Source organism: Bufo bufo, chromosome 11 (genome assembly GCF_905171765.1).
Source record: "Bufo bufo chromosome 11, aBufBuf1.1, whole genome shotgun sequence".
NCBI lineage: Eukaryota > Metazoa > Chordata > Amphibia > Anura > Bufonidae > Bufo > Bufo bufo.
This window is the reverse complement of record NC_053399.1, coordinates 32,058,699-32,130,787: the sequence shown is the minus strand read 5'-3', so window position 1 is coordinate 32,130,787 and position 72,089 is coordinate 32,058,699.

Below are 72,089 nucleotides of genomic sequence, written 5' to 3'. Positions count from 1 at the left end.
GTAGTTATACTGCCCTGGCATTTTCCAGGGGCCCTAATGTGTGGTAAGTAGGTAAATGACCTGTGAAATCCGAAAGGTGCTCTTTGGAATGTGGGCCCCTTTGCCCACCTAGGCTGCAAAAAAGTGTCACACATCTGGTATCTCCGTACTCAGGAGAAGGTGGGGAATGTGTTTTGTGGTGTCATTTTACATATACCCATGCTGGGTGAGAGAAATATCTTGGCAAAAGACAACTTTTCCCATTTTTTTATACAAAGTTGGCATTTGACCAAGATATTTATGTCACCCAGCATGGGTATATGTAAAAAGACACCCCAAAACACATTCCTCAACTTCTCCTGAATACAGAGATACCAGATGTGTGACACTTTTTTGCACCCTAGGTGGGCAAAGGTGCCCAAATTCCTTTTAGGAGGGCATTTTTAGACATTTGGATACCAGACTTCTTCTCACACTTTGGGGCCCCTAAAATGCCAGGGCAGTATAAATACCCCACATGTGACCCCATTTTGGAAAGAAGACACCCCAAGGTATTCAATGAGGGGCATGGCGAGTTCATAGAAAAAAAAAAATTTTGGCACAAGTTAGCGGAAATTGATTTTTTTGATTTTGTTCTCACAAAGTCTCCCTTTCCGCTAACTTGGGACAAAAAATTCAATCTTTCATGGACTCAATATGCCCCTCAGCGAATACCTTGGGGTGTCTTCTTTCCAAAATGGTGTTATTTGTGGGGTGTTTGTACTGCCCTAGCATTTGAGGGTCTCCACAATCATTACATGTATGCCCAGCATTAGGAGTTTCTGCTATTCTCCTTATATTGAGCATACAGGTAATGAGATTTTTTTTTTCCGTTCAGCCTCTGGGCTGAAAGAAAAAAATGAACGGCACAGATTTCTTCATTCGCATCGATCAATGTGGATGAAAAAATCTCTGCCAAAAAAAGAAAAAGGAGGGGAAAGGCGTCTGCCAGGACATAGGAGCTCCGCCCAACATCCATACCCACTTAGCTCGTATGCCCTGGCAAACCCGATTTCTCCATTCACATCAATCGATGTGGATGAATAAATCATTGCCGGGATTTTTTTTTTTATATATACAAAGTGTTTGCCAAAGTATATGAACACCGCCACCTCCTCAGCTCATATGCCTCGGCAAACGTATCTTTTACTGCAGAGGAGAAATCTCGTCTTGCAGCGCCGCATACACCGACTTGCGTGTAATCTGACAGCAGCGCAATGCTTCTGTCCGAATGCACATCAGTGCTGCAGCTAGTCGATCGATTGGTCCACCTGAAAGGTAAAAAAAACAAAACAAAAAAGAAAAAACCAGGCTGCAACGCAATAACTTTATTAACTTTAGAACAGAACATATTAACTTTTTTTAAACTTTTTTACTTACCGGTAATTTTTTTTTTGTTTAGTTTTTTTTACCTTTATAGAACAAACCTCTCCTTCCCCATGGGACAATGTGCAAAGCGCAAATCGCCCAAAGATGTGGCGAAGTACGTTATGCACTTTATCCCAGGTGAAAGGAGAGGTTTGCAGCAGCTGTGAGTAAAAGGGCCCTAATAGCCCTGTGTGCCTGTCCTGTGAGATGCAATCCCTATGCTAGGTGTACCTGTGTGTGGTACTTCCGGAAACACTCTCCTAAGCATAGGGCAGGGTGGTCAGGGCAGTCAGGACAGAAATAGCGGGTGTCACGCCTTATTCCACTCCTGCTACAGACACGACATTTTTTTCGGGGTGGCGGTTGGGTTGAGGTACCAGCAACGACACTGGGGAAATGTCGCTCGTGTAGACGGCTAACTACACTGGTGGATGGGGCCACGGAACCTCCTGGGTAAAGGAGGTTCGCGATGATCTCTTCCTGGAATTTGAGGAAGGATCCTGTTCTCCCAGCCTTACTGTAGAGAACAAAACTATTATACAGCGCCAATTGAATTAAATATACAGACACCTTCTTATACCAGCGTCTGGTTCTGCGGGAAACTAAATAGGGAGCCAACATCTGGTCATTGAAGTCCACCCCTCCCATGAGCGCATTATAGTCGTGGACTGAGAGGGGCTTTTCAATGACACGGGTTGCCCTTTCAATTTGGATTGTCGTGTCTGCGTGAATGGAGGAGAGCATGTAAACGTCACGCTTGTCTCTCCATTTCACCGCGAGCAGTTCTTCGTTACACAAGGCAGCCCTCTCCCCCCTTGCAAGACGGGTGGTTACAAGCCGTTGGGGGAAGCCCACGCGACTAGTTCGCGCGGTGCCACAGGCGCAAATCCGTTCTAGAAACAAATGCCTAAAGAGGGCCACACTTGTGTAAAAATTGTCCACATAAAGATGGTACCCCTTGCCGAATAAGGGTGACACCAAGTCCCAGACTGTCTTCCCACTGCTCCCCAGGTAGTCAGGGCAACCGACCGGCTCCAGGGTCTGATCTTTTCCCTCATAGATCCGAAATTTGTGGGTATAGCCTGTGGCCCTTTCACAGAGCTTATACAATTTGACCCCATACCGGGCACGCTTGCTTGGGATGTATTGTTTGAAGCCAAGGCGCCCGGTAAAATGTATTAGGGACTCGTCTACGCAGATGTTTTGCTCAGGGGTATACAAATCTGCAAATTTCTGGTTGAAATGGTCTATGAGGGGCCGAATTTTGTGGAGCCGGTCAAAAGCTGGGTGGCCTCTGGGACGGGAGGTGGTGTTGTCGCTAAAATGCAGAAAACGCAGGATGGTCTCAAATCGTGTCCTGGACATAGCAGCAGAGAACATGGGCATGTGATGAATTGGGTTCGTGGACCAATATGACCGCAATTCATGCTTTTTTGTCAGGCCCATGTTGAGGAGAAGGCCCAGAAAAATTTTAAGTTCGGAAACTTGGACTGGTTTCCACCGGAAAGGCTGGGCATAATAGCTTTCCGGGTTTGCGGTTATAAATTGTGTGGCATACCGGTTTGTCTCTGCCACGACTAAGTCCAAGAGCTCCGCAGTCAAGAACAGCTCAAAAAATCCCAGGGCCGAACCGATTTGAGCCGTCTCAACCCGAACTCCAGACTGGGCGGTGAAAGGGGGAACTACAGGTGCGGCTGAAGTTAGTGACTGCCAATCAGGGTTTGCCAGCACCTCAGGGACTCTAGGGGGTCTACGGGCCTGTCTGCGCGGTGGCTGCGACGGGGTAACTACTGCACGTGCCACCGTACCAGCTTCAACTGCCCTTCTGGTGCTCGCTACTTCACCAGGTTGTACGGCAGTGCTGGTACTAGGTCCAGGAAGGGCTGCGCTGCTGGTGTATGCCTCACCACGTGATCCGGCAGCGACAGCCCCACTCTGCTGCTCTTGAAGCGGATCCTGCATAACCTGTGGTCTAGCGACACGGGGCCGGGTACGCCTGGTGCTGCCAGGGACCTCCTCGTCCGAACTTTGGGTCAGAGAGCCACTGCTTTCCACAGGTTCATATTCTGACCCGCTAGATTCGTCAGATGAGGGTTCCCACTCCTCATCCGACTGGGTCAGAATCCTGTAGGCCTCTTCAGAAGAATACCCCCTGTTTGACATTTTGGACTACTAAATTTAGGGGTATTCCCTGAGACTACCCAAGAAAAAAAGCAAACCTGTCTTGCAAAGGGGAGGCTAGCGAAGTACCGGAGGCCGCTGCGGTTGATAAAAAATATCAAAACTGATTTTTTTATCGCCGCAGTGCGTGTAAAGTGAATGTGCAGTGATCAAAAAATAATAATTTTTTGTCACTGCGGTGGGGCGGGCGTGGGTGAACGCACGTGTGGGCGACCGATCAGGCCTGATCGGGCAAACACTGCGTTTTGGGTGGAGGGCGAGCTAAGGTGACACTAATACTATTATAGATCTGACCGTGATCAGTTTTGATCACTTACAGATACTATAAAAGTACAAATGCTGATTAGCGATACGCTAATCAGCGAATAAAAGTGACTGCGGTGCGGTGGGGTAGGCGCTAACTGACGCTAACTACCTAACCAAGGGGCCTAAACTATCCCTAAAACCTAACAGCCAATACCAGTGAAAAAAAAAAAGTGACAGTTTACACTGATCACTTTTTTTCCTTTCACTAGTGATTGACAGGGGCGATCAAAGGGGTGATCAAAGGGTTAATTGGGGTGCAGGGGGGTGATCTGGGGCTAAAGTGTGCTGTTTGGTGTACTCACTGTGAAGTCTGCTCCTCTGCTGGATCCAACCGACGAAAAGGACCAGCAGAGGAGCAGAGAAGCCATATAACAGATCATATTTACTAATATGATCTGTTATATGGCTTGTGATTCAATTTTTTAAAAATCAGCAACCTGCCAGCGACGATCATTGGCTGGCAGGTTGCTGATGCAATTCTCCTCGAACTTTTGCCGGCCCGCGATGCGCATGCGCGGGCCGGCTGTGACCGAAATCTCGCGTCTCGCGAGAGGACGCGCCGGCGCGTCCACTCGGAATGAAACAACCACCTCCAGGACGCGTCTGTGCGTACAGCGGTCCGGAGGTGGTTAAAGAGCTCAGTTCAGTCATTGCTCTGCCCCTGTCTATAATTTTTAAAGATTCTCTAGGAATTGTACAGTGCCAAGTGATTGGTGCAAGGCAAATGTGGTGCCCATATTCAAAAAAGGATCTAGGTCCTCCACAGGTAATTATAAACCTATAGACTTGGAAACTATAGTTTGTAATTGGATTGAAAACTGGCTGAAGGACCGTGTCCAGAGAGTTGTGGTTAATGATTCCTATTCAGAATGGTCCCAGGTTATAAGTGGTGTACCCCAAGGTTCAGTGCTGGGCCCTTTATTATTTAATTTATTTATTAATGATATTGAGGACGGGATTAATAGCACCATATCTATTTTTGCAGATGACACTAAGCTATGTAGAACTGTACAGTCTATGGAAGATGTACATAAACTACAAGCTGAATTGAACACTCTGAGTGATTGGGCATCAACTTGGCAAATGAGGTTCAATGTGGACAAATGTAAAGTTATGCATCTGGATAGTAATAATCTCTGTGCTTCATATGTCCTAGGGCAGTGGTGGCGAACCTATGGCTTGGGTGCCAGAGGTGCCACTCAGAGCCCTCTCTGTGGACACCCGCACTCTGGAAAAAGTCTATGGTGTACCAAAATACCTTAGACTTTTCCTGCCATTCATCAGTGCAGGGCACACTATGAACGGCACAAGTGATGCATTGAATGAAGGCAAGCTATTATAATAAATGATAAAGTACATGGAAGCTATAGTATATTGGACTGTAGTTTTCAGGTTAAATTGCCTGTTGGCGCTTTGCGATAAATAAGTGGGTTTTGGGTTGTAGTTTGGGCACTTGGTCTCTAAAAGGTTCACCATCACTGTCCTAGGGGATGTAACACTGAGAGAGTCACTTATAGAGAAGTATTTGGGTGTCCTTGTGGATGGTAGATTAAATTACAGCATACAATGTCAATCAGCTGCTTCTAAAGCCACCAGGATATTGTCATGCATTAAACGAGGCATGGACTCGCGGGGCAGGGATGTAATACTACCACTTTACAAAGCGCTGGTGCGGCCTCATCTGGAATATGCAGTTCAGTTCTGGGCACCAGTCCATAGAAAGGACGCTCTGCAGCTGGAAAAAGTGCAGAGGAGAGCGACTAAACTGATAAGGGGAATGGAGGGTCTTAGTTATGAAGAAATATTAAAAGAATTGAATTGATTTAGTCTTGAGAAGAGACGTCTAAGGGGGGGGGACATGATTAACCTATACTAATATATAAATGGGCCATACAAAAAACACGGTGAAAAGCTGTTCCATATAAAATGCGCTCAAAAGACAAGGTAGCAATGCCTCCGATTGGAGAGGAAAAAGTTCAGTCTCTGGAAGCGTCAAAGCTTCTTTACTGTGAGAACTGTGAATCTGTGGAATAGACTTCCTCAGGACGTGGTCAAAGCAGGAACAGTGGACAGTTTCAAAAAGGGTTTAGACGAATACTTAAAAGTAAAAAACATTAATACTTATGAAAACGTGTAGAAATCTGAGTCTCAATTCCTTTTGGGATTCGCATACCCACCTATCCATTGGTTGAACTTGATCAACGTTTGTCTTTTTTCAACCGTATTAACTATGTAACTATGTAAGTCTGGGGTAAAAAGTTGGTTCTTTATGGTATACTGCAAACAGTAGGGTCTCTTATGAAAATATGATGTCATCTGGTGTAGGCTGTACAAAATATAAGAATCTAAGAAGGATAACTGTTTTTATTTCTGGATATGCCTAAAACCTTGACAAATTTGGTGTAGACCAACTGGATATCTGCCTGAAATAAGGGACACCATGATAGAGAAGATGTTACTCACCTCACCCAGATCCAGCGCCTGGTTTCCTGCAGACATTTCCTCTTCTCCCATCTCACCAGTCAGTGTGGTTTACTATACGTACAGTGACTGAGTCACACCACACAAAAACAAAAGTTTTAGATTTTTGAAAAACGGACTTTTCTAAAATTAGATTAGTGGTATACGAGTCCCTATCAGATTGTAACAATTTCAATGGAGTCCAAGAGAAATGGGACTACTTAAAAGTGGCACTATTGAAGGCAACAGAAAATTGCGTTAGGCTTGTCAGTAAAAGCAAAAAAAGGAGGAGACCACTGTGGTACTCAGCAGAAGTGGCCAAAATCATTAAAAACAAAAAGATAGCATTTAGTATTTATTTAAAAAAAACAAAGAAAAAACGAGGATGACAGGCAAATTTATAAGATTAGGCAGAGAGAGGCCAAACAAGTTATAAGAGCTTCTAAAGCACAGGCAGAAGAGAAATTAGCTCAGTCAGTGAAAAAAGGCGATAAGACATTCTTCAGATACATAAATGAAAAAAGGAAACTAAAACAAGGAATTACCAAATTAAAAACAAAAGAAGAAAGGTATATGGAAGAAGATAAAGAGCTAGCTGACTGCCTCAATGAATACTTCTGTTCAGGAAAATGAAGGAAAAGGACCTCAGTTAGGAAAGAAGACTAATGAATCTTTTGATGCATGTGTCTTTACAGAGGAAGAGGTTCTAAGTCAGCTGTCTAAAATTAATACTAGCAAAACCATTAACAGATTTATTTAACCAATCATTGGCAACAGGAGTTGTCCCAGTAGATTGGAAATTAGCAAATGTTGTGCCCATTCACAAGAAAGGTAGTAGGGAGGAATCGGGCAACTATAGGCCAGTAAGCCTGACATCAATAGTGGGGAAATAATGGAAACCATACTTAAGGAGAGGATTGTGGAACATCTAAAATCCCATGGATTGAAAGATAAAAAACAGCATGGGTTTACTTCAGGGAGATCATGTCAAACTAATCTTATTGATTTTTTTGATTGGGTGACTAAAATAATAGATGGCGGAGGTGCAGTAGACATCGCTTATCTGGACTTTAGTAAGGCTTTTGATACTGTCCCACATAGAAGGCTTATCAATAAATTGCAGTCTTTGTGCGTGGACTCCCATATTGTTGAATGGATTAGTCAGTGGCTGAGAGACAGACAACAGAGGGTTGTAGTCAATGGAGTATATTCAAACCATGGTCTTGTTACCAGTGTGGTACCTCAGGGATCTGTTCTGGGACCCATATTGTTTAATATCTTTATCAGCGAAATTGCAGAAGGCCTCGGTGGTAAGGTGTGTCTTTTTGCTGATGACACAAAGATTTGTAACAGGGTTGATGTTCCTGGAGGGATACACCAAATGGAAAAGGATTTAGGAAAACTAGATGTTGATAAGTGCAAGATAATGCACCTGGGGCATAAAAACCCAAGAGCAGAATATAAAATCAGTGATACAGTCCTAACCTCCGTATCCGAGGAAAGGGATTTAGGGGTCATTATTTCAGAAGACTTAAAGGTAGGCAGACAATGTCATAGAGCAGCAGGAAATGCTAGCAGAATGCTTGGGTGTATAGGGAGAGGAATTACCAGTAGAAAGAGGGAGGTGCTCATGCCGCTCTACAGAGCACTAGTAAGACCTCATTTGGAATATTGTGCTCAGTACTGGAGACCATATCTCCAGAAGGATATTGATACTTTGGAGAGAGTTCAGAGAAGAGCTACTAAATTAGTACATGGATTGCAGGACAAAACTTACCAGGAAAGATTAAAGGGCCTTAACATGTATAGCTTGGAAGAAAGACGAGACAGAGGGGATATGATAGAAACTTTTAAATACATAAAGGGAATCAACAAGGTAAAAGAGGAGAGAATATTTAAAAGAAGAAAAACTGCTACAAGAGGACATAGTTTTAAATTAGAGGGGCAAAGGTTTAAAAGTAATATCAGGAAGTATTACTTTACTGAGAGAGTAGTGGATGCATGGAATAGCCTTCCTGCAGAAGTGGTAGCTGCAAATACAGTGAAGGAGTTTAACCCCTTAAGGACTTATGACGTCCTGGTACGGCATGTTTCCCGAGTCCTTAAGGACCCATGACATACCGGTACGTCATAACTTTAAAAACTAAATTGCGGCGCGGCGGGGGTTAATAGGAATAGGATGTCCGCTGAAATCATTCAGCGGGCAAACCTGTCACAACGCCGGGGGGTTCCTGTGACTCCACCCCTTCCCCCCCCCGTGTCGGTGATCGCCGCAAACCGCAGGTCAATTCATACCTGCGGCTTTACCTGCGGTTTGCGGCGGCGTGTGGCGGTGCCATCGGGTCCCCATGCGGCTGTAGGGGGGACCCGATGGTATGTAAGGCAGCGCGATGCCTAATGAAAGGCAGCGCGCTGACTTCCGGTGACGAGCGCTGGATCTCACAGGCCGGAAGCTGAATGAGTAATACTATTGCTCATACAGCCAATGCATTCCAATACAGAAGTATTGGAATGCATTGTAAAGGATTAGACCCCCAAAAGTGGGACAAAAAATAAAGTGAAAAAAAAAGTTGAAAAAATAAAGTTTTCCCCCCAAAAAATTAAAAGTTTCAAGTAAAAATAAACAAAAACTTCATTTTCCCCAAATAAAGTAAAATAAATTGGTAAAAAATAGGGGGAAAAAAAAGTATACATATTAGGTATCGCCGCGTCCATATCGACCGGCTCTATAAAGATATATCACATGACCTAACCCTTCAGATGTACACCGTAAAAAATAAAAACTGTGCTAAATAAACCATTTTTTTGTCACTTTACATCACAAAAAGTACAACAGCAAGCGATCAAAAAGGCGTTTGTCCACCAAAATAGTGCCAATCTAACAGTCACCTCATCCCGCAAAAAACGAGCTCCTACCTGAGACAATCGCCCCAAAAATAAAAAAATCTATGGCTCTCAGAATATGGAGACACTAAAACATGATATTTTTTTTGTTTCAAAAATGATATTATTGTGTAAAACTTACATAAATAAAAAAAGTATACATATTATGTATCGCCCCGTCCGTATCGACCAGCTCTATAAAAATATCACATCACCTAACCCCTCAGATGAACACCGTAAAAAAAATTAAAATAAAAACTGTGCTAAATAAACCATTTTTTTGTCACTTTACATCACAAAAAGTACAACAGCAAGCGATCAAAAAGGCGTTTGTCCACCAAAATAGTGCCAATCTAACAGTCACCTCATCCCGCAAAAAACGAGCTCCTACCTGAGACAATCGCCCCAAAAATAAAAAAAATCTATGGCTCTCAGAATATGGAGACACTAAAACATGATATTTTTTTTGTTTCAAAAATGATATTATTGTGTAAAGCTTACATAAATAAAAAAAAAGTATACATATTAGGTATCGCCCCGTCCGTATCGACCAGCTCTATAAAAATATCCCATCACCTAACCCCTCAGATGAACACCGTAAAAAAAATTAAAATAAAAACTGTGCTAAATAAAACATTTTTTGTCACCTTACATCACAAAAAGTGTAATAGCAAGCGATCAAAAAGTCACACGCACCCCAAAATAGTGCCAATAAAACCGTCATCTCTTCCCGCAAAAATCATACCCTACCCAAGGTATCGCCCAAAAACTGAAAGTATTATGTCTCTCAGACTATGGAAACACTAAAACATGATTTTTTTTGTTTCAAAAAAGAGATTATTGTGTAAAATTTACATAAATAAAAAAAAAGTATACATATTAGGTATCGCCGCATCCGTGACAACCTGGTCTATATAAATATCAGATATATAAATGTCAGATGAAGGTTGTAAATAACAAAAAATAAAAACGGTGCCAAAACAGCTATTTCTTGTTACCTTGCCTCACAAAAAGTGTAATCTAGAGCAACCAAAAATCATATGTACCCTAAACTAGTACCAACAATACTGCCACCCTATCCCGTAGTTTCTAAAATGGGGTCAATTTTTTGGAGTTTCTACTCTAGGGGTGCATCAGGGGGGCTTCAAATGGGACATGGTGTCAACAAAAAACAGTCCAGCAAAATCTGCATTCCAAAAACCGTATAGGAATTCCTTTCCTTCTGCGCCCTGCCGTGTGCCCGTACAGCGGTTTACGACCACATATGGGGTGTTTCTGTAAACTACAGAATCAGGGCCATAAATATTGAGTTTTGTTTGGCTGTTAACCCTTGCTTTGTTACTGGGAAAAATGGATTAAAATGGAAAATGTGCCAAAAAATTTCAATTCTGAAATTTCATCTCCATTTGCCAATAACTCTTGTGGAACACCTAAAGGGTTAACGACGTTTGTAAAATCTGTTTTAAATACCTTGAGGGGTGTAGTTTCTTAGATGGGGTCACTTTTATGGAGTTTCTACTCGGGGGGCTTCAAATGGGACATGGTGTAAAAAAAAACAGTCCAGCAAAACCTGCCTTCCAAAAACCGTATGGCATTCCTTTCCTTATGTGCCCTGCAGTGTGCCCGTACAGCGGTTTACGACCACATATGTTGTTTTTTTTTGTAAACTACAGAATCGGGGCCATAAATATTGTTTGGTTTGGCTGTTAACCCTTGCTTTGTAACTGGAAAAAAATTATTAAAATGGAAAATCTGCCAAAAAAGTGAAATTTTGAAATTGTATCTCTATTTTCCATTAATTCTTGTGGAACACCTAAAGGGTTAACGACGTTTGTAAAATCAGTTTTAAATACCTTGAGGGGTGTAGTTTATAGAATGGGGTCATTTTTGGGTGGTTTCTATTATGTAAGCCTCGCAAAGTGACTTCAGACCTGAACTGGTCCCTAAAAATTGGGTTTTTGAACATTTCTGAAAAATTTCAAGATTTGCTTCTAAACTTCTAAGCCTTGTAACATTCCCAAAATGATCCAAACATGAAGTATATGGGGAATGTAAAGTAATTTCTATTTTTGTAGGTATTACTATGTATTATAGAAGTAGAGAAATTGAAACTTGGAAATTCGCAATCTAAAAAAAATTTTGGGTAAATTTGGTATTTTTTTATAAATAAAAATGAATTTTTTTGACTTCATTTTACCTGTGTCATGAAGTACAATATGTGATGAAAAAACAATCTCAGAATGGCCTGGATAAGTCAAAGCGTTTTAAAGTTATCAGCACTTAAAGTGACACTGGTCAGATTTGCAAAAAATGGCCAAGTCCTTAATGGGGTTATCCCATCTTTTGATGTCTGCTTAATTGTGTAGTTTTTGACACAAGTATCAACTTACCCAATATAAGTGATTACCGATTCGTCCTCCCTTCTTATATATTTGACATTATTTTTTAGCATTGTTTACAGCCGGTTGTTATTGGTTACGGCCACCCCAGCGACATCGGAGCATTGGCCGCGCTTGCGCGCTATCCTCTTCTTTTTTTTCTACGCAGCCTGACTTGACTCTCGGGCTTGCGCATTTTCGCGCATGCGCGTTGGATTCCTGTCGTTCGTCCTTTTTTTTTATTTTATAGAACTCTCTGCGCCTGCGTGCTTGTTAGTTCTCCTGCGCGAATGATTCCCTGCTCACACGGGAGCGCGCACGCCAGGCAAGTAGGCGGAGTCTGTAGATCAGCAGACCGCTGACCCTGCTGTCAGTCATAAGAAATCTAAACGCCCCCTGACTGAGCAGTTTAGCGAACATGAGAGAGCAGCCACGGCATGGAAAAGAGAAGGTGGGATAACCCCTTTAAGGTGATATAGGGCTGAGTCCTTAATGGGTTAAGCATGCATGGGATAGGCATAAGGCCATCCTTCATATAAGATAGGGCCAGGGGCTATTCATAGTATTCAGTATATTGGGCAGACTAGATGGGCCAAATGGTTCTTATCTGCCGACACATTCTATGTTTCTATGTTTCTGCCAATGTCCTGCTGGTCTGGGCCACAGATCCTCTCATCTGCCTGCACAGTAGCTCCTGAAGATGGCTAATTACAGAGGAATCCACCTTAAATGCAGTGCCTGTTTATTGAGGTTCCTACACTGTCATTCCTTGCACTATTATTCTTGGTTTTGACTCCTGGTTGATCCTGATCCTGATATACAGTACTGTGCAAAAAATGCAGCAAAGTCGTTTATTTGTATCAATTAACATATCGCAAAGTGAATGAAGAAAAGAGAAATCTAAGTCCAATCAGTATTTGGTGTGACCACCCACTGCCTTCAAAGCAGCATCAGTTCTTCTAGGTACACAGCCACTCAGGTTTTGAAGGAACTCGGCAGGGAGGTTGTTCCAAATATCTTGGAGAAATAATCATCTGTGGGTGTAGGCTTGCTTTCCTGCACCCCAGTTCCTATGTTTTCATGCCTAGTTAAAGAGGACCTTTCACTAGAATAAAACATCTAAACTAACTAATCAGACATGTAGAGCGGCGCCCAGGGATCTCGCTGCACTTACTGTTATCCCTGGGCGCCGCTCCGTTCGCCCGGTATGGGCTCCGGTATCTTCATAGTTAGGCTCCACCCAGGGAAACCTACCGGCGTCTCATTCTCCCATGCTGTAGCGCTGGCCAATCGCAGCGCTCAGCTCATAGCCTGAGAGAAAAAAAAAGCCTCTCAGGCTATGAGCTGAGCGCTGCGATTGACCAGTGCTACAGCATGGGAGAATGAGACGGCGTCAGGTTTCCCTGGGTGGAGCCTAACTATGAAGATACCGGAGGCTATAACGGGAGAACGGAGCGGCGCCCAGGGATAATAGTAAGTGCAGGGAGATCCCTGGGCGCCGCTCTACATGTCTGTATAGTTAGTTTAGATATTTTATTCTAGTGAAAGGTCCTCTTTAAGGCCTCTTTCACACTACAGTATGTCTTTTCCAGTGTTTTGCGGTCCGTTTTAAACGGATCCGTTGTTCCGTTTTTTGGTTCCGTTGTGGTTCCGTTTCCGTTCCGTTTGTCCGTTTCCGTTTTTCCGTATGGCAAATACAGTATACAGTAATTTCATAGAAAAAATTGGGCTGGGCATAACATTTTCAATAGATGGATCCGCAAAAAACGGAACGGATACGGAAGACATACGGATGCACTTCCGTATGTGTTCCGTTTTTTTGCGGACCCATAGACTTTAATGGAGCCACGGACCGTGATTTGCGGACAAACATAGGACATGTTCTATCTTTCCACGGCACGGAAAAACGGAAATACGGAAACGGAATGCATACGGAACACATTCCGTTTTTTTGCGGACCCATTGAAATGAATGGTTCCGTATACGGACCGTATACGGACCGCAAAAAACGGACCGCAAAACGGAAGAAAAAAACGGTAGTGTGAAAGAGGCCTAAGTCTCTTGCCCTTGTTTTCACTCAACTATGGACTGAGGAGTCAAAATGTGAAATATTTGGCTGTAGGCAGCTTGTTAGCCAAAGGGCTGGAGAGCAGTACAATAATAAGTGCAAGCTACAGTGAAGCGTGTTGGAGGTTCCTTGCAAGTATGGGGCTTCATTTCAGCAAATTAAATTAAGGATTTGGTCAGGATTAATGGTGTTCTCAATGCTGAGAAATACAGGCAGATAATTATTCATTATGAAATATCATCAGGGAGGCATCTGATTGGCTCCAAATTGGCTCTGCAGTAGGACAACCGCCCCAAACATGCACCCATTTTAATAAAGAACTATCTCTGGCGTAAAGAAGTGATTATATGGTCCCCACAGAGCCCTGATCTCAACATTGTCCAGTCTGCCTGGGATTATATGAAGAGACAGAAGGATTTGAGCAAGCCTACAATTACAGGCCTACATCTCTGGTTAGCTCTTCAAGATGTATGGAACAAACTACCTGCTGAGTTCCTTTAAAAACCGTGTACATGAAGAACTGATGCTGTTGTGAAGGCAAATAGTGGTCACACTTGTTTGGACTTAGATTTCTCTTTTCCTAATTTACTTTGCATTTTGTTAAATTGCTAAACTATTAAAACTGCACAGTACTCTAGACCAGGGGTAGGCAACCCCAGCTGTTGGGAAACTACAACTCCCATCAGGCATACTTGCTCTGCTCTTCTAAGAACTCTCAGCGAAATAAATGGAGCATGCTGGGAAATGTAGTTTCACAACAGCTGGAGTGCCGGAGGTTGCTGATCCTTGCTCTAGACTCTGCCACACCCCGTGAATTGTTCATCTCTTAGCTCTGGCCCTTGACTTGATTCTTGACTGTGCTCTAATTTCATCCTTTTATTTTTATTTATTTTTTATTTATTTTTTACAAGTATATAACATTTATTACAGTGCAGATACCAGGAGAATGAAGATCCTGGGTCATAAAGCAGTCATCAGTATCATGGAGGATAGACACTTGTTATAGGAGATATATGGGCATAGATCTGAGAATGAATCCTCCTGTCCAGCTGCAATTAGGGCAATGGCAACCACATTGAAGAACTTGTCACAGGCCGAATTGTCAGCATCAGGGAAAAGCGCGATGATGACCTCCAAGAGACAATTACACATCAGCTTAAGGCCTCCTGCACACGGCTGTTTTGTGGTGCGCCAGTTGTGGATCCGTAAAACTATGGATCCTAGCTGTGAGCATGCCACCTTTTTTCCCCCCCGTCTAGCAAAAAGTCCTCTTTTGTCTGCAAAAAGAACAAGAATATTTTTTTGCGGGGCCACAGAACGAACATGCGGATGTGGATAGCACAGTGGTGTCCTGTCTGCCTCTTTTGCAGCCCCATTGAGATGAATGGGCTTGCATCAGATCAGATCAGATGCAGACAGAAATGACAGCCATGTGCATGAGCCCTGATGATGTCCACATTGAGTTTCAGCTTGTTGATATACAGCCCCAGCAGTTTGTCCTCCAGATTTCCATGGTGGTTCAGGGCATCATTTAATAAACGATCTTCCCTCCATGTATCTTCAGACCCTGACTAACGGGAGTCACGTTCATATGACTGCAGTAGGATAGGGTGTTGAGATACTGCTAGAAGAAACTCTCCATGGGTTTACATCCAATGTTCTCAGCATTGGCATCAGTTTTTTTTAACAAACGGATCCAAAACCACCTTCTCAACATCTGATAGCGCCATGCTGGTATGCAGGGGCAGACTGGGCATTTAAAGTGGCCCCATGTTGTAGGTGGGCCCACATTGATAGAAGGTGGTGCCAGCATGAGTATTTGGTGGTCAACTCAAGTAAGCGGGGCCAGCAAAACCATAGAGGGGACATATATTGTGCCACACTTTGGTAATTGGTTCTGCTGAGGAAGTGTATTGTGTTGCATTGTGGTGTTTGATTCTGCTGGGGCAGTATATTGTGCTACACTGTGTTGTTTGGTTTAGCTGGGGCAGTAGTTTGTGGTGCACTGTGGTATTTGATTCTGCTGGGGCAGTTTATAGTGTTGCATTTTGGTATTTGTTTCTGCTGGGGCAGTATATTGTGCTGTACTGTGCTATTTGATTCTGCTAGGGCAGTATATTGTGATGCACTGTGGTATTTGGTTCTGCTGGGGCAGTACAGGTGAAACTCGAAAAATTAGAATATCGTGCAAAAGTCCATTTATTTCAGTAATGCAAATTAAAATGAATTACATTAATGCAGCTTAAAATTGGAATTTTGTGAAAAGGTTCAATATTCTAGGCTCAAAGTATCACACTCTAGTCAGCTAATTAATCCATACCCCCTGAGCAAAGGGTACCTCAAAATTGTGACTTTGGGATTTCATAAACTGTAAGCCATAATCATCCAAATTACCATATTTTTCGCCCTATAAGACGCACTCCCCCCCCCCCCCCCCCCAAAAAAAAAAAAGTGGGGGGAAATAGCAGTGCGTCTCATGGGGCGAATGCTGCGGCCGTCGGGTGTCGGGACGATGGGCTGGGGGCCGGCATTTGGTTCTGTAATGGCAGGGGGGCCCGGTGCAGTCACTGTATTCTACTACACCGGCCCCGCTCACAGTAGTATAATCATATCTAACCTGTAGGTATTGTTAAACTATTCAAATCATCTGAAATCCAGCGCTTGTAGTACTTACTACTAACTTCTTAGCAGTCAGGAGGCCGGGCGGGCGGCAGCGTAATTTACTACGTCACGCTTCTGCTCCGCCCAGGAGCAAGTGGCGCAGGTGCGTGATGTAGTGAGTCACGCTGCCAGCGCCTGCCCGGCCTCCTGGCTGCTACGAAGTTAGTAGTAAGTAGTACATGCGCTGGATTTAGGATGATTTTTTATTTTATTTTTTTATTTATTTAAATATTTTATTTATTAAAGTACAAAAATTCATGTGAATATTACATTTGTCCATAGTTGTATAAATATTAGGAATCAAGTAGGAATCTCACATACTGGGGGAAAGGCAGGATCCACCCGGCACTCAAGGCTTAATCGAGCGAATACGTGAACCCCCCCTTTAACGTAATATTATCTATAAGAGGCAGGGATCGGAGGCCCACAACCCAGACGGCCGCCGGGCAACAAGCGCGCACCACGTGCGCCCACTTCTGAGCATGGGTGAACACAGTCGGCAGAAATAACAATCATGTGACCAATCACCTGATACACACATAGGCCATACGTGCCGGGCTTACAGCGATCTTTGATCACAAACCTTTCATAGAGCAAGAGAAGGGGGTACAGCAGTCTTCTATCACAATGGTGGAAAAACCACTCGCATGTTTTACTGCCTCATCCCCATATAGTTAAGAATTAAGTATTGATGCCCTACATAGCCGTGCCTCACATGAACTCAAATTAGTGTCTCATATGCCAGAGAACTCAGATTGGGTATCACTCGGCAATCACCGGCAATTAAGAAAAATGTGGACAAAGGCATAGCCGAAACTGACTTCGTCCCATTAAAAAGGCACATAATAGCACCCATACCACACATGTGTCATATCACTGCCCGTAGTCCAACCTCATGTCTGACAGGGAGAACCGCATCTCGGGTCACACCCACTGCCCGGCCCCCCCCCCCCCCCCCCCCGAGGTCCCAAGCCCCAGACCCCCGCCCATAAGCCACACGATATTATGGAGAGATTAGAAAATTGACTATTATTAAGTGCCGGTGGGTCCTGCCATCCTCCAGCATTCCCACAGATACTCCAATGCTCAGATTTGGCTTCACATGATTCAAAATTACACTTCATATAGAAAAGACCAGACTAATGAAATCTTCCCCAACCCAATCCGCCAACCCCCCCTCCCCACCTTGCAGAAAAAAAAAAAAATATATATATATATAAAAAATCCGGATTAATTAGCCATGCCCCAATCCTTCCACAATTTAGCCCACTTCAAGTAGGATCCTCTCTGTTTGTACAGAATCCTCTCATAGTTTTTCACTTTCTCAACCAAACTCAATCAGTTGCCGCAATCTGGGGCGGAAGAGGAGAACCATGATCTAGAGATGAGAAGCCTAGCTAAGAACATCACCTTAATCAGCAGACGGCATTTTGTAGGCTGGTAATTTGGTAGTTAAAGGGTTTCTGTCACCCTGCAAAACTCATTATTTTTTTTTGGGCTAGTTAGATTGCTCATAGTGCGATATAGCAGAATATAATAGTCTTACTTACTTTCATTCGGCCGATTCTTTATAAAACGAACTTTTATAATATGTTAATGAGGGCTCTACCAGCAAGTAGGGCGTCTACTTGCTGGTAGCTGCAGCAGCAATCCGCCCCCTCGCCGTGTTGATTGACAGGGCCAGCCGTGATCTCCTCCTCCGGCCGGCCCTGTCAGTAATTCAAAAATCGCGCGCCTCGCGTCATTCGGCGCAGGCGCTCTGAGATGAGGAGGCTCGTATCCTCAGCACTCCCTCAGTGCGCCTGCGCCGATGACGTCTTCTCTTTCGGTGATGTCATCGGCGCAGGCGCACTGAGGGAGTGCTGAGGTTACGAGCCTCCTCATCTCAGAGCGCCTGCGCCGAATGACGCGAGGCGCGCGATTTTTGAATTACTGACAGGGCCGGCCGGAGGAGGAGATCACGGCTGGCCCTGTCAATCAACACGGCGAGGGGGCGGATTGCTGCTGCAGCTACCAGCAAGTAGACGCCCTACTTGCTGGTAGAGCCCTCATTAACATATTATAAAAGTTCGTTTTATAAAGAATCGGCCGAATGAAAGTAAGTAATACCATTATATTCTGCTATATCGCACTATGAGCTATGTAACTATCCCAAAAAAAAAATATGAGTTTTGCAGGGTGACAGAAACCCTTTAACCTCCGATAGGTCTCCCAGGATCCAAATCCTGGGGGACAGAGGAACATCAATGTTAAATTTACGAGCCATATTAGTTTGGACCAGCCTCCAGTACCTGCCCACCATTGGGCAGTCCCAGAACAGATGTAAATGGTCTGCCTCGGGAGCACCGCAGCGTGGGCAAGCAGAGGAGGCTCTAAATCCTCTCCTGTGTAGCCATATAGGTGTCACATATATTTTGTGCAAAATATTAAATTGTACAACAATGTGATTAAAATTGTGTGAAACAAACTTTAAACTTTCCCCTATATTATCCCAATCTGGGGAGCCCACCTCTGAAAGTAAGAGAGACCAGGATCTCTGTCCTGGAGAAAGAACATCCCCAAAAAATTTTTTCATTAAGTGTCTATAACAATGTGATACTTTAATCCTCGTGGCAATTTTCTTAGAAATTAGATCATGTAGAAATTCAGGAAAATCTATAGTCAAAAAGTAACTGTTAGAAGTGTTAGAAAGTGCTGACCTCAATTGAAAATATGCGTAACACCTAAATTTGCCGTTTGCCTTAGCTCCATGAGGGACATGATTTGTCCGCCGCTAACCACTTGATGTAGGTACTGTACATTTTTAGTCCTCCAATACTGGCGGCAGCTCAAATCGTTTAAATTCAAAAGCTTTGAGTTATGCCACAATGGGGTGCAGATTAGTGATGCCTTAACTCTACACCAACTCTTTATAGCCAGCCAAGTCTTTATTACCATTCTGTAGAATGGTGTATACCCAGTCTGTGTGTCTGATAGATAGTCAGACTCTAGTACGGTAAAAAAGTCCGAAAAGCCTGAGTCTTTCACCACTTTACTGCAGAAATGGCTATTTTCCCAGTCGTTAAAGAAGCACAGTTGGGAGGCCATAAAGTAGCCCTTAAAATAGGGGAGGTTAAGACCTCCCCGATTGTAGGGCATGGAGAAATAGAGTAGCTTCAATCTCACACGCTTCCTCCTCCATAGTAAGTCATTGAGCATCCGCTGTATCAGTCTAAAATACTTATCTGCAATCCACACAGGCGAGTTGCGAAGGACATAAAGGACCTGGGGCAGCACTACCATTTTTATTAATGCAATTCTGTCCGCTCTTGCGGGCAGAATTTTTTGCCATATCTTAGTTTTAGCCCTCAGCTTTACCAGCAGGGGGATCAGATTAAGCTGTAGGTATTCCTGAGGTTTGGCAGAGACTGTTATTCCCAGGTACTTTATTGAGTCAGAGGTCGTTAACTGGTTATCCCAATCTCCTCGCAACTCGTCTATGGGGAGGAGAACAGTCTTCTCCCAGTTGATCTCCAAGCCAGACGGATCGGAGAAAGAGCCAACCAGGTCCATTATACGAGGAAGAGTGGTTTCTGTTTGGATAAAAACCAGGATGTCGTCTGCATAGAGGGATACACGATCATGCTTCCCCATTGTGCCAAAACCGGCCACCTTCGAATCCTGCCTTATGCTAGCTGCTAATGGTTCAATGTAAATATTAAATAAAAGGGGAGAAAGGGGACAGCCCTGACAGGTGCCTCTTCCTAAAGTAAACCTCTCTGTCATCGTATCGTTCATCCTAATCCTAGCAGCTGGAGCATTGTATAGTAGCTGGACCATTGCCCTAAATCTTGGGCCAAAGCCCATTTTTTTCATCACCTCCCAGAGAAAGGTCCACTCCACCCTGTCGAAGGCTTTAGTAGCGTCCAACGACAGGATGGAGCAGGCACCACAGCCAGGGGACTGAATATTCATAAATAACCTATGCAAATTGTGATGAGTGCCCCTTTTTGGCATAAAACCATTTTGATCTGGGTGAATGATGGTAGATATAACCCGGGAAAGCCTCCTAGCCAACACTTTTGATAGTAACTTAGCGTCGGTATTTAATAAGGAGATTGGTCTATAGGAGCTCAATTCTACCGGGTCTTTATCCTTTTTGGGAATTAAGACAATAAGAGCCTCCATCATAGAACATGGTAAATCCCCTCCCTGAGTTGCTCGAGACAAAACCTCAAACATCTGAGGAAGAATCACATCACTGTACTTGCGGTAAAATTCGTATGGAAGGCCATCCAACCCTGGTGACGAGTTCCCCGAGATGGACCCCAAGGCCTCCTGGAGCTCCGAAAGAGACAGCTCCTCTTCCAAATGTTCTATTTGAGCTTTATTTAGGGTCAAGAGTGGAATTTTCTCCAAGAACCGCTTCGCCAGGGCAGATGGCAAACCAGGAGAGGATCTATATGTCTGAACAAAGTATTGTAGAAAAGTATCCCTAATTCCCTCTGAATCTGTTATGATTTCCCCCTCTGGGTTACGAATTGAAAGAATGGGCTTATTTTTCTTATCTTGTTGTGTGATTATTCTGGCCAGAAGCTTACCAGGGTGTCCAGACTCCGAAAAATACTTTAAGCCCTTAAAGAATACTCTGTGGTTTGCTTTCTCGATTGCATATTTCTCCAAGGAGCAGCTAGCCTTCTGCATTTCTTCCCTGTTATATTCAGTGGGTTGACTGGTAAATCGCTCAGTTGTAGATACAGCAGTTTTGGCCAATTCCTCCTCTTTTTTCTTAAATGTTTTCTTTACTGCAGCAATCTCACTTATAAAGACTCCCCTCAAATATGCTTTCAAAGCATCCCATACTATATTGATGTTAGCAGAAGGGAGATTCACCTCCCAGAAGGAGGATATCGATAGTTTGATAGACTGATGGTTGTCCATAATAGTGAGCCAGTATGGATTCAACTTGAATCCCAGCCCCCTACTATCCTTATTCTCCCTGGTGCGAACCTCAACCAGTACGGGTGAGTGGTCCGAAACTGTTCTCACTCCATATCGTATCTTCCGGATATTGCTCAAATTGCTCTCATTGGTGAGTGCTAAATCAATTCTGGACATTGCTCTGCCTCCCCTGCTGACGCAGGAGTATACTCTCTTACCTCCACCAAGATGATCCCATATATCCACCAATCCAACCTCCAGACAGAACTGGGGCAGCGGAGAATTACCAAGATTCCTCCCCGATTCTGCATCTATTGTAAATCTATATTTTTTAGGGTCCATGACCGCATTGAAATCCCCCATCAGAACTAACCGACATTCTGGTCTCTTTTCAGAGAAAGATAGAAACTGGATCAGTGGATACATTGAGAATGGCGGAGGAATATAGAAGAAAGCAAGGATGTAACTATACCCATGCAGCTTACCATACAAAAAAATAAATCTGCCCTGATCATCTATATAAGATTCTATCAGGGTAAAATCTACAGAGTTATGAATCAACACTGAGACACCCCTAGAAGATCCGCTAAAAGTGGAATGGTAGGCTTGAGAATACCATCCCGTTGTCAGACGGGACACGGTTTCTTTGGTGAGATGAGTTTCTATTATACAAATAATTGCTGGAAGGTATCTTTTTAGTGCATCCATAATAGCTTGCCTTTTTACCCTTTCACCAAGCCCTCTGACATTCCAAGATACAATTCTAGTAGACATCAATCACAACACAGAGAAAAGCGCCAGACAGGCACAGAAAGAACAACAAAAAAAAAAAAACATCCCTGCAAGGTGGATTCCCTCTCCCCGCTCCCTCCCTCTCCCTCTCCCTCTCCCTCTCCATTGATCCGCCCGATCTAGTCAGCGAACCTCTATCCTCCGGCCGTTCTCCCCCAACCTAGCCCCACCACACCTCCATTCCCTCCATCATAGTGTTACATAATTTCATATGCCCATGCGCTCCATCCAATCTAGCACTTGTTGTGGTTTTTCAAAGAATTGGGAAGTCCCGTTATGGATCACTCTTAGTTTCGCTGGATACTGTAAAGAGTATTTGATATCCTTAGAAGACAAACGTTTCTTTATCTCTATGAAGTTTCTTCTTTTTTCCTGGGTCTGTTGAGCAAAGTCAGGAAAAAAGAGCAGTTTGGTGCCCTGATATTCAATAGGTGTGCATTCTCTTGCCCTTCTCAATATCATGTCTCTGTCGGCAGACAATAATAATTTCATTAAGATTGCACGCGGCGGCCTCCCTGGAATGGGTTTCCCTCCTGGGATTCGGTGGGCTCTTTCTATTTGAAACATAGAGGAGAAATAATCGCTACCAAGGTTATTCAAGACCGCATCTTTAAGTTGTTCCTCTAGATGTCGGCCTTCAACTCCTTCTGGGAAACCAATTATACGAACGTTGTTACGCCTTGACCTGTTTTCCAAATCCTCCAGCTTGTTTTGTAATAGTTGGTTTTCTGAAGCAAGAGACGAAGTTTTAGATTTTAACATGCCTATATCGATTTGCAAAGAATCAACTATTTTTTCAACATTGAGGACTCGGTCACGGATCTTTACCAGGTCTTCTCTTATTAGAGCAATATCGCTCTGCACTGAGCCCAGTTGAATAGACATCCCTTGCACTATAGAGCCATTATTTTCCACAGCGCAAAGGATTTTATTCAAAACTAAGGGGTCATGTTCAACTCGCGTTTGTGCGGAAAGACTTTCCTCTCCTGTCTCCTGACCTGCCTCTGCTGATACCTCCTCGGATAGTTCATCAGTTTGGGAAGTTTTAACCGATTTCTTCAAATTGGCAGTAAGTTTCGTTTTAACTGAGTTCTTTTCATTTAGGAAGGGCGATTTCAAGAACTTATCGATTTTGCTCTCTGGAGTCTTGGGCCCAAGCTTTATTGCGGAGGAATCCACTGATCGTCGCTTTGGGGCCATTTTCTTCCCTTTATTTTTTTTCCCCGTCCTTACCCCCTTTTGTCTTCCCTTTTTCTTAGTCCCTCTTTTTCCCCTTTCCCTTTCCTCTCTCTTTCTCTCCCCCCCTCTTCTCCTTCCCTTTTTTCCTCTATTCTCCTCTCTCTCCTTTTTAATTTATACTCTCCTTTGTATTATATCTCCTTTTGCCTCTTTCTCCCCCAATCCTCTTCCTCCCTTTTTAATTCCTCCTTTTGACTCTTTCCCTTCCTCTCCTTCTCCTTTGTCACCCCTCTATCCTACCCTCTCCATACACCACAGGGAGAAGGGGCAAAAGAAAGAAAAGTTCGCTTCAATAAACAGGGAGATTTAACGGAGTAGTCACAGTAAAGTCACAAATACAATGTTCTCACGTGTACGGAGCACCCACAATATTAGTCCACGCCACAAACCGAACAGGATTTTCAGAACCGGCAGAGAAGGGGGACGAGCGGTCCTCACTGGTCACCCGAATAACAAATAGTCCAGATGGCAAATAATCCAGGTGGTCAGGATGTGGCTATCCAGGTGGCCTCTTCAGGCCGAGAGGAGAAAGTCCAGGTCAGTGGAGAGGAAAAAAAAAAAGAAAAAACAGCAAGGATGAAGTCTCATCGATCACCAGCAGAGGGCAGACAGCAAGCAGGCCAGCGAGACAGCCGACTCCAGGCACGCACCGCGCACCAGGGCAAAAGGGCCGAAGACAGCGGAGGAAAAAGGCAGAGGATCACCAGGACCATCCAAAGCCGCGGGCAGAAAGGGAAGCACACCGACAGCGGCACCAGCCCGGGCAGCGGAAGCGCCAGCAACCAAACCCGCAGAGAGCCGCCGGGATTCAAGCGCTCCAGACTCAGAGCTGCCGAGGGAGGTAAGTCGCAGCGTCACAGTATTCAGCGTTCAGGGCATCAGCTGTTCGGCTGGAGCGTTCAGGGCTTTAGCTGTTCGGCTGGAGCCGGGAGCATGGAGGGAGGAGGCTAACGAGGGGGGAGAGCGAGACGCGACGTATTCACGTCATCACGCCGATTTAGGATGATTTGAATAGTTTAACAATACCTACAAGTTAGATATGATTATACTACAGTGAGCGGGGCCCGGTGTAGTAGAATACAGTGACTGCATCGGACCCCGCTGCCATTACAAAACCAGACGCCGGCCCCCATTCACTACACAGGGACACTGTTATGGGGGTTCTGTGGATGACACATTCAGGGCCGTCTTTAATATTGATTTGGACCCTGGGCAAGAATTTACTTGGGCCCCCTGGATCCCGCCCCTCCCCCCCACCACCCCGCACTTTGCTGTACTTGCTATACAGCAGCACTTACCTGTCACGTCCAGGGCCTCCAGGTGACGTCTCCTCTCTGTCATCATCTTCTCTGTAGATCTTCTCTCTCATCATCTTCTCCACTCGGTCTGGACAACTTCTCTCAGCCGCCTCGTCTTTGCAGAGTGTGACACACAGACATCTTGGCTTACTCACATTCTATCATTATCCCCCAAATGGAGTCCCTACCATGTTCACCCCTTATTGGCAGCGAGGGTGATTATGTGAGTGTCTGCATCTGACAACAGGTCCACTCTGCCCCGTCACTGGCAGTCCTCCACTCTGCAATACTGTGTCCAAAGTCCTGCTTTCCCCTTCACAATAAAAGAGACTATAAGAAACTTTGTAATATATCTTATCAGAGAAAAATGCATCTATCTCCCTCTAAACCTTAAACTAACATTGTTCTTTTTACACGAGCGTTACGGATTCTCTCAGGATGCATTCAGTGAAACTCGCATGATTTTGCACGCAAGTTCAGTCATTTTTTTGTGCAATTGCATTCAGTGTTTCAGTTTTTTCCACGCGGGAGCAGTTTTGATGCGTTTTTCACAAGCTTGAAAAAGAAAAAAAACGGAAGAATTTCAAGCAACATCTCCTAGCAACCATCAGTGAAAAACGGATTGCATCCAGGTTACATCCGGACGCCATACGTTTTTCACTGAAGCCCCATTCACTTCTATGGGGCCAGGGCTGCGTGAAAAATGCAGAATATAGAACCTGCTGCGATTCTCACAACACAGAACTGATGCGTGAAAAACAACGCTCATGTACACAGACCCATTAGTTTAGTGCTCTCGTTAAGAGAAACAAAATAAGAGTATTGCAGGTTTAATACCTTTTAATGGCTAACACAAATAGAAGTAATGATGTTACATAGTGAGCTTTCGAGACATCACCGGTCCCTTCATCAGGCGTACTACAAGAATATATGAAGAAACAGCAATATATATACAATAAGAACAGAGACATGGGGGAATGAATGGACATTTGAAAAACGACAGAATATCAAAGATCTTGAGAATGAGTCCTTAATTATCTTACAGATAAGGGGTGTGAAAAGTTTTATGGTCTCTAAATTGATGTTATCTCAGAGACCTGGTGCCCCGACTATGTCTGTAGAAGACTCTCTTTAGATCTTGTAGTGTCATAAATCCCGGGGACAAATTCAGTCCAGTATTCAAAGTGTCGAGCAGTGTTATAAATCTGTATTCCCAAATTCTTCTAGCTCTTTGGGATTTGAAGTTGGCTTTTAATATGAGAACTTTCATGTGTTCTTCATTGTGGCCTGGGCTGCAGAAATGCCACAGGAAAGTGCAGCTTTTTCTCTTTAATTGTGTGGCGGTGGGACCTCATGCTTGCATTGAGTTTCTGTCCTGTTTCTCCAACGTAGAGGCCTCCAACAGGACATTTAGTGCAGGGAATCAGATCAACAACATTAGATGTAGAACATGTGAATGTCCCAGGGATCTTATAGTCCTGCTGTGTGTTGGGGATCTTATCTCTTGTCATTATATGGGAACAGGTTTTGCATCTTCTTATATTGCAGGGATGGGTTCCTTTTTCTGTGGTACATGGCCTTGAACTTGATCTGATCAGAATGTTCCTTAGATTTGGAGGTTGTCGGTAAGCTAGTGAGGGGGGATCTGGGAAGATTGTTTTTAGTCGTTCATCCTTACGTAGGACATGATGTAATTTTTTGGCAGTTTTCCTCAGTACCTCCTAGTTGTGGGTTGTAGGTCACAACCAGAGGTACGCGCTGTTTCTGTTTCTTCAGGAACCTAGTAAAGTCAGCGTACCGTCCACAGACCCATTGACATGAATAGGTCGGGATTCAGTGCGGGGGCTATGCTTTCACGTCACGCATTGCACCCGCGCGGAAAACTCGGCCTAACTCCAGCTTGAGAGTTACTAAAGGATCTGATGATATTTTCCCCATAGAAGTCTATGGAGGGGGCGGTGAAAGAGTGAGCTGCTAGATGGATATATTACAAAGTTTCTTATACTCTTGTTCATTTACTTTGATTTATGCAAAGTTTATTGAAAAGTTTGTGGCCAGCCAGCTGTGAATTCATTAAGACACTATCAATTGATTGTAAATACAGTAGGTTTATAATATCAATTTAAAAAGGTTTTCTGAGATTTGCCAACTGATGACCAATCATCTGGATAGGTCATCAGTATCTGATCAGTGGGGGTCTGACACCCTAGACCCCGGCCGATCAGCTGCTCCATAGATAATAATTACTGTAAATATACAACATTTGATCATATTTGCACTATTAGGCAATGTCTTCATGAGGCGGTATTTCTGTTGCATATTTTGCTGTGTCTCCAAAGCGGAAACTCTGCTGCATATTTTGCTGCGGATTCATCTTCTGCATTGTAAAGGATGAAAGCAGCTATCCTTTACAATGCAGGATATCAGCAGCATAAATTGTGAACGTATCCTACTAAAAGTATGCATTTTGTCACTGTATCTATATTTCCACTAGATGGCAGCATTGCATCACTTTACAAATGTAACCTGTAGAGCAGGGATCTCAAACTGCGGCCCTCCAGCTGTTGCAAAACTACAACTCCCACAATGCCCGGACAGCCTACAGGTATCAGCCTACAGCAGGGCATTGTGGGAGTTGTAGTTTTGCAACAGCTGGAGGGCTGGAGTTTGAGATGCCTGCTGTAGAGGGTTTTTCAGGATCAGCGTACTGATGGCCCATTAATATCAGAGCAGTGACTCTCGGTACTCCTGCAGATCTGCTATTTAAAGGGACTGAGGCCTCTTCCCTGGTTATCTCAGTGTGTCAACCTGCATGCTGTCCATTCACTAGTGCAGAGCATCGCAGCTGTGTCCCATTCACATGAATGGGACAAATTCATAGTGTTTCAAATTGTTATTGCCATCCACATATAATGAGAGAATTCCGCAAGGAAATACGAGCAGGCTACAGATTTTCAGGGAAGCCCTGGCCCAAAGTTTTCTGTGGGGCCCATAGGACTGACCACAGTGGGACAGGTTCATGCAGCTGAACACCGGAGCCCTGTGGTGGCCTCTACAGACAGAGAAGACATAGACATCATTTATTAAGACTGGCGTTTTAGATGCTGGTCTTAATACTCCTTGCACTGGTGCATGATGCACCTAAGTTATGTAGAGGCGCCGGCCTCCACATAACTTAGGCGCATCCACCGCCGGCCTAAATTTACGCCAGCTCCCTTGCTGGCGTAGATTTAGGTCATTTTCTACACCTAAAACAGGTGTAAAAAAGGATAAGCGAGACGGGCCGGCCAGTCCCCTTCCCCACCCGCACCCCCAACGAATCTTCGAACAGATATACGCCTAAAATTAGCGTATATCTAAAAATAAATGACCCCCTTAATGTATATGCCTCAGGAGACGTCTGAGCTTTATCTCAAAGAAATGACAGCTTGCCCAACCATGTCAGTATGAGATAAGGAGGACGGAGCAGATCCACACTAAGGCCTCTTTCACACGGGCGTTGCGGATTGGGGCCGGATGCGTTCAGGGAAAATGGTGCGATTTTAACATTAAAACAAGTCAGTTTTCACTGCGATTGCGTTCCATGTTTGCGTTTTTTCCGCGCGGGTGCAAAACATTGTAATGCGTTTTGCACGCGCGTGAAAAAAATCAGCATGTACCCAGACTTCTTCACAGAAGTTCGGGTTTGGGTTAGGTGTTGTGTAGATTGTATTAATTTCCCCTATAACATAGCATTCTTAATACATGGTCCGTTACATGATCCATCACCATGGTGATGGATCGTGTGACGGACCATGTGATGAGCGTAGTGACGTCATCAAAGGTCCTATTCCTCAAAGAAGAAGACAGAAGAGATGCCGGCTGCGCGAACAAGTGGATTAAGGTGAGTTAAAAAAAAATTTTTTTTTTTTTTTTAACCCCTCCAGCCCTATTGTACTATGCATTCTGTATTAAGAATGCTATTATTTTCCTTTATAACCATGTTAGAAGGGAAAATAATAAAGATCGGGTCCCCATCCCGATCGTCTCCTAGCAACCGTGCGTGAAAATCGCACCGCATCCGCACTTGCTTGCGATTTTCACGCAGCCCCATTCACTTCTATGGGGCCTGCATTGCTTGAAAAACGCAGAATATAGAGCATGCTGCGATTTTCACGCAACGCACAAGTGATGCATGAAAATCACTGCTCATGTGAACAGCCCAATAGAAATGAATGGGTCGGGATTCAGTGCGGGTGCAATGCGTTCACGTCACGCATTGCACCCGCGCGGAATACTTGCTCGTGTGAAAGAGGCCTAAGGGCTCGTGAATGCGAACGTATTTTATTTCAGTGTCCGTTCCGGTTTGCGGATCTATTCACTTCATTGGGGCCTCAAAAAAAAGAAACTGACTCTGTGTGCATTCCGTTTCTGTATGTCCGTTCCGCCCAAAAAGTTTACATGTTCTATTGTTGTCCGCATTATGGACAAGGATAGGACTGTTCTGTCAGAGGCCGGCTGTTCCGCAAAATACGGAATGCTCATGGCCAGTATCCATGTTTTTCAGATCCGCAAAACATCCAGCGGTCATGTGCATGAACCCTAAAGCATTGAGAGGAGAAATAAAGAGCAGTGGAATGGCATGTGGACAGTTTACATCGTTTGTAGTAGCAGCGAAGTGGGTGAGATTTAACACAAAATTCATCCACACTAGGGATCGACCGATTATCGGAAGTACTGATATTATCGGCCGATATTTAGGATTTTGTACATTATCGGTATCTGCATCTAACCGTGCCGATATACCGATAATGCGTATAAAGCGAATACTAGTGAGCGCTTCCATTATGAAAACGCACACTAGTATGCATCGGGTGCCGGGAGCGGGGAAGAAGCGCAGCAAGCTCTTCCGATACTCACCCTCCCTGGTCTTCTTTGATGGGGCCCGCGCTGCACTGTCCTGACCCCGTACAGCGTCAGGGCGAAGTGCGCACACTATGACCTGACGCTGCACGCTGTCAGGTGACAGTGCAGCGCTGGCCGGAGAAGACAGGGAAAGCGAGACGCTGGACTCGGAGATGAAGAGGAGCTGCAGTGCAGGAGAGGTGAGCAGTTTTTTATTTTATTCATCTGAGGTCTGATAGGGGTTAATAAAGGGCTGATCTGAGGTCTGATATGAGTTAATAAAGGGCTGATAGGGGTTAATAAAGGGCTGATCTGAGGTCTGATATGGGTTAATGAAGGGCTATTCTGAGGTCTGATAGGGGTTAATAAAGGACTGATCTGAGGTCTGATAGGGGTTAATAAAGGGCTGATCTGAGGTCTGATATGGGTTAATGAAGGGCTATTCTGAGGTCTGATAGGGGTTAATAAAGGACTGATCTGAGGTCTGATAGGGGTTAATAAAGGACTGATCTGAGGTCTGATAGGGGTTAATAAAGTCAGTGAGGAGGGGGGATGGTGTAGAAATTGGCATTTGGCACTAGTATATTATAAATGAAAATTATAAATTAATTTATAATTTTAATTTATAATACACCAGTGCCAAATGCAAATTTCCACCACTTCAGTGACTACCAACTAATATATATTATGAGATATAAAATATCGGTATAAATTATCGGCTATCGGCCTGAAAGATTGGTATCGGCTCTAAAAAATCTATATCGGTCGATCCCTAATCCGCACGTAGGGGAGAGTGTCTGCACCGGAATCAGCACATAACCTGACCTGCAAGGTGGATTTTATGTCCATAGCTTGTCAATTTATAGTTTTGTGGATATTGGCTGTGGATTTCACCTTTTCACAGTGTTTCCCAACCAAAAAAAGTCACACAATTTGGAGTGGATTTTGACTGTGGAATTTGCACGGTAGAAAATCTACACTACACTTGGCTGTGAGAGCAATATGCATCAGCATGCAATGGCACCTTTTCTAAGTTTGCACTTTATCACCCCTTGCTTATTCTTGTCTTTAAAAAAAAACCACAACCTGGGCTGCAAATAACGTAAAGTAAAGTTTATGGTAACACGAACACGTTGTTTGTGGGTGGAGTGTCTGTGCAATTCAGCATTTTTATTATTGATGATACATGCAATTCACAAGCAGTTCCACTAGATGGTGCCACCACTCTATACATTTATATACTCCCGAAGACCTTTTGCTTCCATAGTGAATAGGATTAAACTTGCTGCTTCTTCTCTGTTGACCTAGGAAGATAAGCGGCGTGCCTACAAGCCGTTCACAAGAGGACCGGAAAAGTCTACCAATTTACAAGTTCTCTTTCGCAATAAAACTAAAGCAAATAGACAAATGTGTATGGTCTAGTGATTACAGGATACATGGGTGTTACGACCAGGGTGGCAGACTCCGCTGCTGCTGGACAACTAATGGGACCATCTCTGCACAGACATGAGGCGATGGGAACAGGAAAAAACAGAATTATTGCCTGCTGCAGTCCTTATTGGAGCCGGACAGAGGCATCAGACAGTTCAGTCATCTTCTCCATAGGACGAAAAACGAAGGTTTCGGAAATAAATGTCTGTCCCTTTCATCTTTCACTAAGGTCGCGTTCACATTTCTGCCAAGATGATCCAGCACAAATGCCAGCTGTCGGCCGGACCAAAAACTTCTGCAAGCAACGTTTTTTGTCGTAAAGCAGGCGGATCACCGCCGAATCCCATTATAGTCAGTACGGATCAAGCGGTGATCTGCTGAATCCGGCAGTGTCGGATCCGGTGAACTCCAGAAGGGTGTTCTCTTCTGGAACAGCCTTCCGGAAACATTCACTGGAGATGCAAACGTGGCCTTTTTTCACTTAGTGGTTGTTGAAGGGGTTTTCCGAGTGTTTTATACTAATGAGCTATCCTCAGGTCATCAATATCTGATCAGTGGGGCTCTGACTCCCAGGATCACCGTCGATCAGCTGTATGAAGAGGCTGCCGCCCTCCCGTGACCTTACCTAGCACAGCTCCGTCCATTGTACAGCGGCTGTGCTTGGTATCGCACTCAGCCCCATTCACTTCAATAGGACTGAGCTGCGCCTAGGCCATGTGACCTACTAACGTGACGTCACTGGCCTAGGCTAAGCTGCGAAGAGGCCTTGTTGGTCACTTGAGTGCTGCAGCCTCTACAAGCAGCTGATCGGTGGGGGTGTCCCCACCGATCGGATACTGATGGCCTATCCTGAAGATAGTTTATCAGTATAAGGCCTCATGCACACGGCCGTTCCGTGCATTGGGGACCGCAATTTGTGGTCCCCAATGCACGGGCAACATCCGTGCAGATTCCCCAGACAGACCCAGACCCATTCAACTTTAAAAGGTCCGTGATCTCTCCGTACCGCAAAAAAATAAAAATAAATAGAACAAATTGAATTTGTTTGTGGTGCGTAGTGCCTCCGTGGGGTTCCGTGCCTCCGTTCGGCACCAGACCTTCTGGATTGTGGACCCATTCCAGTGAATGGTTCCACATCCGTGATATGGTGCACCAATGGCTGGTGCCCGTATATATATTGCGGACCCGCTGTTTGCAGGCCGCAATAGGGGCATGGCCGTTGTGCGTGGCCGTGTGCATGAGGCCTAAAACACTTGGAAAACCCCTTTAACTATAATTATACAATGGTACAGAAAATACATGGTTCCTGGAGACCTTGGTTCACTTGTTCTGGGTGCACGTGTGTTTCCCATTGAACCTGTGCATTATCCACCACATAAAGTGCAATAATATTAGTAATGTCTGTGGGGGGGGGGGGATTATTGCCATCCATCTCTGTTAGGCCTCATGCACAACACCAAATCCGTTTTGCTCTGTGCAATTCCCGGTTCTGCAAAATACGGATGCAGACAACACCTTTTCTGTCTACAAACCTATTTTTCAGATGGTGAAGGTCTTTCTCCACTATTACTTTTCACTATCGGGTTTTAACCGGCCCACCAAAATACCATGGGTCCATCCTGGTGGGCCAAGGTTCCGACATAATAGGCAGACCCTGCCACAACAGATCTGGTCAGTTCCAGCAGATCACACCTCCATCAGTAGATTATTTTAGAGCTTTCTCGGGTTACTCTCTAGGTGTAACCTATTTGTGTGTTCAGTGATAACATCAATGCAATGAATATGGCTATGTCCACGTCCTTTATGTTGTTTTTAGAATTATTTCTTGTGGTGGGTCCAAGTCATACCAGTCCAGCACTGTACAGTAATGTTCACCACCAGTCCTTATGAATTCTAGTTTATCCTGAAGTCACATCCTTGTGGTCACATATATAGGTGCTATGAGCCCATACATACATCCATCACCTTTGTTCTACTTTCCAACTTTTCACTGTACAATTTGGAAACATCTGCACTTCATGGACGCCATCTTAAGTTATGTGTGCACCATGGTCCTCAGGTTCAGTCTTGGTTTCTATGAAGTTTTCTTTCACAGCAGGAAAGGCTCTTAACCCCTTCAGGATGCAGCCATTTTTCACCTTAAGGACCGGGCCATTTTTTGCAAATCTGACATGTGTCACTTTGTGTTGTAATAACTTTAAAACACTTTTACTTATCCAAGCCATTCTGAGATTGTTTTCTCGTCACATATTGTACTTCATGGCAGTGGTAAAATTGAGTCAAAATATAAAATTTTTATTTATAAAAAAAAGTACCAAATTTACCAGAAATTTGTAAAAATTCGCAAATTTCAATTTCTCTACTTTTAGAATAGATAGTAATACCTCCAAAATAGTAATTATTTTACATTCCCCATATGTCTAATTCATGTTCATTTTGAAAATGACATTATATTTTTTTGCTACGTTAGAAGGCTTAGAAGTTTAGAAGCAAATTTCCAAAACCCAATTTTTTCAGGACCAGTTCAGTTATGAAGTCACTTTCTGGGGCTTAGATATTAGAAACCACCCATAAATCACCCCATTTTAGAAACTACATCCCTCAAGCTATTAAAAACTGATTTTACAAACATTGTTAACCCTTTAGGTGCCCCACGAGAATGAAAGGAAAATGGGAATTAAATTTCAAAATTTTCATTTTTTTTTTTTAGCAGATTTTACAATTTTTATCTATTTTTTTCTACAACACATCAAGGGTTAACAGCCAAACAAAACTCAAAATCTATTACCCTGAATCTGGAGTTTACAGAAACACTCCATGTGTGCTCAAAACCGAAGTATGGGCGCACAGCAGGCTGCAGAGTGGAAGGCGCACCATATGGCTTTTGGAGAGCGGATTTAGCTGGAATGGTAATTGGGAGCTATGTCGCATATGAAGACACCCTGAGGTGGCCCTACTGTGGAAACCCCCAAAAAGTGACACCATTTTGGAAACTACACCCCTCAAGGAATATTTCAAGGTGTGTAGTGAGCACTTTGACCCATTAGGCGTTTCACAGAATTAGGAAACACTTGGCTGTGAAAAGGAAAAATTAAAACATTTTCCAGAAAAAGTTGCTTTACACCCACATTTTTAACTTTCACAAGGGGTAACAGGACAAAATGCACCCCACATTTTGTTACCCACTTCCCCCCGAAAACGGCAACACCCCTTATGTGCTAAAAAAAAAAAAAAAAAGATGTATGGGCGCACAGCAGGGCTATAGAGTCAAACAGCAAAATATGGATTAAGGAGAAAATGCACCCCAGTATGTGTTCCCCATTTTCTCCCCATTCAGGAAACACCCCATATGTGCTTGTAGCCTGCTGTATGGGCGCACAGCAGGGCTCAGAATGGGAGAAACACTCTGTGGCTTTTGGAGGGCAGATTTTGCTGGAATAATTTTCAGGCACCATGTCACATTTGAAGACACCCTGCAGTGAAAAACGCAAAAACAAGGCTCTAGGGGTGCCAGAACATAAAAGGAAATTAAAGAAATGCCCCATTTAATAAAATACCACCTTTCAATGTATTCATCTGGGGGTATAATGGCATTTTTTAAAAGTTTTTATATATATATATATATATATATATATATATATAAAAAGAAATAAGTACACCGCAGCACATCCGTCTGGTGAAAAGTGGTGGGATCCTTTATTCACCCAGGTAGCGACGTTTCGGTCCGCTTACTGGAACCATTTTCAAGCAATGCATACATTACAATTGTGGGTTTTTATGTGGTCATCGCAATTTACATACATAAGTGGTACTTAAACGAAATAGTGAAAATAAAATACAATACATTTTGAGTACATACATCCGAACATCATATAAGAAAGACAATGCAGTCAAATGCATGAATACATGTAGTTCAGATATAGGAAACCATCAGTGCATAAAATATATACTTATAACACTAAAGTGATAATCAGAATTAAATAATTGTCACCTGTAAATGTGACGTTGTAGGAGGGCCTGGTATGGAAACGGGCAAGCTCAGGTTACAGGTGGACACAGGATTCCATGCTGTGTCTCGTGGATGCGGCGTCCCGGAACTAGATTTGCGCATGTCCGTGACGTCATTGAAGAGGCGGTCACGTGTTCACAATAATGTGTCACATGATCGCCGCGTCACCGGCACCATGAACAAGGTGTTTCGATATCAATACAAAGTAGCATCTGAGGTCAAATGTCATTCAGGAGGCTTTTCCCAGGGTACAGGATCGGGTGATGTGCTATCAAACGATGCACTATCACTCGGGTTATTTAAATGAGGGAGGAGGGGACAGCAACTGCTGATGCCCTATCATTCCCTACATTAACCCTTGCCGGGCAAAAGACTTCCAGAATTGACCATAGCAAAAGAAAAAAACGCATACAAAAGGCGCATTCATGTGATTACAAAAGAAAATGCAATGTAGTCCGGGATGAACCGCGCATATCCAGAACATCTGTCCTCCTGCTGAGCTGAACCCTTCCATCCATAGGTCCTATATGTGGAATAAAAGAAGTGAAAAATGTAAATAATAAAAAATAAAAAATATATTATCCAAATATATTTTGGTTAAAAACATAACAAATTTCTCATTACCGGGATCGACAAGGATACAAGAACGTGTCATCATATGAATAGCCAAGGTTTGTACTCTACATTTAGGCCGTTAATAGATTGTAATTTAAAGATCCACTCGGATTCACGCTTTTTGAGCATTTTAATACGGTTACCTCCTGTGCGTGGCAATGGGACATGGTCTAGGATCATGAACTTTAGATCACTTTCCCCATGTCCCATATTCGCAAAGTGGTGGGAGACTGGCAAATCTTTTCGCTTTTTTCGTATCGAAAAGCGATGCTGATTAAAGCGAGATTTGAAGTCACATGTGGTTTCACCTACATATAAAAGCTTGCAGGGACACCATAAAACATATATAACGTAACAAGAATCACAAGTTAAATAAAATTTAAGTGGATATGAAGCTCCAGTGTTCGGATGAATGAAATCACGTCCCTTCACCATGTACTTACAATTTACACAGTGAAGGCACGGATAACTGCCACACTTTTTGGGAGCTAAAAATGACTGATGTGCACCTTTTTGCGAGCCTATGTCATTTTTGACTAGTTTATCCTTAAGATTACTAGCCCTCTTATATGACATTATAGGTCTATTACAAAGTTCAGGGATATTTTTGTGTTCGGTGCCTAAAATTGGCTAGTGTTTATTGATAATTTTACCTACATGTGTACTGGCTTCACAAAAGGTGGAAACGAAGGGTATTTTTTGGGATTGTTCCCTCTTTGTACCGTGAAAAAGATCCCTTCTTTCTATCTGGTTGATGCGGCTTAATTGTTGTTGTAGGACTGATACTGGATAATGTCTCTGTCTGAATGATTGTGTCATTTTGTCTAAAGTGCTGTCAAGTTCATGATCCTAGACCATGTCCCATTGCCACGCACAGGAGGTAACCGTATTAAAATGCTCAAAAAGCGTGAATCCGAGTGGATCTTTAAATTACAATCTATTAAGCCGAACGGCCTAAATGTAGAGTACAAACCTTGGCTATTCATATGATGACACGTTCTTGTATCCTTGTCGATCCCGGTAATGAGAAATTTGTTATGTTTTTAACCAAAATATATTTGGATAATATATTTTTTATTTTTTATTATTTACATTTTTCACTTCTTTTATTCCACATATAGGACCTATGGATGGAAGGGTTCAGCTCAGCAGGAGGACAGATGTTCTGGATATGCGCGGTTCATCCCGGACTACATTGCATTTTCTTTTGTAATCACATGAATGCGCCTTTTGTATGCGTTTTTTTCTTTTGCTATGGTCAATTCTGGAAGTCTTTTGCCCGGCAAGGGTTAATGTAGGGAATGTTAGGGCATCAGCAGTTGCTGTCCCCTCCTCCCTCATTTAAATAACCCGAGTGATAGTGCATCGTTTGATAGCACATCACCCGATCCTGTACCCTGGGAAAAGCCTCCTGAATGACATTTGACCTCAGATGCTACTTTGTATTGATATCGAAACACCTTGTTCATGGTGCCGGTGACGCGGCGATCATGTGACACATTATTGTGAACACGTGGCCGCCTCTTCAATGACGTCACGGACATGCGCAAATCTAGTTCCGGGACGCCGCATCCACGAGACACAGCATGGAATCCTGTGTCCACCTGTAACCTGAGCTTGCCCGTTTCCATACCAGGCCCTCCTACAACGTCACATTTACAGGTGACAATTATTTAATTCTGATTATCACTTTAGTGTTATAAGTATATATTTTATGCACTGATGGTTTCCTATATCTGAACTACATGTATTCATGCATTTGACTGCATTGTCTTTCTTATATGATGTTCGGATGTATGTACTCAAAATGTATTGTATTTTATTTTCACTATTTCGTTTAAGTACCACTTATGTATGTAAATTGCGATGACCACATAAAAACCCACAATTGTAATGTATGCATTGCTTGAAAATGGTTCCAGTAAGCGGACCGAAACGTCGCTACCTGGGTGAATAAAGGATCCCACCACTTTTCACCAGACGGATGTGCTGCGGTGTACTTATTTCTTTGTCTATTTGACACTTTTGGACCTAGTGTCGACACCGCTGGCACCCAGCATTTTTTACTAGGTGTGCTGCCCTGAATTTGCATCATTCTATATATATATATATATATATATATATATATATATATATACACTGCTCAAAAAAATAAAGGGAACACTTAAACAACACAATGTAACTCCAAGTCAATCACACTTCTGTGAAATCAAACTGTCCACTTAGGAAGCAACACTGAGTGACAATCAATTTCACAAGCTGTTGTGCAAATGGGATAGACAACAGGTGGAAATTATAGGCAATTAGCATGACACCCCCAATAAAGGAGTGGTTCGGCAGGTGGTGACCACAGACTACTTCTCAGTTCCTATGCTTCCTGGCAGATGTTTTGGTCACTTTTGAATGCTGGCGGTGCTTTCACTCTAGTGGTAGCATGAGACGGAGTCTACAACCCACACAAGTGGCTCAGGTAGTGCAGCTTATCCAGGATGGCACATCAATGCGAGCTGTGGCAAGAAGGTTTGCTGTGTCTGTCAGCGTAGTGTCCAGAGCATGGAGGCGCTACCAGGAGACAGGTCAGTACATCAGGAGATGTGGAGGAGGCCGTAGGAGGGCAACAACCCAGCAGCAGGACCGCTACCTCCGCCTTTGTGCAAGGAGGAACAGGAGGAGCACTGCCAGAGCCCTGCAAAATGACCTCCAGCAGGCCACAAATGTGCATGTGTCTGCTCAAACGGTCAGAAACAGACTCCATGAGGGTGATATGAGGGCCCGACGTCCACAGGTGGGGGTTGTGCTTACAGCCCAACACCGTGCAGGACGTTTGGCATTTGCCAGAGAACACCAAGATTGGCAAATTCGCCACTGGCGCCCTGTGCTCTTCACAGATGAAAGCAGGTTCACACTGAGCACATGTGACAGACGTGACAGAGTCTGGAGACGCCGTGGAGAACGTTCTGCTGCCTGCAACATCCTCCAGCATGACCGGTTTGGCATTGGGTCAGTAATGGTGTGGGGTGGCATTTCTTTGGAGGGCCGCACAGCCCTCCGTGTGCTCGCCAGAGGTAGCTTGACTGCCATTAGGTACCGAGATGAGATCCTCAGACCCCTTGTGAGACCATATGCTGGTGCGGTTGGCCCTGGGTTCCACCTAATGCAAGACAATGCTAGACCTCATGTGGCTGGAGTGTGTCAGCAGTTCCTGCAAGACGAAGGCATTGATGCTATGGACTGGCCCGCCCGTTTCCCAGACCAGCATCCAATTGAGCACATCTGGGACATCATGTCTCGCTCTATCCACCAACGTCACGTTGCACCACAGACTGTCCAGGAGTTGGCAGATGCTTTAGTCCAGGTCTGGGAGGAATTCTCTCAGGAGACCGTCCGCCACCTCATCAGGAGCATGCACAGGCGTTGTAGGGAGGTCATACAGGCACGTGGAGGCCACACACACTACTGAGCCTCATTTTGACTTGTTTTAAGGACATTACATCAAAGTTGGATCAGCCTGTAGTGTGTTTTTCCACTTTAATTTTGAGTGTGACTCCAAATCCAGACCTCCATGGGTTGAAAAATTTGATTTCCATTTTTTTATTTTTGTGTGATTTTGTTGTCAGCACATTCAACTATGTAAAGTAAGTAAGTATTTCAGAAGAATATTTAATTAACTCAGATCTAGGATGTTTTATTTTTGTGTTCCCTTTATTTTTTTGAGCAGTGTATATATATATATATATATATATATATATATATATATATATATATATATAATTTTTTTCATTTTTTTTGGGGGGGGGGGGGAGCTATTATTGGATTGCCAAATGGAAAAATGCAAAACTTGAAAGCACTCTCCAATGCAGAGACCTGGTTTAGAGGGGCAGGTCTGACAGTAGTGAGTGGTGTCTTTCCTAATCCCTCTAACCGAGCATACTCGACGCCTTTTTTGGGGTCGCCTTTTTTTTTCTGTGGGGGAAAGTTATCCAGGGAAATGCTGCCCATGTATTATTTTTGAGACCCCAGAAGCACTGCTGGATGAAAAACTGCCCTCTCCTTCCTGAAAGCCAAAAATCCATTTTTTTATTATTTTTTTCCTGAAATTCCAAGAAGGTCCCCCCATGACCAGCTGTTCTGTGGATGACAAAGGCATTATATAGTGACACTCGGGTTAGGTACACAGCAAATTTTTTGTACCACCCCTTAGATTTTCTTAAGGCACTGTACGGCTGTAGTACCTGGTCTGAAAGATCCACTCCGCCCATGAACTGGTTGTAATCCTGGATACACACAGGCTTAGTGTTCTGCTCTGTGGTTCCTCGGACTGGGGTGGACTGATTTGCATGGATGGTAGTCAACACAAGAACCTCCTATTTGTCCTTGTATATGTACCATTTAGGGAGCCCTTTTTGATTTCGTCTAATTATGCCACATGTGCCTACGCCTCTGGCAGCAAGGCACTTCAGGAGAGGGACACTATTGTAAAAGTTGTCCAAATATAGATGGTATCCGTGGTCCAGCAGGGGGTGGACTAAATCCCATACTATCTTCCCACTTATACCCAGAACCGGGGGACAATCGGGTGGCTCAATTTTGGAATCTTTTCCCTCGTAAATACGAAAGCGCAATGTATACCCGGATACACTTTCACAGGCCTTATACAACTTCACACCATACCTAGCCCTTTAATTGGGCAGGTACTGGCGGAAATGTAATCGGCCTTTGAAGTGGACCAATGATTCATCCACTGAGAGGCATTTTTGGGGGGTATATACTTGAAAAAGATTTATAATCCCAATAAGAACTATTGCCACAATTTTGAAATATAAAATCGACTCAATTCCCACATCCTGTTGATTAGTGGTTAAATCCACACAATATTAGTCATTGGACGAATATATCCATTATACTCTGAACAATCCGAATAGGATGCCATATATAATAGCAACATATACAAAATATGGGGAATTATAATATATGCAGTTTACATTTTATAAAAAACCTAAAAAAATATATATACTTTTTATAATAAGATTGATTCTTATAATTTTAAACAATGTGTGTTTTTGATAAAAATGATGTTTAATATTACACAATATACGGTGAGAGACGACAAATGAATCAATTGGATACAAATTGAATATGATTTAAAAAGAGTGACAAAAATCACTATAAAAGCCTAATTAAAGCTGCTGCAACAAAATCCTTGAAGGCCCTTATAACCTGAGGAGTTTTGCAGCTTTTGCCAAAAAAAAACGCATGTGCCAAATAAAAACGCACTAAAAACGCAACAAAAACGCTAATAGAAAAACTGAAAAATAATGCAATTTATGGAACACTAGATGAGAAAAAATGTTGAGGGTATATGTGAAAAAAGAAAAAATGATATTTAAAACATCTAGAATTGAAAAAATGATGTTAACAAATACTCCATGTCTGATTTTTGTAATTTCCAACCAAGAGTATAAAAACCAACCAAATATGGAGTAGGGTCATTGCCACTGAAGAAGGGGAGAGGTGTCCCCGAAACGCGTTTGGTTTCCAGTGATCCGACCAAAGATCCATACATGACCCAACTATAAGAAGATATTCCTTATATCCTGCGGGATAACAGTGCACTGTAAACCCGATCGGATGCAACAAAGCTTGAGCCTCAGATAATCGGCAGAAGAAAAAATCAAAGAGCAAAATCCTAAGTGCCGATACGTCACTTCCGGAGCGACGAGTCTGTCTCTGACTCCACGTGGAACGCTGACTAAGGAATAGCCGGGACGCCGGCTCTCAGCAGGTCTTAAAATATCTGGGTGACCGACCGGCACGAAGGAGAAGGTAAGCCCACACAGTGGGTTGTCATTTAATACACTGCCTCAGAGTGTCGGACCGACATAAAGATAAGCCCGTATAGCGGGTTGGTATTTAATATACCTTGAAACATCAGAGGGACTGACTATCATAAAGGTATACCCACAGAGTGGGCTGTTACCAGACACATCCCGGACTGCCAAACCACACAGTTCGTTCAAGATATAAAAAGGAATATTATACTTAAAGTTCAACACAATTGAAATATCTAAAATATCGGATCTCTTTTCATCAAGAATAAGAAAGAGGTTTCCTTCTTTGTTACTATTTTTTATTCTCAAATATCTTTGTGAACTATTATAAAAAAGATCTGCAACACTAAAAAAAGTGAACATTTCACCTTGATATATTTGTTATCACTGGCACCAGATTGTGACTATTTATTGATAGTGTATAGACTTACACACTTTTATTTTTTAACCTTTTATGTATCTAATACATTTTGTGATCTGCAATCCATACGACTCCATGTGTTGAGAGTGCCAGTCTTCCAGTATTTTATGTATTTTGTAGCCGTGAAGGGTGATTCACATATAGACTAGAGCACCTCATAGTGGATGCGAGTGGGTGAGCTATTTCCTATATCTCCTTTTTCCATATACTTGATCAAATTTGGAATTGTAGTGGTCAACCACTGGCCTAATTTTAAAGAGTCTGTCGTAACTGGGGTTGCTTGGGGGTGGGCATTCATTATTATGGCTGAAGTGTAGAAATTTTTGAATAGCTTCGATACGGGCCCGGGGCATGGCAAGACAAGGATGTGATAAAGAATATCTTTGTTCCAATACGAACGTATTGTTGTTGTTTTTTTAATAATGCTTAGGAGAAGTCCCCAAAACTTTTGCATTTCAGCCGTGTCAGTAGAGGTCCATTTGTGGGGCCTTGAAAGATAACTGTCTGGATGTTTGTTCCACCATCAAGTTAATTAGGTCAGTGAAGAATAATTTGAAAAAATGTATTTAGCTGAAACCTGTGGTATCTACATTGATGCCTGGAGTGGCTGTAAATTCAGGCACCTAGTTATCTGTGGGGATCCATGAAGAGTCACTTGTATGGGGCTGCGACTGCGCACTAACCCTAGGACGCCTACGAGGGGGTTCATCACTAGATGAATCATTTGAGGAAGATGAAACTAAAAATGTCACTTTATCTCCACTGTTGGAGTCAGTGTCCTAAAAAAGTACGGCATATGCCTCTTCGGCAGTGAAAAGCTGTTTAGTTATTTAAAACTGTAAACTAACGTAGATTTTTTTTGGTCTTTTTTACATTTTTTAATTTAATATATATTTTTTTTTTTAACAGCGAACTAAAATCCTGTATATCGTTTAGGATAAAAACTCCCTGAGTCACTTGGCAGTTATTGACAGGTGTCACAGGTAGCACAGACGGCTGGCGATGAGCCTCAGGAGGCTGAAAATTATATACAGGGGTCTAGTATGGGGCACAGAGTAGTGCCAATATCCTTACTGGGGCAGAAAAGGGGTTAATTAATGTATTATTTTACAGTTCTAGGTGGCACAAATCCACATGGGACATAGGAGACTTATATTTTACAGAATGGTGCCACTCAAGCACAGGACACGAGTATGTACACACAGGAGGATGGCACACGTAGTGACAGGGTTATTTATATATATTTATTTTTATGTAACTTGGGAGTGTGTGACAGGTGTCTTAACAGACGGACAGGCTGGAGTGACAGGTGTCTTGATGGACGGACAGGCTGGAGTGACAGGTGTCTTGACGGACGGACAGGCTGGAGTGACAGGTGTCTTAACAGACGGACAGGCTGGAGTGACAGGTGTCTTGATGGACGGACAAACTGGAGTGACAGGTGTCTTGACGGACGGACAGGCTGGAGTGACAGGTGTCTTAACAGACGGACAGGCTGGAGTGACAGGTGTCTTGATGGACGGACAAACTGGAGTGACAGGTGTCTTGATGGACGGACAGGCTGGAGTAATAGGTGTCTTGATGGACGGACAGGCTGGAGTGACAGGTGTCTTGATGGACGGACAGGCTGGAGTAATAGGTGTCTTGATGGACGGACAAACTGGAGTGACAGGTGTCTTGACTGACGGACGGACAAACTGGAGTGACAGGTGTCTTGACGGACGGACAGGCTGGAGTGACAGGTGTCTTGATGGACGGACAGGCTGGAGTGACAGGTGTCTTAACAGACGGACAGGCTGGTGTGACAGGTGTCTTGATGGACGGACAAACTGGAGTGACAGGTGTCTTGATGGACGGACAGGCTGGAGTGACAGGTGTCTTGATGGACGGACAGGCTGGAGTGACAGGTGTCTTGATGGACGGACAGGCTGGAGTGACAGGTGTCTTAACAGACGGACAGGCTGGAGTGACAGGTGTCTTAACAGACGGACAGGCTGGTGTGACAGGTGTCTTGATGGACGGACAAACTGGAGTGACAGGTGTCTTGATGGACGGACAGGCTGGAGTGACAGGTGTCTTGATGGACGGACAAACTGGAGTGACAGGTGTCTTGATGGACGGACAGGCTGGAGTGACAGGTGTCTTGATGGACGGACAGGCTGGAGTGACAGGTGTCTTGATGGACGGACAAACTGGAGTCACAGGTGTCTTGATGGACGGACAGGCTGGAGTGACAGGTGTCTTGATGGACGGACAGGCTGGAGTGACAGGTGTCTTGATGGACGGACAAACTGGAGTGACAGGTGTCTTGATGGACGGACAGGCTGGAGTGACAGATGTCTTGATGTACGAACAGGTGGAAGTGACAGGTGTCTGGACGAGGTGATGGTGACAGGACTGATCTGTCACTGACTGGGGCAAATCGGGCACAGAAGAGTGGCAAATCTGCACTGAGGGGGTTGATTATATGTGAGGCAGGGGATGAGGCACAGAACTGATGATGACAGATGAGGCACAGAACTGATCTGTGTCACTGATTGGGGCACAGAAGAGTGGCGTTTCGAGACTGAAGGGGTTAAAAGGGGTTAAAACATTTGTGGTGAGTGGATTCTGACAAAGGTCCTTCTCTGATCGCTTCCCTGACAGGAATTGGGACGATCAGAGAAGGAGAGGACACAGAGTACACAAAGTCCCTTCCTAAATAGCGTCAATGTGCTGTGATTGGTCTTTCTGCAGTAATGGACCAATCACAACGATCGCCGGCCGGTGAGCGATGCGATTGGCTCCCCACCGGCGTCGCTGGTTGCCTAGCAACCCCCGTGTGCCGGCAAAACTGAACTGTCAGCGCATCGCTCCTTGCGCGGACAGTGTAATCGCATCACGTACATGCACTTGGGGATGCGGGAAGGGGTTAAAGGGATCCTATCAGGTGGTTTTAGCCACCTAGGACGCCTCCATGCTTTCTAACATGAACTGATATGCGAAGAGGTATCTCCCAAGGAAGAGAGCCATCTTGCCAGCCCCACCTCTTGGAGCCACTTCCAAGAGGTGGCCCCTGGTGAGATGGTTCTCTTTCTTGGGAGATGCCTCTTTGCATATTCGTTTCCGATGGAGCCTTGCCAATAAATCTCCATACCATGGATCAGTTCCAGTAAGTCTCCATTCAGGACTAGTCTCTTGAAGGAGATTCAGCACCCTGCCTAAGCCTTATATGAGGCGACAACGTTTTTAAATGTGCCCTGATGCAGGCAAATCATAAAAATTACTTTTTAAGACATCACGTGCTGTAAGCAAATTACCGCTGAAGAGTCAGTGGAGATGTGTAGAGGCAAGGGACCGAAAGTATGGCTGCGTTCCCATACCGGAGAGCAAACCGCAACATGTACTTTGCTTTCTGTCCTGGGATGCAGAGCATGACGGATCCCCCATGACCCCCAATGCAAGTCAATGGGGACGGATCCGTTTTCTCTGCCACAATAGAAAATGGATCCGTCCTCCATTGACTTTCAATGGAGTTCATGACGGATCCGTCTTGGCAATGTTACAGATAATACAACCGGATCCATTCATAACGGATGCAGACGGTTGCATTATCAGTAACGGAAGCGTTTTTGCTGAACCCTGCCGGATCCAGAAAAAAACGCTAGTGTGAAAGTAGCTAAACATGTGAAGTGGACCATGCAATATAAATTTTTATAATGGTACAACAAAGTAGATGTAACCATTCCAAAAATTCACATAGCAATTTTGTCCTCCAGCACTGGGATGGCGCCGTGCCCAAATAATTACTGCATACAATGCTACACAGTAGCGCCATCTCCGTACAGTGCAAAAATAATATATACGGTCAGTGCCACAAAAGAGTGCTGAAATAATACCAAATAAAAGCTCCATACATAATCTACTAAGAATGTATTTAATATCAGAAGTGTTTGCAAGCCTCGAGTGCCAGGCCATCTGTGCCCTCTACCCCACATTCACGGGTTGCACTTCCTAGAGGTGGCTCCTTTGAACTATGCCACTCCTGCAATGCCCTATAGTTTAAATGGATAAAATTTAAAAAATGAAAGAGAGAACCATTGGCACATTCTTTTGTGTTTGCCCTTGCAGCGTCTCCCGTGACTCTCGTGAAGCAGAACATTACATCTTTTGATAAGCAGTAATAGAGTATATCATAAAACGTAGCATATGTTGAAAATGCTGAGCTCTGCCTTTGCCACGAGCTGTGCTCCAGCCAGGGGATTGTTTGGCAGTGCTGAGCCTTTCACTACAGCACTGGTTAAATTAACTAAATGTTACAACAAATTATGTCATTATGAAATTTGGATGTTCCGACTGGGAATGTTTTTCCCTTGAACTGTTTCAGAAGAACTATTAGCATGTAATGTTAGCTGAAGGTTTGCATGCCAGTTCAATTATATCAAGAGCGAACGCCCCAGGCATAGTCATTCAGGTGCACAAATGCGTTGTTAGAGATTCTAATGAACCAGAGAGACTGTGTGCTGAGCCTATGGGCTGGAAAGGGCTTAAAAGCTGCAGTGTGTAGTTAACCAAATCTTAGGTGCTAATTATTGCATTTCACCAGCAATGGGATTTACCCATGGCGTCAGTATCTTTCAGATCCCTGACATGGGGCATACACTGTGGTAGAAATACCTTCTGCAAAATGAGAATACCCTGGTACACACTCTACCCTGTAAGTTTCTACCCTGAAGCTCCAAGATGCCACCCCCCAACCACTTCAAAAATGACCACCTGCCTGGATGCTGAGTCTTGTGGCCACCTAATCAGGTGAGAAATGGATAGGGGGACTTATTTCAGTCCCACTAAGTTCTTATTACAGTCTCAATTGGTCCTTTGGGGGGGGGGCTGTTTTTTGGGTGCAATCAGGCATTCTAGTGTAGAAGTATTCAGATCCCTGGCATGGGCCCTCTGCAAAATGAGAACATCCTGGTACACACTCTACCTTGTAAGTTTCTACCCTGAAGCTTCTAGATGCCACCCTCCAACCACCTGCCTGGATGCAGAAGCTGGTGACCACCTTATCAGGTGAGAGGAGGGTAGGGAGACTTATTCCAGTTCCAATAAATTCTTATGCCAGTCTCAATTAGTCCATTGGGGGGCTGTTTTTTGGGTGCAATGAAGCATTCTAGTGTACAACCATTCAGATCCGTGGCATGAGACATATATTGTGGTAGAAAGACCCTCTGCAAAATGAGAACATCCTGGTATACACTGTACCTTGTAACTTTCTACACTGAAGCTCCAAGATGCCACCTTCCAACCATCTGCCTGGATGGAGAGGGTGGTGGTCACCTAATCTGGTGAGACAAGGGTAGGGGGACTTATTCCAGGTCCAATAAGTTCTTATTCCAGTCTCAATTGGTCCATTGGGGGACTGTTTTTGGGTGCAATCAAGCATTCTAGTGTACAACCATTCAGATCCCTGACATAGGCGTACACTGTGGTAGAAAGAACCTCTGCAAAATGAGAACACCCTGGTACACACTGTACCCTGTACCTTTCTACCCTAATAGCTCCAAGATACCACCCTCCAACCACTTAAAAAATGCTAACCATCCTCCAACCACCTGCCTGTATGAAGGTTGGTGGCCACCTAAGCAGGTGAGACGGGGATAGGGTGACCTCTGAGGCTGGATCTGAACCTCTCTTTAATGTAAAGGTATCTCTGTATGTTCCAGAAACACATCTTTGTTATATTTGTGTGTACTTGTGTGTGCCTACCCCCATCAATGTAATGTGCAGGGATTTGATGAGTCAAGGACCACACGTGAGGCCTCCACAATATGCCAACTGGATTACTATTGACCTACTATGCCATCTTTAATCATAGAAACATAGAATGTGTCGGCAGATAAGAACCATTTGGCCCATCTAGTCTGCCCAATATACTGAGTACTATGGATAGCCCCCGGCCCTATCTTATATGAAGGATGGCCTTATGCCTATCCCATGCATGCTTAAACCCCTTCACTGTATTTGCAGCTACCACTTCTGCAGGAAGGCTATTCCATGCATCCACTACTCTCTCAGTAAAGTAATACTTCCTTATATTACTTTTAAACCTTTGCCCCTCTAATTTAAAACTGTGTCCTCTTGTGGTAGTTTTTCTTCTTTTAAATATGCTCTCCTCCTTTACCGAGTTGATTCCCTTTATGTATTTAAAAGTTTCTATCATATCCCCTCTGTCTCTTCTTTCTTCCAAGCTATACATATTAAGGTCCTTTAACCTTTCCTGGTAAGTTTTATCCTGCAATCCATGTACTAGTTTAGTAGCTCTTCTCTGAACTCTCTCTAGAGTATCTATATCCTTCTGGAGAATTGGCCTCCAGTACTGCGCACAATACTCCAAGTGAGGTCTCACCAGTGTTCTGTACAGCGGCATAAGCACTTCACTCTTTCTACTGCTTATACCTCTCCCTATACATCCAAGCATTCTGCTGGCATTTCGTGCTGCTCTATTACATTGTCTTCCCACCTTTAAGTCTTCTGAAATAATTACTCCTAAATCCCTTTCCTCAGATACTGAGGTCAGGACTGTGTCAAATATTCTATATTCTGCCCTTGGGTTTTTACGCCCGAGGTGCATTATCTTGCACTTATCCACATTAAATTTCAGTTTCCAGAGTTCTGACCATTCTTCTAGTTTTCCTAAATCCTTTTCCATTTGGCGTTTCCCTCCAGGAACATCAACCCTGTTACATATCTTTGTGTCATCAGCAAAAAGACAAACCTTACCATCGAGGCCTTTTGCAATATCACTTATGAAGATATTAAACAAAATCGGTCCCAGTACAGATCCCTGTGGAACCCCACTGGTAACATGACCTTGTTTTGAATGTTCTCCATTGACTACAACCCTCTGTTGTCTGTCACTCAGCCACTGCCTGATCCACTCAACAATATGGGAGTCCATGCTCAATGACTGCAGTTTATTGATAAGTCTTCTATGTGGGACAGTGTCAAAAGCCTTACTAAAATCTAGATATGCGATGTCTACTGCACCTCCACTGTCTATTATTTTATTCACCCAGTCAAAAAAATCTATAAGATTTGTTTGACATGATCTCCCTGAAGTAAACCCATGTTGTTTTTCATCTTGCAATCCATGGGATTTTAGATGTTCCACAATCCTATCCTTTAATAGGGTTTCCATTAATTTGCCTACTATTGATGTCAGACTCACTGGTCTATAGTTGCTCGATTCCTCCCTACTACCTTTCTTGTGAATGGGCACGACATTTGCCAATTTCCAATCTTCCGGGACGACTCCTGTTACTAATGATTGGTTAAATAAATCTGTTAACGGTTTTGCCAGCTCACCACCAATAGCTAATATTACCCTGCATTGTGTTGAGCATTCACTGTGACCCACATTTTTAAATTTTCCCAAAAGGGTTGGATTGCTCAAAATAGCCTCCCGTCCCCTTAACTTGAGAAGTGGTCTTGGTCTTCGTACAAAGACCAGCACCATTTTTTTTTTCTACAGTCTTGCTTCTTAGCAAGCAACATGGAGTCCCCTAAATGTATTCTTGGCTCATTCTTGAGTCCTTCACTAAGTGAGTGGGTCACACAAGTGAATTATGCATGTCAGGGCTGCGTTATTTAGATGACTGGGTAGATGTTTACCAACTCTTTGCTATAGTTGCGTTAAGGTTCCTTTACAGTGGACAGTTTAGCAGGTGATTGTCGGGAAGGAACTGTTCCTTCCCAGCAATCACCTGCTCGTCAGACAAGATCATTGCATTTACATGAACAGTCTCCTCCACAGTATGGGGAGGAGCGATTGCTAATGCCATTGATCATCTCCATACATAATCATTGTTTGCCGGCAGCAGAGGCTATTTAGATGGCACAATCTGCTGCCGACAAAAGACGATTTAGGTTCCTGCACAAACAATCCAATTACCCGATGAACGAACATTTTGCTTGTTAATTGGGTAATCGGCGGCACCTTTACACCGCCAGATAATCACTAACGTGCGTTCCTTTGAACACTCATTACCGATTATCGGATGGATTCTCGGCCTGTGTAAAGGCTCCTTAAGTGTATAGTGAGGGCCATATGTGGCAAGTTCTTATTCCAGTCCCACTTGGTCCTTTGGGGGAACTGTTTTTTGGGGCAATCAAGTATTCTAATGTAGAATGAGAGAACATTTGAGATACCATGACATACAGTCAGGTCCATAAATATTGGGACATCGACACAATTCTAAAATTTTTGGCTCTATACATCAAGATAATGGTTTTGAAATGAAACAAACAAGATGTGCTTTAACTGCAGACTGTCAGCTTTAATTTGAGGGTATTTACATCCAAATCAGGTGAACGGTGCAGGAATTACAACAGTTTGTATATGTGCCTCCCACTTGTTAAGGAACCAAAAGTAATAGGACAGAATAATAATGATAAATAAAACTTTCACTTTTTGATACTTGGTTGCATATCCTTTGCAGTCAATTACAGCCTGAAGTCTGGAACGCATAGACCTCACCAGACGCTGGGTTTCATCCCTGGTGATGCTCTGCCAGGCCTCTACTGCAACTGTCTTCAGTTCCTGCTTGTTCTTGGGGCATTTTCCATTTAGTTTGGTCTTCGGCAAATGAAATGCATGCTCAATCAGATTCAGGTCAGGTGATTGACTTGGCCATTGCATAACATTCCACTTCTTTCCCTTAAAAAACTCTTTGGTTGCTTTTGCAGTATGCTTTGGGTCATTGTCCATCTGCACTGTAAAGCGCCGTCCAACGAGTTCTGAAGCATTTGGCTGAATATGAGCAGATAATATTGCTCGAAACACTTCAAAATACATCCTGCTGCTTTTGTCATCAGTCACATCAACAATAAATACAAGAGAACCAGTTCCATTGGCAGCCATACATGCCCACGCCATGACACTACCACCACCATGCTTCACTGATGAGGTGGTATGCTTAAGATCATGAGCAGTTCCTTTCCTTCTCCATACTCTTCTCTTCCCATCACTCTGGTACAAGTTGATCTTGGTCTCATCTATCCATATGATGTTGTTCCAGAACTGTGAAGGCTTTTTTAGCTGTCGTTTGGTAAACTCTAATCTAGCCTTCCTGTTTTTGAGGCTCACCAATGGTTTACATCTTGTGGTGAACCCTCTGTATTCACTCTGGTGAAGTCTTCTCTTGATTGTTGACTTTGACACACATACACCTACCTCCTGGAGAGTGTTCTTGATCTGGCCAACTGTTGTGAAGGGTGTTTTCTTCACCAGGGAAAGAATTCTTCGGTCATCCACCACAGTTGTTTTCCGTGGTCTTCCGGGTCTTTTGGTGTTGCTGAGCTCACCGATGCGTTCCTTCTTTTTAAGAATGTTCCAAACAGTTGTTTTGGCCACGCCTAATGTTTTTGCTATCTCTCTGATTTGTTTTGTTTTTTTCAGCCTAATAATGGCTTGCTTCACTGATAGTGACAGCTCTTTGGATCTCATCTTGAGAGTTGACAGCAACAGATTCCAAATGCAAATAGCAGACTGGAAATTAACTCTGGACCTTTTATCTGCTCATTGTAATTGGGATAATGAGGCAATAACACACACCTGGCCATGGAACAGCTGAGAAGCCAATTGTCCCATTACTTTTGGCTCCTTAACAAGTGGGAGGCACATATGCAAACTGTTGTAATTCCTGCTCCGTTCACCTGATTTGGATGTAAATAACCTCAAATTAAAGCTGACAGTCTGCAGTTAAAGCACATCTTGTTTGTTTCATTTCAAATCCATTGTGGTGGTGTATAGAGCCAAAAATGTTAGAATTGCATCGATGTCCCAATATTTATGGACCTGACTGTAGAGGGGTCTATCTGAAAAATATTTTTTATTTAAAGACATTTCTCCAAGTTAGAACCATGGGTAACTAAAGGTAGAAAGTTCGTCCAGACGATAAAAGCAGAAAAACAAATTTGGATTTCATTAGTATAAATGTAACTAAAGACCCTTGAATCTCATAACTTCTGAAGTTTTCTCTGGTCTTCAATTAGCGTCTGATAACGAGGCTAAATTAAAAAATTCTGTAACATTGTGCTAAAAACACGCTGATGTAGAAAATGTAAAGTAGTGTTTTGGTGGTATCTAGTTCTCTCATCTGTTATATGAAACATGTAAAATTGACATCTAATTTCTGTGTTAAATCTCATTTTATTCGCTGATAATCTGCAAACCATGTAGTACATAATACAAAGAAAGCCATTTTCTCACAATAGACAGCACAATCGTATAGAGCAGGGAAGCTCAACCTGCGTCTCTCCAGCTGTTGCAAAACTACAAATCCCAGCATGCTGTAGGCTGTCCAGGCATGCTGGGAATTGTAGTTTTGCAACAGCTGGAGGTCCACAGGTTGGGCGTCCCTGGTATAGATGTTTAAGTATGATCCTTGACACGTTGCTCTAATGCAAATAGACTATCTATCAACTGACTGCTACTGGATGTCTACCTCTACAGTGCTAGTGAGATGTGATCTAACAAGTTTGAAAAACCAAATAATAATTAAAGAGGAAGAAGGTAAGAGAGAAAAAAAAAAAAGACAGACAGTTTGGGGAATGGGGGGGGGGAAGTTGGGGGTTAAAGGGTATAGGTTGCACTAGTTCTGCGTAGGTTACAATTAAAGAACTGTAAGGGAAAGTCAAGGCTGTATAGAAGCCGGGTGGGACCATGTCCTGCCCTCCCAACACAATAGAGATTTACTTTCAATGTAGTGGGACATGGCCGTCTAATTAACTCCTTCATGCTTGACCCCCACCTCTTCTTTTTTTTTTTTTCATATCTCTGTTTTCTGTCCATTTTACTCCAGTTTAGAACTTCTCTTGTCTAGCTCATCTGTTCATCTCTGACCATCTAATGGTGCGACCACACAGTCAGGTGTCTGGTTCTTGATTCAGTTTTGGAAGCCGAAGCCAGGAATGAAGTTGAAGAGGTGAAGTTGAATCTGTCCTTTGTACTTACTCTCCTTTCATCATCCACTCCTAATTTTGGCTTCCAAAACTGCATCATGAAACCTGACTGTGTGGCCGCACCCTTAGGATTATCTTATCTTGCCAAATTAACAGCTACTGTATAACTTTCTGAGGTCCTAAGTAATCCAGGGAGAGGCAAAGTCTGGACACACCCTTTGAACTGGTGTAATTTTGTTGAAAATTGACTTCCAGTGTGTGACCGTTTTAATTGGGATGGAGGCTGCATTATTTGGTGGAGGAAACTTTTTAAGCCGCCATTTTGAAATCCACCATATTCCGTTCAGCTCACGTTTTTCTAGTGGGAGAGGGGTTATGTGAGATTGGTCGCTTCCGCTTCTGGTGTGTGTGCACTAATGATCTTCGCTTCTCGGCAAGCAGCAGAAGACGTGGTGCGCCTGCGCCATGCTAGCGAACCAGTGCGCAGGAGTGAGAGATCAGCGCTAGACTCACGTCTAGCATTGTCCATCTAAGGGGAGGGTGACAACTTCATCTCACCGTGATTTTGTAGTAAAAAGATCACAGAGAGGCACGGAGCATTGTCAATCATGTTAATGCTCCGTGTCTCTGCTGCCCGGAACGGGGCTTGGCAATCTTTCACGCAGCGGATTACCCGCACGGCATCCGATCGTATGAAAGAGCCCTAAGGATGAAGACGTTAGTATGGAGAACCAGGGTGCTCAAACTGCATAAGCCCTCCTCCTGGTTCTCCAATAGCTTATTTGCAAAACAATAAAAGTGCTAATTTCTCCCGAACACTGCAAAGAAAGGTATCGTTTTACTCGGCTTCACCAACCCTACCATGCTATATGCCTGTTCAGATAGGATTGATCCTGGTGACAGAGCCTCTTTAAGCAAGGTTTGTGCTTTACATGACGTGCTATATTGCACAATATGGTGAATACAAGATCTGACCAAGCATCATTTATATCACCAACAGTACAGCTGCTACTTAAAGAAGACCTCTCGCCTCTCCTGACATGTCTGTTTTAGTAACTACTTGCATTCCTCATGTAATAACAATTCTGGAGCATCTATTCTTATGACTCTATGTTGTGTCATTCCTCTATTATCCCTGGTAGAAGTTGTGAATTGCTAGCAGTTTAAAATGAATGTCCAGATGGGTATTGCCAGTCTAGCGGGAATAATGGAGAACAGATTCTCCAGAATTGTTAGTACATGGGGAATGTAGGTAGTTACTAAAACAGACCTGTCAGGAGAGGTAACAGCTCCTCTTTAATATTTTATTCTCTAGACACAGTATGCATAAAAGACAACAACAAAAAATATTTAAAGGGGCTGTCTGAGCATGCCAACGTTATTCCAGCTTCTGGCTAGGCATTTCCCCTACATTGGAATAGTATTACATGGCGACTATTCCAATGTATGCTCCTTTGCACTGGTTAATGGGTCCCCAACAGGGAACTTCACTGTATGACGTCCATATGCCCTAATAGGACATACAGACAGGGGTTGCTCTGATGAGACGACGATTTTGTAATTCACAGATACCATGTAAAGCTTGCTAAATATGCTTTTTGAGCTAGTCGCAACAGGATACCTTGCCGTTAAGGCTACTTTCACACTCGCGTTTTGGGCGGATCCGTCATGGATCTGCAAAAACTGATCCATTGCAATATTACAACCGCATGCATCCTTTATGAACAGATCTGTTTGTATTATCTGTAACATAGCCAAGACGGATCCGTCATGAACTCCATTGAAAGTCAATGGGAGACGGATACGTTTTCTATTGTGCCAGATTGCGTCAGAGAAAACGGATCCGTCCCCATTGACTTACACTGTGTACCAGGACGGATCCATTTGGCTCCGCTTCGTCACGTAGACAGAAAAAACGCTGCAGGCAGAGTTTTGGTGTCCGCCTCCAGAAAGCAATGGAGACGGAACGGAGGCAAACTGATGCCTTCTGAGCGGATCCTTTTCCATTCAGAATGCATTAGGGCAAAAACTGATCCGTTTTGGACCGCTTGTGAGAGCCCATGACGGATCTCGCAAACGGAAAGCCAAAACGCGAGTGTGAAAATAGCCTTATTGGTAGAAATCAGGGCTGCCTCTAGATGAATAGGTCTACCCCATCCTCTGACTCTTGGGGAGGACTCAGAAGACAGTAATGGAGCCTTGGGGAGACAGGAGAAGGCAGCACTGGTTTAAACCTCTCCCTGTGACTGCATCCTCTGTGGACTAGTGGCCCAGTGTTCCACATTCTGTCATGCTGGCAAATACAATAAAGGGCACTGTTATTCCAGGAGGCTGTGGGCATCTGCTCAGCATTGCCAGGTGTTAAAGCTAGCCCTCATAGACATCAATCTGACAACTTAAAACACTTAGTATTACTTATCTCTGAATAATCCTTCCCTATTCCTGCAAATAATTGGAATTAGTCTCTGACTATTAGTGCTGAGGACTATAGATTAGTAAGTGGATTGGTGCAAGAGAAAATCCTTCTATCCTTTCGTGTTTAGGTGCTGTCAAACTGGATTGTAAATTAAGCAGACATTCACATGAATGGGAGCTGAGCTGCAGTACCCTGGAACAGCCACTACACCTATCCGGAAGACAGGCCATAAATATCAAAATCCCAGACAGACCCTTGAACCCCTTGTAGTCAGCATAGTGTTTGCACACTGCACAGTACATGTACAGCGCAACGAAAACCTGTCACCACATGTAATCTTATTGTTACTGTCCTAAGATAATTGCTGTCCCTGACACTCCATCCATTCTGAACCCTGTGGTGTGCCAATACAGCAGTTTACGACCACATATGAGTTGTTAACTCTTGTTGTGTTATAGGAAAAATTTATTAAAATATAAAATCTGCAAAAAAAAAACTAATTTCTCCTCCATTTTGCTTTTTAATTCCTGTGGAGGTTTACCAAAGTTTGTAAGATCAGTTTTGACTAATTTGAGTGGTGTTGTTTCTAAAATGGGTAATTTATCAGTGGTTTCTATTATGCAAGCCTCTCAAAGTCGCCTCAAAACAGAATAGGTCCTTTAAAAAGTTGGTTTGGGAAATTTTTCCAAATTTTCTGTAAGTATTGGTTTATTTTTATAAATAAAGGTAAAACATTGTATGGATTTGCTCTGGTAGGCAGGGTAAGCGGACGCAGTACAGAGGCAAGAACACGGTAATAAAGCAAAAGTTTAGTGTTTATTCACACAAAAAGCAACAAAGCAAAAATAACACTGTGCAGAGTCCTGGTGTTAATTCACACTACATATAGTCCACAGCACAAACGTGTCACCTGGCGGACTGTTTTGTCCAGGGCAATCCACAGCCGTCCACCGCAGGCTTTAGGGCGCCTGATTTTCAGCGTGCAGCTCTCCAGCACGCTACCAACTGGTTGGAACCCAAAAACCACAGTGCTTCACAGATCCACTATGAAAATGCAGGGTAATCCACACACACCTGTGAATGCTGGCTGGGTTTTTATTCCCAGCCCAAAACCTGGCCTGGACGTGGGGAACAGCCACCCACCCTGTTCTTTGGCTGCTCCCAATAAGAACCGGCCCGGATTGGCTTTACAGCCACACTAAGTAAAACCGTGTCAGCGAGCACTAGCTACCGCTGATACACAAAATTTCCCGTTCTTATCTCACCGAGGCCAGAAACCTCGGTGACACATACCTTCCATCAATGACAGACCCTTGCGCCTTCCTACATACCTCCCCCCTTTGTTCAACCCTGAGGGGGTGAACACACGCCAGACAGTGTACTCGGGACTGGGCATCCGCACATTTCTTTGGGTTAGCTGTTAGTCCCGCCTTTTGAAGGGAGTCCACTACGGCCTGTACTTTGGGCAGGTGACTTTTCTAGTTGGTACTGTGAATAATAATATCTTCCAGGTAAGCCGAGGCGTACCGCCAATGTGGACGAAGAACAATATCCATTAGACATTGAAAGGTGGCGGGGGCGCCATGCAGGCCAAATGGTAACACCTTATATTGGTACAGCCCCTCTGGTGTGATAAAGGCATTTTTATATTTGGCAGCCTCCGTCAAGGGCACCTGCCAGTACCCTTTGGTGAGGTCCAAAACAGAAAAATACCTGACTTGGCCTAACTTCTCAATCAGTTCATCTACTTGAGGCATGGGATATGCATCGAATTTAGATATTTCATTCAACTTCCTAAAATCGTTACAACCTCGTAGGGCCCCTGCCACCTGGCTAGGAACTTACTGTCCACGGTCGGCACCAGAACCAAAACCCGATCGCCTGGGTTAAAGATCCGGACCCGAGCCTGCCAATTATAGATCCGACTCTGGGCTCGCTGAGCGGCCTCCATATTCTCCCGGACAAGAGGCAAAACGGTCTCTATTCACTGTTGCATCTTGGTAACATATTCAAGGACGCTTTTATGCGGAGTGGGTTGTTGTTCCCACGCCTCTTTGGCTACGTCCAACAAGCCACGAGGATATCTGCCATATAGCAATTCGAAGGGCGAGAACCCAGTAGAGGCCTGCGGCACCTCTCGCACTGCGAACATGAGATAGGGCAGAAGAAGGTCCCAATCCTTCCCATCTTTGGACACCACCCTTTTTAACATGGTTTTTAGAGTTTTATTAAACCTTTCCACCAGACCGTCTGTTTGTGGATGGTACACGGATGTCCGTAGCTGTTAAATATGCAGCAACTTACAGAGTTCCCTCATGACCTTGGACATAAAAGGGGTCCCCTGGTCAGTCAGAACCTCTTTTGGAAGCCCCACTCGGGAGAACATCTCTATTAGCTCCTTAGCTATTAGTCTCGCCGATGTATGTCGCAGTGGCGTAATCAAGGACAACCAAGATGTGTTGGTGTCCCCCAGCGGACTTCGGTACTGGGCCTACTAGGTCCGTAGCGATTCGCTCAAACAGTACCTCGATGATCAGGAGAGGTACCAAGGGACTGCGGAAAAGGTGCTGGGGGCTAGTTGCCTGGCAGGTCGGGCAAGACTTACAGAACTCGTCCACCTCTTCAAACACACTGGGTCAGTAAAACCGTTGTAGTATCCGGTCCTGTGTTTTCTGCATTCCCAGATGACCCCCGAGAACATGCTGGTGGGCTAACTCTAACACGAGTTTGCGATAAGCGTGGGGCACCACCAACTGTTCAATGGATTCACCTCGCAGCTGATTTACCCAATACAACATATCCTGATGAACCACAAAACGGGGGAACACCGACTCTGTCCCTGGTTGTTGTGGTTCACCATCTATTAATAGTACATTTTCCCAGGCTCGGGATAAGGTTGGATCCCGATTTTGTTCAGTACCAAAAGTATCCCCGGAGACATTGAGGTCCGCCAGCTCAGGCCCCGGCGGCAAGTCCTCCATGTCTCCCACCATTACCGAAGTGACGGTCACCCCTACCGCTGGCCCTTCGGACTCAGGTTCCCAGGGTTCTGGTCTCCCCCCTGAGCCGGGCCACTCTGCTAGGGTTACCTCTATCTCATGGGTATCAGTTACTCTCGGAACAGGCCACAGTGCCGGAAAGTCTCTCCCTATTATAAGTTCATAGTGTAGGTTGGTTGCGACAGCCACCTCGTGGGTCCACCTGCCGGAAACCGTGGACAGAGACACTATAGCAGTAGGGTAGTCTTTTAAGTCCCCATGTATACACATGACTCCGACCTTACGGCCGGTGTACTCAGCGGAGCGTACCAGGGAAGCCCTTACCAGGGTCACCAGACAACCTGAGTCCAACAGAGCCTCCGCTGGAGTGTCTCCCACCTCAACCTGGCACAGGTGGTTCAGAGACTCCAGAGCACCCACTGCACACAGTTTCGTGGCATACAATGACTGACAGAAGCCATAGTTTGTGTCCATGGGTTCCCCCTGATGTGGACAGTCAGCTCGAACATGGCCAGGCTCCCGACACCGCCAGCAGAATATTGGAGCGGGTCCACAGGGGTTACATCCCAGGCGGGTTTGGGGGGCACCAGTCGCCGGGGCCGGGGTGGAGAGTTACGGGATTTGACTGCCCCCCTCCCAAAGGAACCCCTCTGCAAGTTCCGGGTCGCCTCATAGCACTCTACCAAGTCGACCATCTCAAGCGCATTACCTGGAGAGACCTGGCCAATCCATTGCTGGAGAGGGGGTGGCAGAGCCCTCCAGAACATATCTGCTAACAACCGATGCAGTATAGCAGTGGGGCTCAGCACGTCAGGCTGCAGCCACTTTTGCAAAAGGTTGAGCAGGTTATAATACTGGAGTCTCATGGGCTCAGCCGGGTTGAACCCCCACTGATGCACCCGCTGGGCCCAGACCAGCACATTCACCCCCAGTCTTGCCAAAATCTCACCCTTTACCTTTGGGTAGTCGGCCGCTTGATCGTCCGGCAAGTCGAAAAACACCCGCTGAGACTCTAATGTCAGGAAAGGAGCGACAACCTCAGCCCACTGGTCCTGGGGCAGCCTTTCCCTGGTGGCCACTTTCTCATACATCGCCAGGTAGGTTTCGATGTCATCTGTGCGTGTCATCTTAGGGATCGCTGCACGGACTGCTTTCCGGGCATCGTGGACGCTTGGGGTTGTTCCTGCTGACTGCAAAGCCATCACGTGTTGTAGCAGCAACTGGTTGGTCTCTTGCTGCTGCTTGTTAGCCTCTCGCTGGTGCAGGTTGGTCTCTCGCTGCTGCAAATTAGCCTCCATGAGGGCCTTTACAACAGCCTCCATTTTGTCGTGTGACACAGGTTTGAATTAAGCTGGCTTGATAACTGACATACAACCGTGCCCAAAAATTTAAACCAAAAATATTTCGGCGTTCACGCTAGCCTTACTGTGCTTGCCCGCTCCAAGCCACCAATTGTAGGGATTTGCTCTGGTAGGCAGGGTAAGCGGACGCAGTAGAGAGGCAAGAACACGGTAATAAAGCCAAAAGTTTAGTGTTTATTTGCACAAAAAGCAACAAAGCAAAAATAACACTGTGCAGAGTCCTGGTGTTAATTCACACTACATATAGTCCACAGCACAAACGTGTCACCTGGCGGACTGTTTTGTCTAGGGCAATCCACAGCCGTCCACCGCAGGCTTTAGGGCGCCTGATTTTCAGCGTGCGGCTCTCCAGCACGCTACCAACTGGTTGGAACCCAAGACCACAGTGCTTCACAGATCCACTATGAAAATGCAGGGTAATCCACACACAGTTGTGACTGCTGGCTGGGTTTTTATTCCCAGCCCAAAACCTGGCCTGGAACGTGGGGAACAGCCACCCACCCTGGTCTTTGGCTGCTCCCAATAAGAACCGGCCCGGATCGGCTTTACAGCCATACTAAGTAAAACTGTGTCAGCAAGCACTAGCTGCCGCTGACACACTAAACTACCGGTTCCTATCTCACCGAGGCCAGGAACCTCGGTGACACGTACCTTCCGTCAATCAAAGACCCTTGCGCCTTCCTACAACATATAGACCCCAAATTACGACTAACATGAAGTACGATGTGTCACAAGAAAACAGCCTCCGAATTGGTTGGATAAGTAAAAGCGTTCCAAAGTTATTACTGCATAAAGTGACACATGTCGGATTTGCAAAATTAGGTTTTGTCCTGAGGGGGGGATATTCACTAACCAGGGCTTTTATACGGTATGTACTATCGGCATGTGTACTCTGTAATTTTGTTTCTCGCACTACTTGTATACACAAAGCAGCGAGTCTGGCTCTTAATATGGCGCCACTTTAAGTCGCTCATAGCAGATTTATCGGTCTCCTGTATAGCTTCCATTATGCAGAAGTAAGCAGAGGGACTATGTAATGACCATACCCTACCGTAGTCCTCGGTCAGGACAGTCTCTTGGCCACTACTAATACATAAATCAAATAAGTGACACTTGTATAGAGTATTTCCAGAGCGGGGGTATGTGAGGATCAGAGACCACCAGAGAATATAAATGTTATTTTAATGTTTATCTCTCTTTAAAACACTAGCTGACAAATGAGCCTGGATGAGCAGTGGATTTCATCAATAAATCAATGAGCGGAGATGTGCCAGAACCTTGATGAAATAAGAGATCGCCCCCTGATACATCCACGTGATACATTAAGTGCCTTTACACAGTAGATAATCGCAAAGTGGAAACGATGGAGCCATTATCTGCTACACGTTTTACATAGCGTATTTTTCGCTTTATAAGACGCACTTTTCCCCCCAAAGTGGGGGGGAAATGGCATTGCGTCTTATAAAGAGAATGGTGCGCTGACACTGATACATTGACGGCCGCTATGCTGCATAGCGCGGCCAGCGATGTATCAGCGGGGAGGGAGGAAGGGGCTGGAGGCCGGCAACTGATGTTGCGATTGCGGCAGGGCCCGATGCAGTCACTGTACTCTATTATTTTGGTTGTTGAGATCTGCACACCTCTTGGATGTGGGTGCTCATAGAGAAACAAGTCAATATGTAGGAGAAAATCTATGGCACGCCACTTATAATGATATTAAAGGTTGTATTTTTATTCATTCATTTTAAACACTTTGTGTCACATTACATCCAATATTATTTTAAAATTATTTAAAAAATAATTATTTTTTAAATAATTATAATTATTTTAAAAATGTCAGTTAAATATATCATATAGGAGACACACACAGTGATATTTGAGAAGTGAAATGAAGTTTATTGGATTTACAGAAAGTGCTATAATTGTTTAAACAAAATTAGGCAGGTGCATAAATTTGGGCACCACAAAAAAGAAATGAAATCAATATTTAGTAGATCCTCCTTTTGCAGAAATTCCAGCCTCTAAAAGCTTCCTGTAGGTTCCAATGAGAGTCTGGATTCTGGTTGAAGATATTTTGGTCCATTCCTCTTTACAAAACATCTTTAGTTCATTCAGGTTTGATGGCTTCCGAGCATGGACAGCTCTCTTTAGGTCACACCACAGATTTTCAATTATATTCAGGTCTGGGGACTGAGATGGCCATTCCAGAACGTTGTACTTGTTCCTCTTCATAAATGCCTCAGTGGATTTTGAGCAGTGTTTAGGGTCGTTGTCTTGTTGAAAGATCCAGCCCCGGCGCAGCTTCAGCTTTGTCACTGATTCCTGGACATTGGTCTCCAGAATCTGCTGATACTGAGTGGAATCCATGCGTCCCTCAACTTTGACAAGATTCCCAGTCCCTGCACTGGCCACACAGCCCCACAGCATGATGGAACCACCACCATATTTTACTGTAGGTAGCAGGTGTTTTTCTTGGAATGCGGTGTTCTTTTTCCTCCATGCATAACGACCCTTGTTATGGCCAAATAACTCCATTTTAGTTTCATCAGTCCACAGCACCTTATTCCAAAATGAAGCTGGCTTGTCCAAATGTGCTTTAGCCCACCTCAAGCGGCACTTTTTGTGCTGTGGGGGGAGAAAAGGCTTCCTCTGCATCACTCTCGCATACAGCATCTCCTTGTGTAAAGTGCGCCGAATGGTTGAACGATGCACAGTGACTCCATCTGCAGCAAGATGATGTTGTAGGTCTTTGGTGCTGGTCTGTGGGTTGACTCTGACTGTTCTCACCATTCGTCGCTTCTGTCTATCCGAGATTTTTCTTGGTCGGCCACTTCGAGCCTTAACTTGAACTGAGCCTGTGGTCTTCCATTTCCTCAATATGTTCCTAACTGTGGAAACAGACGGCTGAAATCTCTGAGACAGCTTTCTGTATCCTTCCCCTAAACCATGATGGTGAACAATCTTTGTCTTCAGGTCATTTGAGAGTTGTTTTGAGACCCCCATGTTGCTACTCTTCAGAGAAAATTAAAAGAGGAGGGAAACTTACAATTGACCCCCTTAAATACTCTTTCTCATAATTGGATTCACCTGTGTATGTAGGTCAGGGGTCACTGAGCTTACCAAGCCAATTTGAGTTCCAATAATTAGTTCTAAAGGTTTTGGAATCAATAAAATGACAATAGTGTCCAAATTTATGCACCTGCCTAATTTTGTTTAAACAATTATAGCACACTTTCTGTAAATCCAACAAACTTCATTTCACTTCTCAAATATCACTGTGTGTGTCTCCTATGTGATATATTTAACTGACATTTTTTATCGTAACAACCAACGATTTATACAGGAAAATCATGGCGATTAACAAGGTTGCCCAAACTTTAGCATCCCACATTATAATGTATACAGCATCCAGATAGTGTGTGCAGTGTCAAGATATATAATGTATGCAGCATCCAGATAGTGTGTGCAGTGTCCAGATGTATAATGTATACTGCATCCAGATAGTGTGTGCAGTGTCCAGATGTATAATGTATACAGCATCCAGATAGTGTGTGCAGTGTCCAGATATATAATGTATACAGCATCCGGATAGTGTGTGCAGTGTCCAGATGTATAATGTATACAGCATCCAGATAGTGTGTGCAGTGTCCAGATGTATAATGTATACAGCATCCAGATAGTGTGTGCAGTGTCCAGATATATAATGTATACAGCATCCAGATAGTGTGTGCAGTGTCCAGATATATAATGTATACAGCATCCGGATAAATAGTGTGTGCAGTGTCCAGATATATAATGTATACAGCATCCAGATAGTGTGTGCAGTGTCCAGATGTATAATGTATACAGCATCCAGATAGTGTGTGCAGTGTCCAGATATATAATGTATACAGCATCCAGATAGTGTGTGCAGTGTCCAGATATATAATGTATACAGCATCCAGATAGTGTGTGCAGTGTCCAGATATATAATGTATACAGCATCCAGATAGTGTGTGCAGTGTCCAGATATATAATGTATACAGCATCCAGATAGTGTGTGCAGTGTTCAGATATATAATGTATGCAGCATCCAGATAGTGTGTGCAGTGTCCAGATATATAATGTATACAGCATCCAGATAGTGTGTGCAGTGTCCAGATATATAATGTATACAGCATCCAGATAGTGTGTGCAGTGTCCAGATATATAATGTATACAGCATCCAGATAGTGTGTGCAGTGTTCAGATATATAATGTATGCAGCATCCAGATTGTGTGTGCAGTGTCCAGATATATAATGTATACAACATCCAGATAGTGTGTGCAGTGTCCAGATATATAATGTATACAGCATCCAGATAGTGTGTGCAGTGTTCAGATATATAATGTATGCAGCATCCAGATAGTGTGTGCAGTGTCCAGATATATAATGTATACAGCATCCAGATAGTGTGTGCAGTGTCCAGATATATAATGTATACAGGATCCAGATAGTGTGTGCAGTGTCCAGATATATAATGTATACAGCATCCAGATAGTGTGTGCAGTGTTCAGATATATAATGTATGCAGCATCCAGATAGTGTGTGCAGTGTCCAGATATATAATGTATACAACATCCAGATAGTGTGTGCAGTGTCCAGATATATAATGTATACAGCATCCAGATAGTGTGTGCAGTGTCCAGATATATAATGTATGCAGCATCCAGATAGTGTGTGCAGTGTCCAGATATATAATGTATACAGCATCCAGATAGTGTGTGCAGTGTCCAGATATATAATGTATACAGCATCCAGATAGTGTGTGCAGTGTCCAGATATATAATGTATACAGCATCCAGATAGTGTGTGCAGTGTCCAGATATATAATGTATACAGCATCCAGATAGTGTGTGCAGTGTCCAGATATATAATGTATACAGCATCCAGATAGTGTGTGCAGTGTCCAGATATATAATGTATACAGCATCCAGATAGTGTGTGCAGTGTCCAGATATATAATGTATACAGCATCCAGATAGTGTGTGCAGTGTCAGATATATAATGTATGCAGCATCCAGATAGTGTGTGCAGTGTCCAGATATATAATGTATACAACATCCAGATAGTGTGTGCAGTGTCCAGATATATAATGTATACAGCATCCAGATAGTGTGTGCAGTGTCCAGATATATAATGTATACAGCATCCAGATAGTGTGTGCAGTGTTCAGATATATAATGTATGCAGCATCCAGATAGTGTGTGCAGTGTCCAGATATATAATGTATACAGCATCCAGATAGTGTGTGCAGTGTCCAGATATATAATGTATACAGCATCCAGATAGTGTGTGCAGTGTCCAGATATATAATGTATACAGCATCCAGATAGTGTGTGCAGTGTTCAGATATATAATGTATGCAGCATCCAGATAGTGTGTGCAGTGTCCAGATATATAATGTATACAGGATCCGGATAGTGTGTGCAGTGTCCAGATATATAATGTATACAGCATCCAGATAGTGTGTGCAGTGTCCAGATATATAATGTATACAGCATCCAGATAGTGTGTGCAGTGTCCAGATATATAATGTATACAGGATCCGGATAGTGTGTGCAGTGTCCAGATATATAATGTATACAGCATCCAGATAAATCGTGTGTGCAGTTAAAAAAATCCACAACTTAATCTGCGTCAAAAATCAAAATCCCACCCTCAGATTTTTGCTGTGGATTTGCAGCTACACTGGTCCACTTGCAAATTTATGGAAGAAAAATCCAGCTCCACTTGCAAATTTCGCCCCACTCAATGAGGTTAATCAGTGTGCAACTAGCCAGAGCAAAAATTCCCACTTTTTTTTTAATCCTGTGATGCAAACTGCATATTTGCAGCAAATTATTGATTTGGTTTAGAAAAGCAAAATTTTTGAAAGTTAAACCCCTTTATTCTATCGCCGTATGAGAAATATAAAGGAAGGCCTTCTACTTCTCCTTCCTGCTGGATCCACTTCTGGCAGAAAGCAGTGTTCGACACCAGCCCAATTGAGACCATTCATGAAAACTAGCTCTAACGGTGTTTCCCTGAACAAACAGAATCTAGCCTTGATTTATGGATCCGATTGGGGGCTAAGATTTATTTTTTTTGTCTGTTTTCGATAAGATCTTCTTACATAGAGTTTTTATCATTTGCATTGTTTCAGTTTTGGGCTCCAGCCATACGTCAGAGTAGACGTTGAGTTGAATAAATTATGTAGGAGCTGGTAGAGATATCTCAATATGACTATTAGCCTTTTATTTCTGCTGTGCACCTGCAGGACCTCGCAGCTGCTCGGTACATTGATGGTTTATTCAGTTTTCTCAGCTTGTAGGCAGCGACTGTCACACAGCAACAGTTATTAAAAGAGGTGTCTCCTGTAATTAATGTAAAATGAATTATATGCAGAACTAATTATCAGACAGTGGTTTCTAAGTAATTACGATGATGAACGGAGGTGATTTATAGTAGACGTGAAGCTTCAAGGATACTCAGCTGTGGTTTGCACATTGAAGTGGCTGGAAACGGCAATCACCGTCGGCCTGCCGCGGCTTTCTTAAATACACCTGACGTCCCCGACTGTGAGGCAGCAAGAAGGAAGAATATTAGTTGTCACAAAGATTGAAGCCAAGCTGAGACGTTTGGTGGAGGATGTGTGACGTGTCACTATTAAACCCGGGTTCCTATGGGATTGACGGGCACAGAAGTATTCTGACCGAGCCGATAATCGTATATATAGCACATTATACATAAGTTGTATGTGACCTGTTAGGTCTTTAGTGAAGGTAATCTTATTACCAGTGACTGTATTTGTTTTTTAAATAGTTGTTTAGGGTGCATCACACCATGTGTTGTCCGCATCCATGGTTCCGTTCCGGGGCCCCGCAAAAATATAGAGCGCGTCCTATTCTTGTTCGCAAGTGCGGACAAGAATAGGCATTTTCTATATAGCGCCGGCCATGTGCGGTCCGCAAAATGAAGAACGCCCACTGCTGGTATCTGCTATTTGCAGACCGCAAAACACTTACGGTCGCGTGGATGGAGCCTTTTCAAAATACAGTAACATGATGAATAGCCTATCAGAAGTCTGTTGTAACACGGCATGCGATCAGTATCAGGCGCAGCATTAAAAGACGTTTCAAGAGTCATTAAAGAGAAATATCACTGCACCCAAGGAATGTATCAATGAAAGGTTTAAAGATCCCAGTGTCAATCCCCTGTCTATCCCGGAAGATCTGCTAAACACTTGCCTTACCAGTGTCTGTATTTGTGAGTTATCCCTTCCCTTCTGATCCTCAGCTGTGTCATGTGACCAACACTGTGAATTTCCAAATAACACAGAATCTTAGGCGTGGACAGGCGGCCAGTTTCTCTATGTATTCCTATGGAAGCATGTCAGTCTTATAGGAATGAACAGAGAAGTAACTGATTTCCTGTCCTGTGTCAGTCGGAGATCAGAGTGTGCAGCGTCCCACATCAGTGTGTAAATGGGACACTTTAAACATCTGAATTGCAATGTATGGTATTTCCTATTATCTGGCTGGCAATGTTATTTCACCCATTCGCCCCTAGGTGGTGCTGGCACCACACTATGTATAGTTGGGGTGTGTCTGGCTTAGAGGAGAACAGGAAGTTAGTAGTTAGTGAGAGGAGAAGAAGTAAGTTCATGGAGGAGAGGAGCAGGCATCGTCCACCATGTAGTCTGCTATTTCTACCCCTTGGTCATGGCCAGGCTAAGGGAGTACACCTAACATTTATCTACAGCAGCTTAGCACAGACAAGTAAGTCTATGTCTGGATATGGGGAGAGATTAGTGAGGGTTACTGCTGGATCTAGCTTATGGACCTCATTAGCACAAGTGCATGAGAGCAACTTTCCGAGTGCCGGGACACAAATAGACAATTTATGCGCAAAGTTGCCTTTACCACTACAAAGCCTTCCGGGATATAGTGGACCTTGAATTCTATGATAGAGTATCCTGCAAATAATGAAGCAGAAGTGTTTGCCTGCCGCGAGGGGAACGCCCTTATTGGATAACTCAAAATATAAAGTAAGCAAATATCATATCCAGTACCAGAGTGCTATAGGTGGAACTTAAAGTAAATCTTCAGTTTGCCTGTAGAGTATCAGAAGTAGAAGAATCCCTCCTGATAATAGGATTACAATTGAACTTATTATTACTTATGCTATACAAAAAGCTTTCCATTGATGAACTGTACCAACTGTCCAGAGACTATTTATTTTCAGTAAATGTTCAACTGGTTTACAACTGACTCATCCTTTCTACTACACTCAACATTTGCACCTTACGGTGCTGGTGTCACGAACCAGGGGCCCAGCCACCAAGGCACCTTAAACACCAATTACCATCAAGGGCACCTCAACCAATATCTGGCTGGTGTTCCCTGCAGCAGAGAGTGCCCCGGAAGATTTCGTGTTGTTTTCCCATCCACTGTACGCCAGACCAGGGAGGCATCTGCTAACTGTGAGTACATGAACTGTTGCTCCCATCGGTCCACCGTGAGCGTTACGTGTTTCCCCTGTGGTTTGGTGGTGTTACAAGTGCTGGTCACATGACAAGGCTGAAGATTAGAAGGGAGGTTATAACTCACAAATACAGTCACTGGTAAGTTTACAAGACCTGTACAGATCAGAGAATTTTTTTTTTTTTGGGGAGTGCTTCTTTAATCACTTAACGACTGCCCATTGACTATAAACATCCTATAGGTGGATGTTTATCTCTGAATGGACGTTCTGGAACGTCCATTCGGAGATGGCAGCTGCACTCTAATCCTGCAGCTGCCCAACGGGGGGCCCGCTGTCAGTGACAGCAGGGAAACCCAGAGAGAAGGCAGGGACCATTCCTCAGTGTCCCTTCCTTATAGAGCGCTGTGTATACAGATCAAGAAGCGCTAAGCGCTTCCTGTCCCGGCCCGGTGGTCATGTGAGGAGAGTGCAGGAGCTGTCGAGTCTACCACAGTCCTCGATCAGCCCTGCACTGAGGCTGTACAGCACTGTATTCTGCTGTACAGCCTCTCTGAGGGGTGTATTTCCCCTGTAACTGGGGCTACTATGTCAGCCCCAGTTACAGGAGAAATCAATAGTGGGGGGAAAAAAAGTGAAGTTAAATGTTCCCCAGAGGTCTTGTATGACCTTATGTGGGACGCAAAGTGTAAAATAAAAAAAATAAAAAATAAAGTGTTTTAGAAAAAAAAAGGTTTCACATGTAAAAAAAAAATTAAAAATCCACAGTTAAGTAATAAAAAAAATGTTAAAAATAGAAAATATAAAATAAAATAGAAATTTTTGGTATTGCCGCATCCGTGATGGCAGGCTCTATAAATATATCACATGATCCACCCCGTCCGATAAACACCATTAAAAAAATAAATTAAAAGTGTGTCAAAGAAAGCCATTTTTGTCACCTTACATCACAAAGAGTGCAACACCAAGTGATCAAAAAGGCGAATGTCCCACAAAATGGTACCAATAAAACCATCACTTCATCTCGTAAAAAATGAGCCCCTACATAAGAAAATCACAAAAAAAAAAAAAAAAAAATATAGCTTTCAGAACATGGAGAAATTAAAACATCATTTTTTTGTTTCAAAAATTCTATTATTGTGTTAGTGAAATAAATAAAAAAAGTATGTATATTAGGTATCGCCGCATCCATACCAACCAGCTCTATAAATATATCACATGATCTAACCCCCTAGGTGAACACCGTAAAAAAAAAAAAACTTACATCACAAAAATTGCAACAGCAAGCGACCAAAAAGGCTTATGCCCCCCAAAATAGTACCAATCAAACTGTCACCTCATTCCTGCAAAAAATGAGACCCTAACTAAGACAATCGGTCAAAAAAAAATAATAACTTCGAACTATGGAGACACTAAAACATCATTTTATTGGTTTCAAAAATGCTATTATTGTGTAAAAATTTTATAAATGATCCAAAAATCATTTGTACCCAAAAATGGTACCAATAAAAACGTCAACTTTTCCTGCAAAAAACGAGCCCCTGCACAAGCCGAGACACAAAAACATATTTTTTTTTCAAAAATGCTTTATTATGTAAAACTGAAACAAACAAACAAAGAAAGTAGACATATTTGATATCCTTGCGTCCGTAACAACCTTCTCTATAAAAATACCACATGATCTACCCTGTCAGATCAATGTTGTAAAAAATAAAAACAGTGCCAAAACAGCCATTTTTTTGTTACCTTGCCTCACAAAATATGTAATATAGAGCAATTAAAAATCATATGTACCACAAAATAGTACCAATTAAACTGGCACCTTATCTCCTAGTTTCCAAAATGGGGTCACTTTTTCAGAGTTTGTACTGTAAGGGTGCATCAGGGAGGCTTCAAATGGGACATGGCATCTAAAAACCAGTTCAGCAAAATCTGCCTTCCAAAAACCATATGGCGCTCCTTTTCTTCTGCGCCCTGCCGTGTGCCCTTACCACAGTTTATGACCACATGTGGGGTGTTTCTGTAAACGGCAGAATCAGGGTAATAAATATTAAGTTTTGTTTGGCTATTAACCCTCGATGTGTTAAAGAAAAAATGGATTAAAATGGCAAATCTGCCCAAAAAGTTAAATTTTGAAATTTCATCTCCATCTTCCTTTAATTCTTGTGGAACACCTAAAGGGGTCATTTATGGGGGGTTTCCACTATTTTTTCAATCAGTTGCAATGCAGCCTTTATGGCTGTGTGGGTAAATGCTTTGCCTCTGATACATTGGAGGTTGTGGGTTCGAATCCCAGACACATCAGGAGACTTTAGGAGACAGTAAGATTAGATCACATTAGCGAGGGGGCCTGGTCAGCCGCCGCTGCTGCTGTGAAGGGGCCCTTAAGACAAGAATCGATATTTAACTCGAAAATAAACTGTCACACACGCTGCCGGGGCGCCGGGCCCCGAAGCAGCTGCTTCCCCGGTAGTTACTTCACTGCCTGGCTGCCTGTGTGTAATGTCTGTGTGTGTTAATTAAAAAAAACAAAAAAAACAGAATGTGGTCCGGACGGGCCCCCAGTGGCGTAGGGCCCCATAGCCACTGCTATGGTTGCTATGGCGATCCCTACGCCACTGCTTCTAACCCACCTAAAGTTGATATTTCAATTTCGGTCTGCGGTATTATTGTAACTCCTGGGAAGAATGCCCACTATCTTGGGGTTATGTTTCACTCAGATCTTTCCTTTGTTCCCATATTCAATCACGTGCACGCTCTTGTCGTCTACACCTCAAGAACATCTCCAGAATCCTCCCTTTTCTCACGGTGGAAAAAGCCAAAGCTCTTGTTGCTTTGATTCATTCTCGTCTTGACTACTGTAATTCATTACTTATTCGGCTTCCACTCACCAAACAACCCCCCCCCCATCAGTCTGTTCTAAATGCTGTAGCCAGGCTCACCTATCTGTCCACCCGCTACACCGATGCCTCTTGCCTGTGCCATTCACTTCACTGATCACCCTCACCCACAAAGCTCTCCACAGTGCTGCACCTCCGTAATATCCTCCCTTCTCGGTCTACCATCCTATTGCGCTCTCCGTTCTGCCAACGATCTAAGATTTACATCCTCTCACTCCTATCTTCAAGACTTTTCTCTAGCTGCAACAGCTCTCTGGAATGCACTTCCGCAACAATGTGCATTAAAAACCCATCTTTTCAGGGAGGTTCATCTGACTGTTCCCCGTTTACCCCCCCCCCCATTATTCTTCTGACAGTAATCCTCACACCTAATGCACTAGCTCATGCACCTCGGCCTGCACAACTCATAGGTGGCTGGACCGCTTTATAAAACAATCAACTTTATCTTTTATCTCACCCCCATTTCCTCATCGAGATTGCAAGCTCTTGCAAGCAGGGAACTCACTCCTAGTGTTTTAGTTGTTTATTGCCCTGTAATTTTGTGATTTCTTTGCACTGCGGAATATGGTGGCACAATACAACGATTATTATTGTTATGAACATCTGCATTGAGTCTCCAAATTTGCATGCTCTCCTTACAGTCATCTGGGTGTTTTCTGGTTTCTTTCCAAACTACAGAAATATACTGATAAACAGTACCGGGTTTGCATCTGCAAGCACAGATTGTCATTGTCTGACGCCTTAGACTCTGACCATCAAGTAGGCCACACTTGCTTGGCTTCTCAAATCATCTAGTGTCCTCTGCAGCCTTTCCAGGTCCATCCTTGGGTGTCCTCCTCTCATTCCCACAGCACTACCTGTGTGCCTAATTGACACACTAAGGCTACTTTCACACTAGCGTTAATATTTTCCGCTATTGAGATCCGTCATAGGGTCTCAATACCGGGGGGAAAAAAATCTGTTTTTTCCCCATTCATTGTCAATTTGGACAAAACTGAACAGAACAGAGTGCTCCAAAATGCATTCCATTCCATTCTCATACCGGAGAGCAAACCGCAGCATGCTTTGGTTTGCTTTACGTCCTGGGATGCAGAGCAAGACGGATCCGTCATGACCCACAATGCAAGTCGATGGGGACAGATCCGTTTTCTCTGACACAATCTGACACAATGGAAAATGGATCCGTCCCCCATTGACTTTTAATGGAGTTCATGATGGATCTGTCTTGGC